General features: G+C 42.8%; 2 protein-coding genes across 2 annotated transcripts; one reads left to right on the top strand and one right to left on the bottom strand.

The window, feature by feature from the left end:
- Nucleotides 1-33,997: 33,997 nt before the first annotated feature.
- On the bottom strand, nucleotides 33,998-35,185 carry LOC127220471 (zinc finger protein Pegasus-like). The gene has a single exon (XM_051182328.1). The coding sequence runs from the start codon at nucleotides 35,183-35,185 to the stop codon at nucleotides 34,004-34,006; it is 1,182 nt and encodes a 393-aa protein (XP_051038285.1). The 3' UTR covers nucleotides 33,998-34,003.
- A 13,958-nt stretch (nucleotides 35,186-49,143) lies between these two features.
- On the top strand, nucleotides 49,144-70,789 carry Arglu1 (arginine and glutamate rich 1). The gene is made up of 4 exons (XM_051181963.1): nucleotides 49,144-49,694; nucleotides 55,355-55,580; nucleotides 57,875-57,958; nucleotides 69,938-70,789. Exons 1-4 carry the CDS (start codon nucleotides 49,354-49,356, stop codon nucleotides 70,100-70,102), a joined length of 816 nt encoding a protein of 271 aa, XP_051037920.1. The 5' UTR covers nucleotides 49,144-49,353; the 3' UTR covers nucleotides 70,103-70,789.
- Nucleotides 70,790-72,089: the final 1,300 nt, after the last annotated feature.

Genomic DNA, 72,089 nt, shown 5'->3' with positions numbered 1-72,089 from the left:
CAGGCATACCGTATTTAGCTTAGTTGCTGTCTCAAAACCCCTGTTCCCTTTACCTTGTTCCACGCCACAATGGTCATGTCTGAGAGAGGTAATGTATAAAAGTTTATACATTTGCCTTTGATTTAAGTCATAGCACAGGTTTAAAGCATAGTGGGAGTAGATGGGGGAGTATTTGGGGGAGGAATGAAAAGCAAGAGATGGAGAGGAAATTACGGGAGGGGATCGAACACAAATGAGGTACAATGAAGTATGTTTGAAAATGTCACAACAAAACCTATTATTTTGCATGCTGACAAAACATGGAGCGCAAAAATAAATAAACAAAACCTGGCTATTATTATGGAGATATTAAATTTGGTGTGCTTTTTTTTTTTTTTTTCCATATAGCGTAAATTGCCAAGAAAGAAAAGAGCAACACAAAGGTACCTCTGGAACATGGAACACCTGGTATGTGGCAATGTGACTCAGGCTGAAAGCAGGAGACTTAGTTAACCCTGCTACAGCACAGAAAACGTTGTAACCATATGGGAATAAAACAGAAGAGAGAGATTATGCCTGTGTCTATAAGAACAGCATTTTTTAAGCTGCTAATTTAGGAGCAAGCAAAGCATTAGAATGAGAGTAAATCCACTTTTAGTTTGTAGATTTGTTGGAGAAATATAATATTTTGAGCTACCAAAAATGCAGCAGCTTAAAAGGAAAATAACTATAAATGCTTTCATACAAAATTCTAATTTGCTGCACACACTAAAATGTTAAAATAGCCAGCTTTTTATGAAGGAGGCTAGCAAAAGGAGAGATTGGAGGAAACTGAATAGTGTTCTGAATTTGGTTTGTTGTTCAGAAAACAGGAAAATAAAGTATTGGGACTAAGAAAGAAAACAAAGGCAGAGTGCCATACAGCATGCCTAAACCAGAGGGTGCTTGTAGGAATGGAATTTTATTTATATACAGAAAGAAACTCTGTTCTGTGCTCCAACCACTAAGTCATGGCAAATCTTTGAGTAATGCAAGGAAGAGTGAGAGAACGATGTTGTCTGATTTGGCTTGGGAGAAATGAACACCGGCCACCACCCACCCTGCTCTCAGCATCTCAGTTTCTGGCTGTCTTGTGCAGCTTGCAGGAGAAGATGGTCGGTGAGGAAGGCTGGGAAAAGCACAGACACATCGATCTGTCTGAGATCACCCCTGCCCTGCTGGGTTTTCCCTGCTGGACATTGCAGATGTTCAATGATCCATGCAGATCTGAGCTCTTGACTAGAAATTTCACCTTTGGGAGTAAAAGTCATTACAGTAATGGAGCAGCCCCTGGGGTACCTGAAAGACAGTTGACGAGGACTGAAGAGTCTGAGGTGCACAGAGTCCAGTTGTTTTCTCATGGTGCCATGCAGCACACGTGTGTACACTGTGAGAGACCCTCACTTAGGATACAGTCTTGAGTTTCTCCTTCCCAAAGCTTCTCTGCCCAATTCTCTAAGATCCTCTGCCAGCTGAGAGACTAGAAATGATGGGTGCCAAATGGCAGCAATAGGGCCCCTGTGGCACCAGTGTGATAGTTTTCATCAGGTAGTTCCCTCAGTAGTCCCTCAAATCACACTGTCTTGCTATGTCAATGACAGTGTGCCATGGAGGGTCCATTTGCACATGTACAGTTTCACTGGATCTGATTTAAATCCCTGGAACTTTATTAAACAATTAAAAGAGAAGGAAGAGAAGGGAAAACGTTTCCTGCATCAAGGGTTCTGCAAAACAAGTGATATGTGACTTAGCTAGGAGGCTGAATGGCTTGTGAATGTTTCAGTGCAATGTAGAGTTGCTTCACAAGGGATAATCATGGAGGGCATGTCAGGAAGCATCTCGTAGTATTGGCATGAGACCAAGAACATTAGCAGCTGACAGGTTTGCAGAGGCAAGTGCTGGAGATGTCAGCCTCAAGAAAGGCAAGTAGCCCTGTGCGTCTCTCTCTCTTAAATAAAAGGATAAATCAGAGAGGGCACAAGGTAGCTTGGGCCCAGGATGTGAAGATTTGGATGTTATACATGGTAATGGGCTTGGCCTTACATAAGCAGAAGAGACACACCTCTCCCTTATAGATCAGGAAGATGAGAGGTCAACACTGCACAGGTGTGTGCTGATTCTCTACCCTTCTCAAAACTGCAGCTGTGACCTCAGCCTCACTCTCTCCCCATCCATATGTCCTCTAGGTCATCAATCTGTAGACCGGGAGTACTCGGTGTCCGTTACGAGTTCAATTGTGTTCCCCCAAGGCTGGGTGTTGGTGGCGCACACCTTTAGTCCCAGCACTCAGGAGGCAGAGGCAGGGGGGGGGGGGGGGGGGGGGGGGGGGGGGGGGGGGGGGGGGGGGGGGGGGGGGGGGGGGGGGGGGGGGGGGGGGGGGGGGCCCCCCGGGGGGGGGGGGGGGGGGGGGGGGGCAAAATGGGAAGCCGGCCACCGGGGGGCGCACCCCACAGGTACAGTGTGGAAGCACCATGTGAAGATGTCGAGGCAAAGGAAGAACACTATGAAAATGCAGACACACACAGAGAAGTCACCACAGGAAGTTGCAGATACATAGAAGAAAGACACCAGACTGAGACAGACCCACAGAGAAGCCCTCCATTTGAAGACAGGCACTGTGCAAAGACATCATCACAATGTTAGTGTTCAGGCATCTGTACTGGCCTGTTTTTGGACTTCTGACAGGATGTGCCTGCAGCTGAACCCATTAAGAGCACCTGTGCATATTCACTGTTTCCTTTTAAAGGGGCCTGCGCACCTCCCATCCTTCTCTCTCTTTGTTTCCCTCTCTCTGTCTGTCCCTCCCCTCCTCTCCTCCTCTTTCCTTTCTTCCTTTCTCCTCTCTCCTGCTGCTTCTGTCTCCAGAGGCCAGTCTCTCCCTTTCCCTTTCTCCTTTTTATGGTCCCTTTCCCTAATAAAAATCCCTCTGCTTGAACCCTGCTGCATGGTGTCTTTCTCTTGCATGTCACTTCTCTTAAATTACAACACTCACTGCTACAGAGATAAAACCTGGGAGAGTAGGATTAGCACAGTTGGAAGCTAAGGACTTCCAAAGATGCTCAATAGCAATGGAAGCTGGGACGTGAACCTGCTAGAGTTGTGATTGGGTTATCTTGTTTCCTAGTTCCAAGAGAATAAATACATCCTTGTAAGCCACCTGGCCTGTGGTGTTTTTCTGTAGGGCCCCTGGGGGCACTGTTGCACCCAAATATTTCTGGGGTGCAACTTAACTTCAAGGACAGAACATACAGAGAATACATGCAGTGAACAGTCTTCCGCTACTTCAGATCAGAGATCCAACCTGGAGAGTTCATCTCAACCCTGCTGGAGAAGCCGAGGTCAGCCTTTTCAACTCAGTGACTCCTGACAGCCTGGAGCTCCCACCCAACTGTGACCCAAAAAGAGCAGTCTTCAGAGCTCCTTTTCCCCGCTTCCCATCCCAAGAGAAGTAGAGGCGAGCTAAACCCTGCTAAACACTAAAATTGGGCTGATCCCAGATCACATAATCTGACAGAGAAGGGTGTGGCTTTGAAAATTAAATAGAGGCTAAAAGCCACCCACTGCTCCTTCAAACCTCCTGTGAAATAGATGCCCAGTGGCTCCAACTGCCCATTGTTTACATACAAACTTATCCCAAAAGACACATTTTAGAGTTAGTAAACCAGAAAGATGCCACTGCAGAAAACTGAGAAGGCAGAATTCAAAGAAAAAGGGCTGACTTCTGAAAAACAAAATCACAAAAACTGAGGCCAAGCAACAGGGATTATCCTAGAATTCAAAACAGCTTGGGAGAGTTTGTTTGCCAACAACAACAAAAAAACACAATAAAAGGACAAAACAGAGGATCCTCTGGAGAAAGGAAGAGAAGACAGGGGAGGAGGTGGGGTACTCTGACTGTGGCCAGCATCATGTGAGCTGACCACACACTGTATGTAATTCTTTTGAGGGTTCATGAGATGAATATGATTATGCTTCACTTTGCTGACAAAGAGACAGAGGTATGAAGGGCTGAACCTATTTGTCCACATCACGCAGCTGGTATGTGGAAGAAATATGCTCAACACCCTAGAGAGTTACTTTTGTCTTTGCTTTTCAGAACTCCCTGAGATAAAGAGAGTTGAGTCTTGATGTTCTGATTACTTCATATCTGCACATGAGATGAACAGTTAAGAGGACCCAAATGAAGATCATATTGGTTCTAGGTAGGTAGGTAGGGTTTTTAATATAAACAGTGAGAGAGGGGAGAATTCCAGAAAACATGTAGACATACACACAAAAAAAAATACATACAACCCACACATAAACCTACACACAACACACATAACCCCCAAACACACATAAAACACTCACAGAACACACAAAAACCACACACAAACATACACACACCATACATAACCCCACATACACACAGTACACACATACAACACACAAAATCAACCCCACACAGACAAATACACACAACACACACATATACATAAACACATACAATACACACATACATACACAAACTGCACAACACACAAACACACAGCATACTACCATACACAAGCCCCACCACAAACACAAAACACAAACACTTAACACACACAAAACGTTGTTTTGTTTCTTCAAACATCTTTGTTCAAGTGTGAAGAAACTAGACAATAACACAAGACGAGCAAATCTACTGAGGAAGACAACAATTTTCTCTGCCTTTGAATCTCCAAGTATTTGGCACAATCCTTAAAAATAGTTCAAAACGGTTTTGCGTTACCAGCTGTACGTTAAACATAAGTGAGCACCCTCATTGTGAAGACAGGCACAGTGCAAGAACATAAAGTTGCCATTTCAAAGCAGATCCTTTTTCTTCTGCAGCTGCTATTTTGTGAAAGAAATCCGTAACTCCATGCTTTTCTTTGTACTCATGTGTAAACCTTGTGTTGTAGTGCCCACAGCTTCAAGTGAGATCTTTCTTGCTCTGCAGAAGGTTTCAGATAGTGCTTAACTCAAAGCATGGATGGAGTGCTGGCCGGGGCCTAGAGGCCATGGGTAGTAATAATAAGTAGTAATACTGCCATCCGAGCTCTGCTCTCATCCTGGGGTACTGGTCAGATCATTTTCTAGAGATGGAGACTCACAGAGATGCAATGGAGATGAAGGCCAACACTTCACAGGACATAGCTGGAGGAACAGGTTGAATGGTGGTGCTCCAAAAGAGATGACTGTAGCCTAGAACCGATGCACAGGACCTTGTGTGGAAGAATGATCTTAGCAGAGTGATTATAGTAATTATAGCCCTTGAGATGAGATCATTCTGGAATACCTGAGTGAGTCCCAAACCAATGAGGAGCATCCTTATAAAAAGCCGAAAGAAGACATGGGCTCTAGGGAAGAAAATGTATAGAGCCAGCTTCAGGCTTGTGCAGTAGCTGTCTCCCCCAAACTACCAAGGAGTTCCCTTTCACGGGTGCACACCCCAGTGACCTAGAGTCCACCTCCCAAAGATTCCACAGTGCCTCCAAAAGTGCCACACCAGAGGCCCTGAGGATCCCGCACACCACAGTCAGTAGTGGGGAAATAGAAGCAGGCCATGTCCTTGCACTTTTTGTGCCATACCAGCTGGTATGCATGTGACAGTTCTCGGAATCAAGCATTACCTTCCTATGACATCTGCCCCAAGTCATTTAATCCTTATAACCAATGTGGAGGGTGTGCACAACCTTACAGATAGGAAAACGGACACGCAGAGGAACTGATGCGTATGCTCATAATCTCAAAGAGGGATTTATCATCGTGGGATGCGTGCCTGCCATAGCCGTGTTTTGTTCTCTGGGGTCAGGCAAACAGTAATATAGACTGGAGGGCTCCAATTTTCTTGTGCTTCTGAAGACCAGAAGTCCAACAGCGTGTTGCCTGCGGGGTTAAATCCTTGCTCAGGGTTGTAAGGGAAAGGGTTGTTCTTAGCAACCTCTCTGGTTTGTACACAGCCACCTTCTCAAGGAGTAGTTTTGCTTTTTCTTCATTTTATTAAACAATAAAGTTCACCTGTGACCAAACTGCCTTTTCTATGAGAATGCTAGTAGTGTTAAACTAGAGCTTAATGGCGATGATTCCATTTTACATAGGTTACCTCTGTGAGGGCCCTCTCTCCATTCTGAGGTCATGGAGGTTAAGATTTCAGCATGAGAATTTGGGGCTATCGCAAACTCATGATTGTTGTAACACATAGGCACCTTGAGTGAATGAATAAATGAATGAGAGGGTGAATTACTGCCCCTTCCCATCAGAAGTCCTGGATCCTAGGGCACACACTCCATCTTACTCTTTACAGATGAAGGCCAGTACAGAACCAACAGGTTAGAAACGGTTTCGGGAGATGTGGACACACAGACCACAGCCCATCCCAGATCTGACACTGCTTTATTGTATGACTTTCTCAAATACCTCACCCTTTGAAACAGATGGGCTCTTTCCTTTTCTGATGGACATACATATACTTGTTACCTCATAATGCAATGAAGAGACTGGTAAGAGCCTCTGAGGGAAGCAGAGTACCTGGCAGGCCTTAGGCCCGTTCCTGTCTTTAGTCACTCTCCCGCTGCACATCAGCTCCTGGGCTTTACTGATACTCTCCCTGTCCCCTGTCGTGGAAAGCACCAGGAACCCTCCCCTCAGCTTCTCACAGTACTTCCAAATGAAGCCAGCCTCCTTACCATCATTGGGTCCGGAGACTTTCCTGATGACTTATTCTCACAAAAACGTGTGAGCTGAAGAAGAGATATGCACTAGGAAGTAAGCTTGGTTTTACAGCCATCTTAGTGAGCCATTTCTGAAGCAATTGTAGAACCTATGTTATTGCATTAGAATAATGTGATAATTTATCATTTCCTGTAGCATATATTTTAAGTACTAAGGTTTACTAGATATTCTGGGGAAATGTCAAATTTTTAAAAAAATACACCAAATTTTGCATTCTCCTGCTAATCACCTTCTTTAAATAGTATTTACCAGCCAAGTTGAAATGCAGTATGGTTTATTTTATGCAGAGAGGATCTCCTCCTTGGAATAAATTAGGTCGTCTGAGCACCACAATGGAAACTTTGTAATTTGTCTGTTAATTGTTTTATTAGTAATTTTATTCTCCATAGACTTTCATTAAATTATAGAACAGACTTGAAATTGCAACAGGCAACATTTTTCATGTTTTTTTCCCTTACTGGTGTCTTAAATTTCATTTTTCTTTACCATTATTAAAAATATACACGTGGTTTTACTTATCAGGAAACCGCTATCATATGAACTAGAAAAACACACAAAAATGCATCAGAGGGTTGCCATGTCAAGCTTGGAGACTATCAGTTCTAGTGTGACATCTGTTACTTAAATACCAGTTTTCTGCTGTACATGATTAGAATTCTGTAGGTTTCTTTTTTCTTTTCTCCTCTTCTCTCTCTCTCTCTATCTCTCTCTCTCTCTCTCTCTCTCTCTCTCTCTCTCTCTCTCTCTCTAAGGCAAATGTATTGTATGTGCTGTATTCTCTACTAAGAGTCATTTCCTACGCCCCTGAGACACCTGTCTTGATGTCGGAAAAATCTAGGTTTTGGCATGCCATGCACAGCTCTGCTCACTTAGCCCTCCTTGGCCCCGAGTGAAGGCGGGAACCTTTAAATGTGATCTGCCCTTCTGGGAGTTCTCTGCTCTTGTCTTCTCTCTCCCTCTGGCCACACTCCTTGCTAGACCTCCCTGATGAAGACTTCTCTTGCTGGGCCCGATCCTGGAAACACCCCAGTTGGTATCACACTCAATTTCATTATCTGTCTCTCTCTGGTACTGCTGTTGTCTTTCTGACTGTTCCACCCAACATGAAATGCAAGGGTTGGTACAAACAGAACTCTCAGCAAGTGACAGAATTAGAGAGTCTGGTATCACATCACGGGAAGGCTGGGGCTTCTTCCCAGCTCATGTCTGGATCTAGAAGTTGAAGGAAATTTGCTGATTTTTCTTTCTTGGCTTTTTGTATGACTTTTCCAGTTTTCTCTCCTGGAATCAGTTAATATAATGCAAGGATGTGAGATCTGAACTTTGAGATCCAAACCTACAAAGTACAGATTTTAACATTTGACCCTCAAAGGACCACATACAAAACCAAGTGTTGTGGGCTGGAGCTCTACAGTTAAGAGCACTTGCTGCTCTTGCAGAGAACCTATGTTTGGTTCCCAGCACCCACATGGCAACTCACAACGACCTACAACTCCAGCACCAGAGGATCTGGTACCCTCATCTGCTTTCAAACAGCACTGGACATTGATATGGTGTATAGACAGTCATATGAGCAAAACATGTATACACATAAAATAAAAACTTTAAAAAATGCTAAAGTAAGTGTTGAGGTGAATCATAGTCACCTGTTGGGAGCTGTGGAATGTTTCTTGTATGTTAAATGAAACCAGGAGTCATGGCCCTTGTTAGGATGGCATTTGACCCTAAAGATACAAAAACACCTTAAGCTTCTATGAAGCTTCCATATTTAATCCAACTCTCAATTCTCACCCCATTCTGATACAAAGTGCTGAAGGTTACCCTTGTTTAACTTGAAAGCATAGTTCTACCACAAGCTAGGCTTTGCTCCCATTACAATGGTGAAATAGACCAGGTCCTCAGACTTCCAGCTCCTGATTCAGGAGTCTTGAACCATGCATGCTATTGGAGGTAGTATTGCATGATAATCCCACCAGACACTCTTAAAGCCAAACAGAAAGTCTGTATTGCTGGCTGGTGACTACACGTGGAGCTTTCCCAAACCATGCAGCCCCGAGCCTACCATTCACTGCCTTTATGCATAAAAACCATATCCTGATTGCACACTTCCGTTAGCAAGAACAGTCAGTGAGAGATGGAACTACGGAAGCCAAAAAGTAAAGTTAGTACATTTAGGAACTTCCCTGGATCCTGGAACTCGGACTAGGTCTTTGCTCCCATTTTGACAGCCTATGTGCTGGTTTCTAAGGTCAGAGTGGTGCTTCTAGCATGGTCTCAGTTGTGTTAAGGTCTCAGAGCCTGTTACAATAGGAACAGTTCAGAGAGTATGAACTATTTCAATAGGTGTAATCTTCTTTCTTCAGTCCCAGGATCCCAGGGATGCTCCCAAGCACTGCCAGCAAAGTCTATATGCAGCCTACAAGAACATAGCTGGCAAAGTCCTCATACAGGCTACAAATGACAAGTTATGCACTTTGCATGTAGAAAGTGCTGGATGTGAATAAAAGGTCTAATCTCCTAAGATCTTTGTGAGTATTTGGACTAATATGCCTTGCATAGGCAATTTGTGTGTGTGTGTGTGTGTGTGTGTGTGTGTGTGTGTGTGTGTGTGTGTGTGTCATGCACACCAGTGTGGGCAAGCACGTGCTGCAGCATCTGTGGAAACCATACAGGAAGCTTGAGTGTCTTCACTTTCACCTTGTTTGAGAAGAGGACTCTTTTCTTCACCACTTCATTCCCCAGGCTAGCTGGCCCAAGGTTCTGGGGAGCCTTCTGTCTCTGCCCCCCATCTTACACCGTAGGTGTACTGATACTACAGCTGCATGTCATCATGTCCAGCTTTAGTGAGTGCCGAGGTTGCAAACTCAGAGTCTCTCCTTTGCACAGCAAACACTTTACCTTCTGAGCTCTCATTCCAGCCCCTGGAGCAAGGCTCAATAAATATCCCTTAGCTGAGTGTGGGGGTGAAAACCTTTAACCCCACCATTCAGTATTGCAGGCCAGTCTGGTCTCCATAGTGAATTCTGTGACACCATGGTTCTAAAGAGAGAAACACTGTCTCAAAAATAAATACACGAACAATAAATAAATAAATATTCCTTGAATGATGGCTGTGTGAATGGTTTGCAAATGAGAATGTGTCAGACACTATGCTAAGAGTTTTCTGGGTAGCAATTTATCTCATCACTTCATGCAGACAATTATGCTACGAGATCAGACACCCTGTTCAGGGCATGATCAGTGAAGACCACACCTGTCTCCATAAGTCCAAACCTTTTTTAGCTGCAAACCTCGGACTTCAGACTTTACTCCCTCTCAGCTCCATGCTGTGGTCCCTCTCAGCCTAGAACTAACTCTTTGTGAGGAACCACAACCATTTCCTTCAGGGTGGACCCTGTTCTCCACCCTCTAGGGTCTAACTCAAAAGGCATGGACCAAACAATGACAATCATTCCCAAAGCAATTCCAAAGACTGACTACTACCATGTGTTGTAGGAACCCATGAGCCCAGTTCCAGGAAACTGCCCTGAACTCATCTCACTGTCTCCTCTCCCAGGCAAGGGGAGGGAACATCAAGCCTACCTCACCCCCGGCCATGGACAAGTTTCCAGAGTATCATGAAGAGGCTCAGACAGGAGCCTTTCCATACCTCCCTCTCTCCACTTCACCCCCTCACGTGACCCATACACACAGATAATGTTCTCTCTCTCCCACATACAAAATCAATAAGCAATGACTTTTGTGGAGATACATAGATTAATAGAATGGGTTAATAATTAAGAGGTTGAGCTAGTCAGCAAGAAGCCCAAGCCAAACAATTAATAAATATATATAAAGTCTCAGAATGGTTATTTTTTAAGTGGCTGTGGGCCCCAGTGGGAGGAGGAAAACCAGTCCACTGGGATACAGATAGAGGGAGAAAATCTCTTTTCAACATATTTTCAGCTGAGAGGGGGAAAAATCACGAATATGATTCCACTAGAGCATAATCCCTAACTCCCACAATTCATATCACTCAACAGGGTGCACCTGCTTCTGCCTGCCTTGATATTTACAACTCATCAGGTGGTTCCAGGCATTTCAGTTGTCATTCTAAGCCCACCCATCACCTTCACCCAATCTCTGCTCAGAAAGCTCTCTAAATTGTCATCATGCTAGGTCCATGAGGAGTCCTGGCAGAGATGGTAAAGGGTATGGAGTCTCCAGCCTTCTTGCTCTCTCCTTCAAAGTTCCCTGAAGCTGGCTGGGCTCCTCCTTGGGAGACTTCTGATGCACTAATGGTAGCCTTCTCCACAAAAAAAAAAAATCCCCCAGATCTCAGGAACCACACACCTATACCACCTACTCTGCAATTCAGATAGAGAGACAGTAACAATGATTTATTAGCACTGGGCTCTGGCACTATCCCTTAGGGTTTCCCCAAGTAGGGTCACATCTCTGTTACCCCTTTGGCATACTCACAGAAGATGCCAGCCCTGTACTGTTGATGGATACCAGAACTTTCTGGGAATAGAACTCTTGGCTGGAAAAGATAAAAAGCACAGGTCCACGTTCAGACACAAGAAAAAGCTTCTGATAGCCTCATGAGATTATTGCAAGTCCCGAGAAACGGTTTTTCAATCCAGTTGCTTTCTCTCTCCCTCATGTTGCCAGGCATTTGTTCCTAAACACGACAGAGGAAAGTGTCTGAAAGGAAACAATGCAAGTTTGGGCACCTATAGGCAAAATATATTATCATGCTTGTTTCTATATGCCCTGGAAAAAAAGCAACATGAAGAAAGGGGAGATTTTATTAGGAGCTGGACAGTCTCCTTCCTGCCTTCCTTGCTAATGTTCAGAGCTTATTGCTTTACAGTTTTTTATAAGGAGCAGTGGCTACAGGCACATCTTGTCTTTCATAACCACTTGCTGTGTATATATTATTAAATGCTTAAGCATGGACTGGGATTCTATTGTATTTTTAAATTTTAATGTTTCTCAAATGATATGAAAAAAAATCTCCATTTGGAACAAAGTTAAAAGACTCAAGGGATACCAATAGTATAGTAGTTTTAGCAAAACCATGGCGATTCTGTTTGTCTTAGCAGACTGCCCCTCTGGGTGCTGGGAATCCACATGCTATCTAGGAGAATAGTCTGGAGAACTGGAGGTAAACAGTGACATCCCTGCAAAGCAGAAATGGGGCAATGCATGGAGGAGGAAGCTCTCAAGGGACGTGCTATACAGGATGGCTGTGACCTGCTTTAAGATGGCCTTTGTGTTCGGTGACTCACATCTGTCTCTCTGCACAGGGACAGTGGACACCGGAAAAAATAAGAGCAGAGGAGCACTGTCGGCTCCTTGTGGGATGCATCACTTCTCCAGAGAAGGGTGGATCAGGTCCATAATCACCATTTCACAGCAGAGGAGGTGGGGGCAGAGAGAGCAGGCCTTGCTCTGCCTACACAGCTCCATTCTCCCACTGCCCACTGCCATCTGAGAGCTGAATTGTTGTGGAGTGGAAAGTGCTCTTGTGAATCTGAGAATCTGAGGCCGACAGACAGCCAGGGACAATGGGTGGAAACTGAATGAAGACAGCTCAGCCCTTCATCAGGAAGAAATGCTGTTCCTGGGTAGAAGGTGTTGTCTCTGGAGACAGTTTCCCACCTCTGCAGACACTTGAGCATTGTTTGGGGGCTGGAAAGGAGGGTGGACTAACAAAAACATGATGCCTTTTTTAGGTTCCTTTCCACCCTCTTGGTTTCATTGTCTGTGAAAGCCATTTTCCAAATTCATAGGAGAGTCACCTTTACCCTCACCATGTTTCCTTAAGCAACCAAACAGGACACTGAAGACAGGAGCTGGTCCCCAGAGCCCGCACTGGCCCTTCTCACAAGCCCAGGAAAACTGACTTTAGCACCTTGCGTGGACATCTCAGCTGGGAAGTTTCCAGAGTCTCCATCCTCTACAACAGGACCACTGCAGCCTCTTTTGCCCTTATGATCATGCTTTTGGGAGTGGTAACCCAATACCTTACAAAAGCTCAGCGATCGAATGCAATGTAAACTACAAACCAGCACGACTTCCCTGCACGCGACACTTTGCAGAGAGAGCTGGCTCGAGTGCTTTAAGCGCCTCGTAACATCCATATTGTATTGTGGAATTATTTTTAATGAAGCTGTTATTATGCTACAAGAATGCCATAAAACATCTGAAACCTGAAATTTCCCTTTTTTATCGCCTCCTGTAAAAAAAAAAAAATCCAAAAAATAAAAAGATTTGTTTCCAAATGTATACAAGAATAATTGGGTAGAGAGTTTCCATGCCAACTTTCCATTTGCAATGAAGCCTAGAGAGTGTTGCTTCATAAACCACCAAAAATATGAGGGAAGGGTGAAATATCATGGGACATTAATATAATCAGGCAAAACAGTACCTTAGAAAGAACTACTTATTTGCCGTCTCCCAAGGCAGGTCAGCACAGGGGCCTCTTTTATATGACCAAATATTCACCAACAGCCAGCTTTTACCTGAGTTCTGTCTGCATAGAAAAGCTGTCCATGTGAAATTCTGAACTTGCACATGGGTCAGTCCAGAAGCATAATGCTATTCTGAGTGATTGAAAAGGACAACCTACCAGTGCCCTTAGAATTCTTCTCCCAGTACTAACCTTAGCTGCCCCCTGCTATAAACTGGAGACTGTTACATGACAATGTGTATACACGAGTGCTGAGAAAATGTGCTTAGGCACACACATGAGTATGTGCAGTTTGTATGTGCTTAGGCATAGACACGAATGTTCACAGTTTCTATACCATGGTATATGCTTTAAGAACTTCTGTGAGATGAATGGTTCATCACCACATCCTTAAAGGTGAGACTGTACAATGAGGTCATGCCTGTGCTATGGTTTTATATTTTATTTTCAACTCTCACATTTCTTCAAACCGTTCTTAAACTTGGAGACAGCTGCAATCCAATTCCAAGACTTCGTTCTGCAGATGTCTTTTCCAGAACAATCATTTCAGCCAGAGGATCCAGGGAAAGCTTTCCCATGAGCAACTTCCAACATGAAGTACAGTGTGACTGCCTGCCTTCTGGCTCAACAAGCAGAAAATGTTTTCTATATAAAAGTGCACAGTCCCTAAACTATACTTACAACCTTTCCAAGGATGCCTCCAGCCTTCTCTTTTTCCAAGTGGATGATATTGTAGATGGACTCACAACAAGAGGTGAAAGATTTGGAGTCTTACCATGAATGCTTAAGTAACTGAAATCTTAGCCCAGGAGTTGGAATCAAGAGTTCCACTCTACTTGGAAATCAACCCAGTATTTGGTTTTTGCTGTGTGACACCTGAGTTCTTTGTCCAAAACATTTCAAGAAACTCCATCTAACAGAAGCAACCTATGTTTCAGTTAGTTGTTGCAGATGTTAGTAGTTGAAAAGCCTGACACAGGTTGATCTAGAACTGGGTCACTTTCCTTCCCTTGGTGTCAGTGCTAGCCACAGAAGTCTATGCATTCTAAATATAGCCACATTTCAGGATGGGGAGAGAGCATAAAAGCAAAATATATCAGTGACGTGTTCTAATGGCATGACAGTGTACATTCACAAAAACAAGTGTAGGTTTCTATCCTGGTGCTGGCTTTTCTTTTTCTTTTTTATTATCGTTGGTCACCACTGGAACAATGGTACACTGACAAAAAGAATCAAGGTTGTGCAGCGTGAGATCTACTTGCTGCTACTGCTGTGGAAACTTTTCAGTTGATAGTTTTGAGATACTTGAGCCATATGAGAAGAGAGAGATTCCAAGGAAACCTGCCTGTCTTTGTGTGTGTGTGTGTGTGTGTGTGTGTGTGTGTGTGTGTGTGTGTGTGTGTATGCAGAAAATGGTGAAATGGACACCCATTAAGGCAGTAAATAATATTCTCATCTTTTCCACACAACCCAGCAGAAACCGAGGCCATCTGGATGCCACTTCACCATCACAGAATTGTGCTTCAAGTTCTGAGAGACAAGATGAAACTATGCAACCAAGTTAAGATCCTTAACTTGGGATACAACTGTCCTCTTATGGACCATTTAGCAGTGACAGCCCATAAGGGTTGCCTGTATGTTCATGGTGGATCTAAACTGTGAGTGATCTGGCCCTCTGTCCTGGGAGCTTGTGAATTCACCTTGGTGCACACTCTCTAGAGAAGAAGAGTTCCTGGGGTGTGCATGTGGGTGTACTTGTGTGCTAGAGTTCACATGTGCTGACAGGATGGTCACAATGCGAGCCAGACAAGCTCTTCCACTTATCTCTGCCTTGGTGTCCCTGGATGGCAAGTTCTTGTCCATGATGTTGTTGGAAGGCTTAATGTGCAACCATTTACTACAGAAAATATTTAGAAAGAAGGAGTGTTTCAGCCTCTGCCATTCCTGGGAGAGAAATCTCCCTGTGGACTCGAAAGACTGAGTCTGGACAGGGCTGAATGAGTTCACTGTTCATATACTTCCCCACCTCCCAAGACACTTTCGACTCTGCCTCACTGTCCTCAATATGCACAACACTGTACCCTCTGGAGTGTAGTGGTTTGCAGTTAAGCTTGTAGAGAAAGAATGCATAATTAATTGACTAAGGCTGTCTGCCTATCATTGCACCTATCACCCCTGGGTCACATGAAATTTTAGTTGCAGGAAGAACTTCCAAGTCCTTTTTTGCATCATTATAAGAGTTCACCCCACTCTTTGGAGAGATTACTGCAAGCCTCAGATATACCAGTTAGATGAATGCGTTTCACTGAAAAGGGCACTTATTGTGACCAATGTATTTATAGCATCAAGTTTCGTTTATATCACGATTCAAATACAATGAGGATCATTCTGTCTTATCATCAATTATATTTTTGTTCATAATAATAGGAAAATACCTCATAGCTTCTGGATGGACACTCTGTAGCACTTAAAACAATAGTTTGACTTCGTCCAACTCATCAGTCTTCGCTGTCTCTCCCTGAAGTTGTATCTTTTCAGATGTGTTTGAGACAGCTTTTGTGACCCTTTTGCCTGGGTGTGTTTTACCTTTTTCACCACTAGTGGGAGCTAGGGCTAACATCAGTAACCCAGGCTTGGAGAGAAGGAAGAGGAGGAAGATGATGAAGACACCACCCTCAGAGATGATGAAGGCAGAAGACCTTTGCTGGACACTGCAGCCCTTTAAAAAGTTCACCCTGATGATGGTGGAGATGTTTGGTTAAAAAAAAAAAAGTCATGCCCTGGTGGGGGCCTGCTATAGTGAGACATGGAACTCCCTTTTCCTGAGATGAACAAGGAGTGTCTTCTGCTCTCCCCTCACCTCTTAGGGAAGAAGAATGCACTGAAGCCAAGGTGTATGTAGTGTGGTGTGGTGTGGTGTGGTGTGACATGTGTGGTGTGTGTGTGTGTGTGTGTGTTTGTGTGTGTGGTGTTGTGTATGTGTTGTGTCATGTCTGTGTGTGGCATGTCCGTGTGTGGTGTTGCATGTATGATGGCATGGCATATATGGGGTCTGGGGCATGGGGTGTGGGGCATCTGGCAATCTGTATGTCTGTGGTTATGTGGCTGGGTAGGCCACTATCCAAAGGTCTCATACACACTAATCACATGCTATACTCCCTACTACAGAAGAGAAATTTCAGAGAAACAATCACCTTCAACGTGTAATCCAATCAGTCATATCCACATATGCCTTGTTTTCCTACTTAAAACTACCTGTTATAACATGCATTCCTTCATAACTGTGGGGACAAGACTTTGTGTGTGTGTGTGTGTGTGTGTGTGTGTGTGTTTGTGTGTGTGTGTGTGTGTGTGTGTGCGCGCGCGCATGCACGTGCATGCGTGCATGCATGCATGTGTGAATGTGTGTGTAAACCCCAGTGGCAGATCTGGGGAGAGAGCACCACTGGGTGTCCTGCTCAGACTCCACCAGCAATGGAGCTCTTCACCCAGAAGTTTCATTCCTGCCCTACCCCCTAGAAACAGTGGCAGAAGTCCCTGGTGACATGGTGAGCCCTTTGAGGGCAGCAAGGATTTTGTCAGGCTTAAGGGCCCTATTAGTCCAGCCCAGGAGAATGTCTCCCACCAGGAGGAATGAAAGGAGGGAAGTAGGAAGGAGATAACAGAATAAAGGCAGACCACCTACACTGATGAACCCAAGAAGCAGAAAGCATCTCACAATAAATACTCCAGGCCATAGAGTCTGATATAAACTTAGCCTACTGTTAGCAGAAGTGCCCTGGTAACTCCCCAGTAACCCTCAGACTCTTATTTTCCAGAGTAACAGAACTCATAGTGATGGTACCAGGACAAAGGGAGGAAATAGATCCCAACATGGATCCCTCATGAGGCTAAAAATGAAAGTCATCCCTGCAACAGGCGAAGCCCTGGTCATCCCAGTGTGTAGGAGATGTACCATGGTCACCCCAGTTTACAAGAGACATGTCATTGTCACAGCTGCCACTGGTGATAAACTCAGAGGAAATGTGAGCGGGAGAGATGCCTCATGGATACAGCATCACAGGCTTTCAGAGATTCAGTAAAGGCACCAATTATGAGGACAGGGGAATTTTATGGCTCTCAGCTGACCTCTTAATACATTAGAGAAAGACAATTTGAGGCTATGAGTCATCCACTAAAAGCTAAGTGTGGAAGTTAGTCTCTTCCTGAGGCACCCAAGAGACTGGTCATCTCCAGAAGCAGGAAGGTAGAGGCGCTGCAGGTAAGGTTCAGAACAAAATCTTATAAGACCAGTGGTTTTCCCAAAAAGTTCAGTTCTCAGCCCCAGCCAACCTGCTAACACAGTGGTCTGGGTAGACAGAACATCAGAATTAATGCTCTCTTGACTTTGAAACTGTGCTTGGGAGCCTCTGGGCCTGCAACAGAGGTTCTGCCCATGGTTTGGATACTGTTTTTGAGTGTCCACACGGCAGCACAACACAGATCACCCAGAGATCTACACCACCTCCCACTCTTTCCAGAGATCTACAATCATGTAAGAATCATACATGTCAGGGGGCTGTTTGGTGAAAAGGGATAAGAAAGGATGCTGCTGCTCCTTTGGGATTGCAGGACTGGGCCAATGTGTGCCATCTAAATTAAGGCTGCTTACATGGTAGGACTAAATGAAACATACAATTGGAGGAGAACGGGCATATTTTCATGGGGCAGCCTGATGTCAGAGATGGCTTGCCATCCTGGCGTGGAGCTTGAGGGGGGTGTGCCTTTAGTAAGGTGGAGGGTTGACTCTTAGAACTTCAGGGAGAATTACAGCTCACTCTGAGGTGAAATGCCACACTGTTGTGATAGATAATAAAAGAGTAGATAAGATAAATCTTTCTGTCTGTGACAGTGTTCTGACCCAGAAACTCACTAATTAAAAGAGAGGTCAGGTCCTCAGTCAGCAAGGGAGTGCAATAATGATGCTTGGATTCCTTTTCACAAGACCTGTGGTCATTTATTTGGACAACTATAGGATGAAAATGCAGAATTTGCTGGATGTATGATCTGATTTGCCATTCATACCAGAGAGAGTTTATGGAGTGGAGTTTATATAACCAGAGAACCAGTGTATCCCTGGCCCTCATCTAGGTTATAGGTGTTACCTGGGCCCATGGTCTCACCCTGACCTCATTGTCCTGCCTACAAAATGAGCAATTGGAATTAGATGCTGCCAATTCAGCAAATAGGAGGAGATCCTCCAGGCATAACTGGGACGAATTGTCTAGACTAAAGTACCTGAGCAGGTATATGAGGGATTATTACACACTTGAGGGGGGAAGGCAGAGATTGGTGCCATCTTCAAAACACCTAAAGGACATTTCTTACTGAATATACCACTTTGGACTTGACAAAAGTCAGGCAGATATTAAGGGATGACACTCAACTACATCAAACTCAGCCACATGGTAACTCTAGTTGAAGATGTTGGACCAGGCAGGATACCTTCACCAGAGCACACTGGAGACGAAAGAGAGTCACATTTATATAGAACAAAATGTTTCCTGCCTGTGAGAACTGGAGTTCACAATCACATTGGCCACAGTACAATAAAAATGGACCACACATCACATTGGTCCACAATATCAATGATGTCACATTAGTCAAAGAGGAAAATAAAAATGGAAGGACACTAGAGGACACATGAAGTACATGTACTTCCAAGCAACCCAGAGACCCACCATAGAAGAGAGGAATTTATGTGTGTGCCCTGTGGTGTTTATTTTTAGTCATATTAACTATACAAAGTAAAGGATTTCACTGTTACATTCCCACATGTTCACATACCTGTGCATCATGCTCACACAGGAATCTTACCTGCATCTTAGAAAATCTGTTTTCTAGTCTCGTCTTTTCTTTGTAAGTAAAGACTTGAGAATCAGTGGCCCAGAAAGGACAGGTCTTTCTTTTTCCAAAGTAAAGGGTGAATTATCACTTTCTATATCCCTACTATGAAGAAAGCACGAGGCTTGGGAGACAGCCCAGCAGGGAAAGAGCTTGCATCAAATGTGAGGGCTGGAATTCATAAGCTCGGCACCCATGGGGTGGGTGCTGTGGCCCACATGTAACTCCAGCATGAAAGGAACAGAAGCAGGATCCTCAGATCAAAATGGCTAGCAGGAATGGCCTCATCAGCAAATACTGGGTCCAAGTGAAAGAGCCTGCCTCAGAGTATAAGGTGGACAACCATTGAGTGAGACACCCAGTTTTGACCTCTGGCTCCCACATCGCACATGCACAAATGTGCACACACACACACACTCAAATATACACATATGCCTATGCACATGCAACCAACACAACATATACTTGCAAAAAAAATGGCCATTGACAGACTCCTGAAATGCCAAGAACAGTATATTCCACACTGGAGATATATGTATGACACCAAAGGCTGTCAGCTTGAGTATCGACTGATTAGATGGGGAAATAACCATGAACCAGGTCTGGGTTGTGTAATAGATTTTATGCTTCAGGTGATATGTCCTGTAGTTCCTATGATGTCTGAAGTCTCTATTATGGGAAAGGATGCTATAGGGGATTGGCAACAAGCCTCGGTATATATTACTCAATATAAACCCTCAGAATTCTAGAGAAAAAGAATGCTCACTTCCAGGAGAATTATGTTCTGTTTGGAGAGCACCACTTGGGGAGGTACTAGTCTGTGCAAAACGTGGAGGACTGGACTGTGGAACTTCAACTATTATATATCTAGGATTTATCCATAATTGCCCATTGGCCCAACCAAAATAAAAGAGAAGATTGAAATGGTTCATTTCCAATCATGATTAACAGGGCTGAAGGTTACAGCAAGCCACAAACTCAGGATGCCTAGACCAATATGTTATTCATCCTTGAACTACTTTTTTTAAACTTTCATTTTATGTACATTGGTGCATTGGAGTGAAGGTGTCAGATTCCCCAGAACTGGAGTTACAGACAGTTGTGAGCCACCATATTGTTGCTGAAATTTAACCTGGACCTCTGGAAGAACAGCCAGTGATCTTAACCATTGAGCCATCTCTCCAGCCCCATTTGAAACACTTTTATGGCTTCATGCATGGGGAGCCATACAACAATCTGATAGAAAGAAGTGTTGCTCAGTATGAGGTAAAAGATAAAAGGAACCACTATTAATTTCAGATCCACTAGGGCCTTAAAGAGGAATTCTCTCAGTAGGCAGAGCTTTAAATAGCTTACCTTCTCATCAATTTCAGCTCTTTGATAGAAAAGTAGAACAAGGTAAAAAGGTGAATGGATTCGTGGGCACCTGTGAACAGATCAGTGGGTTGACCAGGGAAGAATGAAAGATCATTCACAGATGCTTTGGGGGGAAGTATGTGAATTTAATGTAGGCATGTGTACAAAGTGTCAAGATTCGATACTGCATGTAGATTCCCACAGAGGACCATCACTATGGAAATGAACTAGGTCAGCTAATCAACATCAGCTATTCCCTGTGATTGGCTGCTCCAATTCTGGTACAAGTGGGCATGACCAGAATAGCTGTGGTAACTGGGATGGAACGACATGAGTCTAAAGCATGGGTTCCTGGTTTCTAGTATTGACACAACTTCTGCTATGTGTGACCAGGATATGAGCAAAAGAGACCAAGCCCAATAAAGCAATTCTCAAGGAGACCAGTGAGTCTGCTAGTGCCAAGATGACTGTGTGTAACCTGCCTGTAACCATATCCTGTGAGATGGTGGCCATAGTACACAGCTTAATGGTTCTTCCTTATAAGCTCTGTATCATTCCTAATATCCAGAGGCCACCATGGTCTGGCCCATGGACATTGAACTCTCCCATCACACAAAGCAATGTACATCCCCTGAAGTAAGTGTGGCCATGGGATCTACTGTGTTTGTCATATTCTAGAAACAGACAGCCTGTTATAAAGAACTTTGATGGGTAAAACTCAGATTCTAGCAAGGACGTAAATACTATCTATCATCGGGTGACATTTTCAGGGCTGCAGTTTACACTCAAAATCAAGATATACTAGGGTGCAGAAACAAAAAGCCAAAGGAGTAGCTCCAGTTATTAGTGTACATTGAACTCTTAAAATTCTCATCATGATAATAATGGATCATATGGGTTTAGACACCCTGGTAATTGAAGGGATGATACTTTTAGGAAGAAGTCTCTGTAAGATACAGAAAATTTCAAGCTGTGCTATCTGTATGGACATTTTGTTCTTTTCATGACAGCTACCCACTGTGAAACAAAAGGAGTTAACATCCTTGTAGGGTTGCTGACTTTGAATATTGAGAGAAAGTACATTTGCTTTAACATAATGGGGCATAGAAGACTATCTTTGGTACCCAGGTAATCCACTAGGATGCCTCATTGCCAAAACTGAACCTGCATAGACAAGTGCAGCAGCCACAGCATAAGAAGGGCAATGTGACTACAAGCTTATGCTTCTCAGAAACAGATGACCTCACCCAGCTAAAGCACTTAGGCTAGCAGAAGTGCCGGGTGGTGGTGTAAGGACTCTAGGATGACAATGACTGTCAACAGAAGTTTAAGATGAGCTTCACAGTTTGTGTTTCACTCCATCATGGTTCCTCTTATGCTGGGAAAGATATCAAACAAAGCCCTGTGGAAGCTGTACCCACATTTTTAGTCTATAAAAGCAGTACATAATAAATCTTGCACAGTGTCACATTTCAGCAATCCTATCACTTAAGAGACGAAGGTAGGAGGGTCACACATGACACAAAGAGTTTGAAGCCAACTGGGATATATGAAACCCTGTCTCGGAGAGAGAAAGAGAGAGAGAGAGAGAGAGAGAGAGAGAGAGAGAGAGAGAGAGAGAGAGAGAGAGAGAGGAGAAGGAGAAGAAGAAAGGAAGGATGGAAGGAAGGAAGGAAGAAGAAAGAAAGAAAGAAAGAAAGAAAGAAAGAAAGAAAGAAAGAAAGAAAGAAAGTACATGCAGTGGTAAGCTACAGTTGGAGAGAGTTTAACTTGAGTTTATGGTCCCATCCTGCAGAGAAACCCTGACTGAACAATAACCAATGGGTCAAGAAGGTAATGACAATCTATTAAAAGCACTGATTCTAATCTAAGTTCCCCATAACATCAGCAACTAAGGATAGATAGCTAATCATAGAAGTGATCATAAAGACAGAAGTAATCCCAGAACCAGGAGTTGAGAAATCTCCTGGTCCCAGGCATGGTGACACACACAGTTAATCCCAGCACTTAGAAGGCAGAATCAGGAGTACTCTAATGTTGGAAGCCACCTTCATCTACATAGTGAGTTCCAGAACAGCCAGGACTACATGCAGGGACACTGTTCCAAATAAATAAGCAAATAAACAAATAGGTCTTCTGGGATTTACTTCAGTGTAATCTGGTTAGGAGAAAGAGAAGTGGATGTGATTACAAACAAAAAACAGATTGAGCATTATAACTGTAAAGTTGGGTAATAGATACAAAGGAACTCATCCACATTTTCTCTACTTTAGACATACTTGAGATTTAACAAAGCAGAAAGCGGGTATCAGTAAATACTGCCTAAGTATCAAATGGAAAGCAGAGCTTCCCTTTCCTTCATCCCAGCGGTGTGGTCCATGGCTCCCTCAGCAGCCCTGTACAGAACTAGAAGGCAGTCTTAGCCTTATGAAGATATTCTCATGAGATGTAGAAAATAAACAAGGTAATTAGCACTAGGACAGCATCTTTGTGCTATTTGCATGTTGAACTTGCTTTTTATCCCTTCTCTGAGGACACAGATGAAGCCTCTGGGATGTATAGCTGACTGCAATCAAAGAAATGCAATGCAAAGAATCATCACAAGAAATCAGTGAGATCACAGGTTGTGCGCATAAGCTCTGCCTGTACATGCCAACCAGTGAGGAAGTAGAAATTCAGTCCCCTGTCTCTCAAATCTATCAAGACTCACTGTGTGAAAGCACCACTGTTGCTAGATTCTTTGTGGAATAAAAGCTCATATACCACTGAGCATGGAGAGGAGATGTCACCCTCGGACCAAAGCCAGATTACCTACCTCTTGAAAGACTTCCATCCTGGGTTGCCCATGAGAAATAAAATGAGTCTGTATTCTCATTTTATACTCTGAAACCACAAGGTGGGATGGACAAGCAAGAGAGATTTTACACAAGTATATGTGGCAAGAGAGATTTTACATAAGTATATGTGGCAGTTGGGAGTTGGGAGAGCAACAACCCATTGTTCACCTATTACTCTGGCTCATTTTGTTCCAGGTAGCAAGTAAAGTCATGCCTGTCAAATAAGCAGTACAAGCAGCATTTTAGACACATCATAAATCAATAAATAAGTATTAAATAATTGGTCTTTTCTACTTTACTTTGACACCTATAAGGAACCTGAAGTCAGCTATGCATTTACTGGATTGGTTTTTGCTAGAGGTCCCACAGGTGCCAGTGATAACTGCTGATTCATGCAAGATGACTGGGAAGAGTTCATGCAGAAGCTCCTTTGTGTGTGGTTGGTTCTGCTTAGGTTACATGTCACACTGTAAATAAACGATGTTCACCAGAAGAGGCCTTGGATCCTTCCTTAGGCTGAGGATCCAGTGGCAAGATTTCTTTTTATATTATAATCAACAGTAGATGAAGGCTTTAAGGAAACAAGAGGGTTTTCTAGTTACTTTTCTGTTGCTGTGATAAATAGCATGACCAAAAGCCTCTTGGGGAAGAAAGGTTTCCTTCACCCTACAAGCCACAGCCCATCATCCAGGAAAGCCAAGGGAGGGACTGAAGGCAGGAGCTTGGGGGGGAGGGGGAACAAGCAGAGACCACAGAGGACGGATTCTAACTGGTTCCTCTTTCCCTGTTGTGCTTGGCTACCTGTCTTCTACAACCCAGACTCTCTTGTCTTGGGATAGTATCACCCACAGTGAAGTGGACACTCCAAACAGTCATTAATTAAGGAAATGCCTCACAGACATGCCCACAGGTCAATCCACTAGAGGCTATTCTTCAACTGAGGTCTCCTCTTCCGAAGTGCAGCGAGGTGACAACCAAGATTAGCCATCACAGATTTTTTTTCAACAGAGGTGTCACCACTCATAAAGGATTCTTGGGACAATGTGGGAACATTTCTGATTGAAAAAATTATTAAAGAACAATCAGTAGAACTTAGAAGTCAGGAGTAAGTGATGCCAAGTTCCTAGTGTGTACAGGACAATCTGCAAAAGGGAAGACAGCTGCCCATTTACCTGTACAACCTTCATGAATCTAACCCAGCATCAGCACAGTATGCCCTACAGTAATGCAACACTGAATGAAGGCTATTGGTGGTGGATGACATCACACACACCCACCCACACACACACACACACACACACACACACCCCTACCTCTAGATCTTAAATAATAAGCAAGTCTATATTCATTTATATGATAAGCACAGTGTCTCATTTTGTCACATCCCAGCAAACTAGCATTTCTGGCCTGGATAACACAATAGCCTCACAGCTGGTCTGGTGGTGTCATGTATAAACCTCTTTCAACCCATCTACTAGGTCAGAATCTAGGCCCCCATTTCAAAATACAAGCCACAGAAATGGGGGGGGTGAGAGGAGGGAGGGGAGGGTGGTGATGCACACCTTTAATCGCAGCATTCAAGAGACAGAGGCAAAGGCAGAGGCAGAAGGAGCTCTGAGTTCAGGCCAGCCTGGTCTACATATCTATCTCCAAAGACAGCCAGAACTATACAGAGAGACCCTGTGTCTTAGTCAGGGTGACATTGCTATAATTAAATACCATGACCAAAGCAATCCTGGGGAGGAAAGGGTTTACTTGACGTACACCTCCACATCATTGTTCATCACTGAGGGAAGTTAGGGCAGGAAATCAGCAGGGCAGAGACTTGGAGACAAGAGCTGAGGCAGAGGCCATGGAGGAGTACTGCATACTTACTTGACCCCTATGGCTTGTTCAACCTGCTTTCTTATAGAACCCAGGACCACCAGCTGAGGGATGGCACCATCCACAATAGGCTGGGCCTTTCCCTGTCAATCACTAATTAAGGACATTCGGTACAGGCCTGCCTGCTGCCCAATTTTATGGAGGGATTTTCTTGAGATTCCCTGCTCTTAGATGACTTTAGCTTGACATAAAACTAGCTAATATACACTGTCTCAAACACAAAAATTTATACTTAAAAAAAAAAAAAAAGCAACACCATAAACCTGAACCATCACACCCTGAACCCTAGATGGGTTCCCTACTGCAAGACTCTACTCCCTGCCTCATCTCTCATCTTTTTTGCCCTGGGTGTAAGTGGCAGCCATGTGGGTCTCAGACCTCATCCTTTCTCAGGTAGCCATGCACCCGTGACCTGAGGCACTCTCTACCTTTTAACATTTTGGTGCATTAGTACCTCTTCCTTTAGGGCTTCTTATAAAATGTGAAAGACAAGTAAAGAGACATAAAAAAATATGTTGACAAAATCTATGTCTGTTTAATTGCTCCATACTCATATAATTGTAAGCCGACAGATTTTTAATCATATTATTGCCATAACGATCCTACAGTCTATATTAAAGCAACACATATACACTGTAAATACACAAAATTTTTATTCATAAGTTGTAATATAAAAAGCTGGAAATATGTTTTTTGTCTGATTCATTATGTTAGATCTATTTTCTGTTATTGGCATTCATGAGGTGACTATGATGTATCCAGGGATTCATTTCTTCTTATTCATCCGGGTTGGCGTTTATATATATATACTCAAGTCTTTATGGGAAATTCTTGCTATCACCCCAAACACTGCTTGCTCACATAAAATAAAAATAAATAAGTCTTTCTTTAAAAAAAAAAAATGATTGCCCAGACCAATGTCAAAAAAAAAAACATTTCTCATAAATTAGCTTTTAATAGGATTGCAGCTTGTACATTTTTACTTTATCCATTGTGATATTTGAATTTTTTTTTAACATGGTATGAGAAGTCCAATTTTATTCTTCTAAATGTGGATATCAAGATTTCTCACTGAAAAAACTATTCCCCTACTGACTTTGCTCAATTGCTTATTTAAAATTACTTGACTGTTGGCCTGACATTCAATCTCAGCACTCAGGAGGCAGAGGCAGGCAGATCTCTGTGAGTTCAAGGCCAGTCTGCTCTACATAGTGAACTCCAAGCCACCCAGGGCTACATAATAAGACCCTGTTTAAAAACAAACAGGAAAGAAGGAAGGAAAAAAAGAGTGAGAGAGAGAAAGAGAGAGAGAGAATTAAAAAATGATTGTTTGGGGGGGCTGAATTGTTGGCTCAGTGGTTAAGAGCACTTGTTCTTGCAAAAGACCCAGGTTCAATTCTCAGCACTCAAATGGAGGTTACCCACCTCTTCAGGTACCAGGCATGCATATGTACACAAACATTCATACATACAGGCAAAATACTCATATACAAAGTAATAAAATAAATTTTAAGAAGGTATTGCTTTAAATCTATGGATCTTTTTGGGTAGTATAGACATTAACCCAATTCCAATCCAATTCATAAGTCACTTATTTGTGACTTCTTAAATTTCTGTGTTCAGGTTTTAGGTTTCCTATCAAGCCTTTCTCTGGGCTGGGGATGTAACTCACTTGTATGTCTCAAACACACAAGGCCTTAAATCAACCCCCAGCACTGGGAAAGAAACTCTCTTGTTTTCTTGATTAAATTTATTTGTACAATTTTTAATGTATTATTGTGAATGGAATTTTTGTTTTGATTTCTCTTTCTGATAATTCATTGTTGTTGAGTAGAATTTACAGTTATTTCAGTGTGTTTGTTTACTACAACTTTAGAGCACTCAATCACTGGTTTTGGAAGGGCATCTTTATGTAAAGTCTTATTGCTACCCAGTATAAGCAGTGGTTCTTAGAGTTTCAGGAGATTTCTTAGTAACAACAGTAGAGTCCAGGTGGCAGAGTAAAGGTATTCAAACAATAACTACAGTAACTATCAACCTAAAAATGTCTTTCAAAGACAAAAGCAAAATAAAAATATTTCTAGGCAAAGCCTGACCGTTTCCCAGTGGCAGATCCTCTGTGAAGGAGAGTCTAAAGACAGTAAAAGGTGACTCATAATGTGAAATTTGATTAAAGGTTTGGTGGTACACACATTTTATCTTAGCACTCAGGAGATAGAGGCAGGAGGATTTCTGAGTTTGAGGCCAGCCTGCCCTACTTAGGGAGTTCCAGGTCAGACAAGGCCTTGTAGAAAGTGATCCTCTCAAAGGAGAGAGAGAGAGAGAGAGAGAGAGAGAGAGAGAGAAGCAGAAGATGAAAGAAAACACCATAGAATTGAAAGACTTGAAGCAAAATGACTGCATCCTCCACTTTCCCAAGTGTACAGCCAAGCCAACTCACAGACTTGACTTCGGTCTTTGGTAACTTAAGAACATGCAACCAAACTTCTGAAATCAACCTTCTTAATTGGTTTGCCTTTACTTGATAAATTAAAGCTTTAATGTGAAAGTCAAGATTTCAAAACATTAAATAAAAGAAGTTGTTCATGACCCTGAGGTTATAGGAAATGTCCTTTAAAATAAGGCACAAACACAGTAATGGACGAGTGTTGCCAATGGTCACTTAGGCACACTGTGATGCATTGTCTAGACTAAGGATAGCCTCTTAGCCTGAAAGGGATGGTCTTGCTCCAGTTCATTGATGTGGGAAGATCCACCTTCACTGTGATTGGGACCAATTCCCAGGGGAGGGGAGCTTCTGCTGGGTAGGTGGGGCAAGTGGGCTGAGAACTAGCATGAATGCATCCATTGTTCTCTTCAGGCTGAAGGCAGTAGTGTGATTAGCTCCCCAATGCTCTTCTGCTATCATACCTTCCTTCTTCCCTCTCCTTCCCTCCCTTCCTTCCTTTATGATCCAGTGAATGTTCAGATTATTTACATGAGCATGGAGGAGGTTATTTCCAGCAGCATGGATAACTCACTGGCAACTACACCTCTAGAGAGTGTTTTCTCTCCTTTCCCCCAGTCATTAGCTAGCATAAGGATCCTCAAGAGAGAGGGGAGGAGGCCCTTGCGAGCTGAGCAGAGCCCAGCCACCACCACCACCACCACCATCACCATCACCACCCCACCCCCACCCTGCAACTGTTAACTGCCTAATCCTCAGGGTAGGGGTGAGGCCTCTTGATTCCTTCCGCCCTCCTTGATGGAATGTAATGGACCCAATCTTGTTCAGGTCCAGTACCATTAGCTGCTGAGAGTTCACATGGGCAACAGCCATACCAGGAAGAGAGAACTCCAGAAGTTGTTCTCTGACTTATACACTCACACAGACACACAGACACACAGACACATCCGTACATTCACACACACAAATAAATCATTTTTACTAAAGAGTTAAAAATCTAAAAATGATACAAATGTCCTCCAGTGGTAAAAAATGCAAATAACACATATTCAAATGGTTCTATCCTATACACTAAACTATACATGTTAACACAATAAAATATTGATAATTCTCTATTCAGAAAAAAAAACTCATCCTAGAATATACATAATAGTATATTCTGTTAAACAAAATTGAAAATGTGTAGTTTGTGGGATGATGTGCAAATGTGGGGAAAAGTTTAAGGAAAGCATGGAGAGGGTTCTCACACTAACTTCAGACACGTGTTTGTAACTACCGACACAGGCAAGGCGGCACATAAGGATTTCTAAAGTGTTAACATCATTGTTACATGATTTTGTTATGATTTGGACCTCCAAATGTTCAAGTGTTGAAAAACTGGTACCCTGTTGGTGGTGCTACTAGAAAATGCTGTAAATTTCAGGAAGATGGGCCTACTAGGAGGAAATACAGTGGGGTGTGCATGTCAGGGGACACTGGGGCTCTGACTCCTTCCTGCCTCTTAATCAATTTTGAATAAACTGTTACTGTTCTCGTAGTTGCTTGGAAGGGCTCAAGAGTTCTAGTGGTGGAGGAGCCCAGAGAGGCTTAGCAGAAGGGCTGCCACCGAGACTTCACAAAAGTGAACAGCTGAAGCTAAGGGCAGAGTTTCTGGGAGGTTGACTGAAGCTCTGAGTCAGAAGGGCAGAGTCTCTGGGAGGTTGTCTGAAGCTCTGAGTCAGACATCGAGAGAAGTCATACCTAGGGAAGCTGCTGAGCAGACTAACAAGAGCAGCAAGATGGAGACAGATCAGGAAACAAGAGCTTTGGGCAGGAAAGGGGCCAGATGCCTCTCTCTAACACACTTCCCTAGCTTTAGTGTAAAAGCAGATTCCCAGGAAGCCACAGAGAGGAACCTAAAGACCTGCCTGGAAGGACCAGGTTCACCTAGAGCTTGAGTGGATTGTTCTGTAACAGGCAGTACATGTATAGCAAGAAAGAAGAAAGCAGTCAGTCTACAGAATACCTGAAGCCTTTTGGGAATGGGAAATTGTATCTTGATAAGCAAAAATCCCAGTATTGGGGCTGTGGAGACAACTCAGCAGTTAGAGAGAGAACTGCTCTTGCCAAGGCCTTGGGATCAGTCCCCAGCATCCACATGACAGCTGTAACTCCAGTTCCATAGATCTCTATGCCTCTTCTGACCTCCAGGAGCTTCTGAACAAACACAGTGCACATACATATACCTAGGCACACATACATGTGCATAAAATAAATATATGTTTTTAAATCTCTAGTATTGGTGTGTGGCTTTGCAGTGCAGCAATAGCACAGCTCTTACAGGGTCCTAGGTTCAGTACCAAGAATGATAGGAAACCATTCAGAAGATGCATAAAAGGGATTTATTCTCTATGAGACCTCCTCCTGAAATCACCACCACCAATAACCTGCACAGCATTTTCCAGCTTGTTTCACTTTCTGTTGAGACCTGCCCATACATGCACATTATATCAAGTGTGTTCACCATCTACACAGTTTCACAATCATTCTTTGTGTGTAAAATACAAGTATGTTTTACTGGAGTTGGTAAACGCACACCTTGCATAATTATTAATGGTGCCAAAACTTTCAAATTTAACATAATGCATTAAGAAATCCCTCATTTAGGCTGTTTGATATTGATGATATTTATGGTCTTTTAATGTTTATGAAAACCTAGTAAACAACCAAAAGTGTCAATACCTCTATTTCTCAACTTACTTCACTAGGGCAAATTTTGAAAAGATAGGTTATTGAGTTAAAAGAAATGCATTTTTAAAGATTGCTGGTATACTTTGCCAGTTGCCCAGTGCAAGCTTTACTTTTCAGACAATTGCCTATAAAGGTGTTTACTTGCTCTGACTTTCAACTATGTTGAGTGCTGCTGTCTTTGTCATGTTTCACACTGCTTCCTGTTGATTTACATGTCTTAGCACTAGGGAGACAAACTACATATTTGAGGATTCTGAATATTCAATATGAAAGAGGTAAAATGAATAAGCCTTGGTGAGTGGCAAGATGTCAGATGGAAGGAAGCAGGGCACAGGATCCATATGCTGGGGTGGGCATCTCAAAGAGACAGTAATGGGCAGAATGTGGTGGCTCATGCATGCAATTCAGCACACTGGAGACTGAGGTAGGATTACCCTCAGATCCTGGTCAGCCCAGGCTACAGTTTAAGACTTTGTCTTAAAAGTCAAAGAAGGGTGGGCAGAGGGAGGAGAAAGGGAGTGGGTATCAGGTATGGGATACTCTGGGCAAGGGGAGCTTGAGGCACTCAAAGGGATATGGTGGGGATGTTCAGTGAAGAGTTTCACACCCAGGGGCTGGGCAGTCAGTCAGCAGTGAACTCAGGGCAGGTCTGTGAATCAGCATACAGTCTGTTGAAGAGAATGCAGGGAGTCCTGAGTGGAAGAGCAGTGGGCCTCACAGATAACCCACAGAGTAGAAAGACTAGGAAATTAGCCTGCAAAGGCAAATGCCATTACAGCTAGCAGGATCAATCCTCTACCCTGAAGTATAAATGGTAGTGAAAATGGATTCTTTGACTTAATTATTTTTTTTTACAATGGTAGGTGAATTTAAGTATAAAAATAAATGACTTTGATGCTTTAAATGTGGCTCATTTTCCTAAATGTCATTTTCCTCATTTTACTGACCAGTACTAAGCACCAACAGTGAGGAAATGTGGGTAAAGAAACACAATATCCCTCAATAGCCTGGTTCTAGTAATAACTTACTAAAGCAGCTAAGGGAAACTTACAAAATATTTTGAGTAGGTAGCAATCTTTAGGAGAATATAAAGTAGATGATATAGTCCCAAGGACATACTAATAAGCAAAATCTAGCAAATGAGGAACTAGATAAACCCAGGAAATTGTTCTTACACTTCACCAACCTATAAAACCTAGGGCCCTGGAATTACATGTGCTTCCTTCTCTAGGAATCTGTCTCCTTAGGAACTTTTCTTCCAAAAAGAAAGAAAGAAAAAACAAGAAATGAAGAAGAAAGAAAGAAAGGAAGGAAGGGAGGAAGGAAGGAAGAAAGAAAGAAAGAAAGAAAGAAAGAAAGAAAGAAAGAAAGAAAGAAAGAAAAGAAAGACTAGCACATAACTTTAAACCCAGTAGTAGAAAGGCAAAGGCAAATGGATCTCTATGAGCTACAGGGCAGGCTGGTCTGCACAGTGAGGCCAGCTATGGCTACATAGTGAAAGCCTGACTCAAAAACAAACAAAATCAAACAAAAACAGAACAGTGGTGTACTATATTAACTTGCTGGGCTGCCTTAGCAATTTACTACTATAGCCCAGGATGCCTTAACTCAGGAATACATTTCTTCATGGTTCTGGGCACTAGAACCATGAGAACAAAATGCAGGCAAGTCTAGTCCCTTCCCAGGACTCTGTTCTTGGCTTTCTTCCCTAGCTAACCATCTGTGGAGATCTGTGTTCCAATCTCCTCTTCTCACAGGGATATCAATCATACCAGATTAGAACTCATCCATGTGACTTCACTTGACCTGGCTCCTCTTAAGGCTTTACGTCTAAATACAGCCAAGTTCATAAGCTCAAGGGATTTCTACATAAGGATTTGGGTGAGACATCATTCAGTCCCATAACATGTGCTGTGAATCAGAAAAAAAAATTCTGAAGAAATCAGTAATTATATAAATTCCCATTAGGTGGCTTCATGGGAGCCCTGGAGTCTAACAAGCTTGAATGAGTCAGGCTTCTGTCAGAAAAGTCATGAAAGGGGCACAGATGTGCCCATTCAACAGGGAAGTCAAAGCTCACAGAAGCCCAGTGAGGTAGGCAGAAGAGAAGCCAGAAAGAAGCCAATTCCTAACCCGTGTGGTGATGGGTGGTGGAAGTGTTGGGGCAGCAGGTACCTGCTGTGCTGTACCCATAGTTGGCTGCCAACGTAAATGTGGCCTGTGGACTATGAAGCAGCACTACCAGCTCATCTCCTCTCTGGTGCCTCCCTGGAGTAAGCTCTTGGCTGCTACAAAACAGGAGAGCCTACATAATGTCTAGGTGGCCTCCTCCACAGTCGGGGTGGGGTGGGCCATACATGAATGATTAACACAGAGTCTGTGGGCTCTCAGTGGAATGAAGAACTTCCACAGGGCTGGAGCTTCTCCTGTACCTTCAGATTCTGCCAGGAGCATTTCTAGAGGCCAAAACAGGAGTGTCCAGGAAGCAGGTCAGCTCAGCTTTGTGCACCTGCTCAGAACATTCAAGAAGATGCTTCGTTCCCAGTAATGAACACAGGAAGTAGAAAAATCAGATTTTCCCCAGAGGCATGTGTGAAGTTTTTGTGGCTGCTATGTCTGAGCTGCACAATCATGGCAGCCATGAAAACTTAATCTACACAGCCCTAAAGGCCTGAAGCTCACAGTTCAGGGACAGGTGGGTCGCTCACTCGCTGCCTTGGAAGGGCCTTTGGTCATCGAAAGAATAGGAAAAACAGAGTTTACTGCAGTTACCAAATCTCAGGTAACACCAGTCTCCATGAAGAATTTAACTAAGAAACTGACATTTCACAAATACTCTGCTATCTTTTCCTCTGGCTTTAAAAAATAAACTTGGAGCATAAGCAGCTCAATGGGTTATCATCATATCTAAATTAGACATTGACTCTAAAGATATTTTAAAATTGACATTAACTCCACAGGTATTATAAAAATTAAACATATAACTTAGGCTAAAGGAAACTTAATCCTGAGTTTCATTTCTTTTCAGAACTTTCACCTATTTTTTATAACTTCAAAAAAATGTTTTATATTACCTATGTAGAAAGAAGGAAAAAAAAGTTACTGTACTGTGACAACCTTACTGTTTGCAGTTGAAAAGAAACTACTAATCAATTTAAGTATAGGAACTAGACAATTTTCCAACTAGTGGCAACTTCAAAGTTACTTTCAGCACAGAAATATGGTGTATCAGATTTATCGAAGAAAAATTATTCTACTATTCTTAAGTATGACAGAAATAATATCTAAATGCAGTGAATATTAGATATGCTTAAACAATCTTTAAAGCCTAAAGACCACAAATAGGGAAAATTTAACTAAAAACCTGGTAAGATGATGATTGGACTTAATTCTCACATGGCTTACTGAAAGAGGGAAAAAAAAAAGTAAATATTCTAGCATCTAAATAATATAAATAACCTTGACCAGATCAAATTTTATAAAAAGTAGTGAGCGTGAATGCAGGAGGGCTTCGATTCCTATCATCAAATTTATATATTATAATATATAATAAGCTTTAAATTTTAAAATGCCCTACCAGGAGTAACCAGAAGCAAGCTACCATCACCCAAGAAGACTAAACTGGGGAAAAGATGATGTTGGTTGTTCTTGGTTCTAGTTATGTTGGCCTCTTGCAAAATGACAGGCAAAATCATACTTGTTTTTACAGTTGTACCCACATATGTTACACTGGAAAGGGATGTCATACCCATGGCATCCCATGTGAATAGTGTAAAGGACATTGTCTGCAAAGTATGTGTCACAATGCTGGCAGTGGTAAAGCAGCTGAGGGTCCCCCACCAGCAAGGCTGGGGCCGGAGTGTTTGGCTGGCTGTTTCCAAGGATGGAGGTGCTGGTGTGGCCACTTGGCTGGCTGCTGGGCCCTGCAAATGGACTGCAGTCCCACTGACTGAATGATGGTGGAGGAGGCTGGAGGACTAGTGGGGAGCTCTGAGGATCACTCCCTTGCATGGAAGTCTGTTGGATCATGTAAAGATTTTCTTCTGGGCTGGAGTCTACATCAGCTGGGGCAGGGTTTTGGTTTTCAGGTGGCAAGCTGGACAGGTGTCCCGCTAGAGAGGACATCTGGTTCAAAGGGTCATCCACGAGCAAGGGTTCTTGGGGATCCCTCTGCAGTCCACACGCTGAGGTTTTATCCACACCATCATAGAAGTCGCTCTGGACGTTTGGGATCTTGTAGGTAAGCTCACTCAGGCAATCTGGCTTCTGAACAACCACAGAAGGCTGACTCAAGGAGATGAACACCCCTCGTCTGCCATCCTTTGCGTTGCTTTTACTCTGCAGGCCTCTGCACATTCTCACGCTGCCTAGGGAGGCCCTGGGCCCGGTCAGAGGTGACAGATTATGCCTGCGCCTTTGATGATGGGTCAGGTTGCTTCTGTAGTTGCAGCGGTAGGCACACCATTCACATTTGTAGGGCTTCTCCCCGGTATGGGAACGCAAGTGGGCTTCTAGGTAGCGCTCGTAGGCAGAGGCGAAGGGGCACAGGTGACACCTGTGAGGCTTCTCGCCCGTGTGGATTCTCGTATGTTCCAGCAGCCGCTCCGTCCTCTGGCTGGCATAGCCGCAGTACGGGCACTGCAGCTTGCCGTCCAGCGTCCTTCCCAAGTCGTCCAGCATCAGCACCACGTTCCCGTCCAGAGCATCCCCAGGGAGTCTGGGGCCTCCCTGCCCGGCCAGGTCCCAGGCCAGTGCGTTCACCTGGTGGGTCTGCTGGCTCAGGTACTCCTGGAAGTTCTTGAGGAAGTCCTGTGGCTCGACCTTCTTCTCCCCCATCCTTTCAGGCCTTCCAATGTCCCTCCCTGCTTCTCAGGCCCACTTCCAGCTCACCTTCAGGAAGTCCTTTGTTCCCCCCCCACACCCCCCTTACTGCCGCCCCAGCCGCTTCACCTTTTTTTTTTTTTTAACCATCCAGACTAGGACGAAGTCAAGAGCCTGGGAATCCTCTTGAGACACACAGAGAAACTGCAAAGGCCTAGCCCAACTCAGTCTAGGCCCACCGTGTTCGCAGCTTGGGTTTACCCAAGTCTCGTGAGAGTAAGAGTAGAGGCTGCAGAGGTGACTCTGTCGAGGGGGAGGAGCCTCTGAGAGGGGGCGGGGTTAGATGGCACGTGCTTCACACTTACAGCGGGCCCCTGCACCTGTCATGGGCCACATGCAAAACGCATGCAGGGATGGTAGAGGGCTCCATGGGAAAACGTTACAGACAGACACACTGTGATTTGTGATAATTTGATTTTATCTGTATGTGCAACCCAGAGCATTTATCACTCTCTCCTTCCGCTGCTCCTGGCATCCCAGAGTCTGGATTCTTGGTTCAGAGTAACATCTTGCCCTTGGTGGACCTCCGTACAGAGATGAAAGTAGGGATGAACCGTGCTGCATACAGACTTTGAACGGCTCCTCTTACTGACAATGCATGTCTGCTGCCTTCTCCCATCCCCAGGGCTCTCACCATCTCACTTCTTGGTTGTCCATGTAGAAACACTTACACTTCTGAGTCTGCTCTCTCCCTCAGGTAGCTCACATTTTGCTTGCAGTCTCTAAAACAGCAGTGGTTTTGTCTGATGTTGTCCCTTCTGTTCTTGTTGTTTTTGTGTTCATTGTTTACAACTTTTGTGAAAAATACTTTCCATCATTTTCTTGGAGTTTGTTGTGGATATGGAAACTGTTAGTTGTGTGTTTGTGCCTTTTATGTTTAAATGGAAGGTCCTATAATGAGCTTTGGTTGTGTGGGAGAGGGTGGGGAAGAGATCTGAAAAGCAGTAATGATTAAACTTTATTTGCTCTCATATGAAAAAAAGTTTTGTTTTTAATCCAGTCATTAAGTTTTGCTAAATAAAAGTACTCAGTGGAGAGCATTCATGACCACACTCAAATCGCACCCACCCACATCCATGCAGAGACTCAGAAACCAACAGGCCCAGTGTAAAATAAAATGAGCTCTATCCCCTTCATGAGTGCCCAGCATCATGTATAGTCTGTTGAGGTCCAAATGATAACTTTTTGTAGAGATACTAAACTAACACTGCAAATGCATGGCATGATGTATTCATTCTGTCTCCAATCCACCACTATGGAGTGGGGTCACCTTTTCTGCAGCAAACTTGAGCAGTGGAGGCATCAGACATGTTAAAAACACACCAAAACCTCTATACCTCTAAACAAAATCATAAGCTTGAATTTCTACATCTCGTCTGATTTTTGTTTGTTTTGTTTTGTTTTCCAGGCCTCAAAAATGTCAGTGAGCCTAAAGCAGAGGTGCTGAACCTTCCTAATGCTGCAAACCTTTGTTATAGTTGTGGTAACCTCCAATCACAAAATTATTTAGTTGCTGCTTTATAACTGTAGTTTTGCTGCTGTTGTGAACTGTTGTATAAATATCTGATATGCAGGGTATCTGATATACAACCTGGTGAAAGGATCACCTGACCCCCCCAAAGGGTTCCTGACTCACAGGTTCAGAACCAATGTCCCGAAGGACTATTCTTCCTAGCTTAAAGCAGGCATTTGCTGAATGAGAGGCCAGCCCATCAATTCTCCAAGACTGTGGTACACCTGTTGCAGGTGGGATGCTCTGGGCTTTGCTCCTTAGCTCTAGTCCTCAATGTGCTCTGCCCGCTGCAATGCCCTCACACCTCCTGAATCAAAAAAGTGTGTGAGAGCCCCTGCCTGCTTCTGCACAAGACCAGCCTTGGTGGTTGTGGTAGTCTGAATGAAAATGGACCCCATAGGCCCATCAGAAGTGTCTCTATTAGGAGGTATGGTTCTGTTGGAGTAGGTGTGGCCTTGCTAGAAAACTTGTGTCATTGGGAGTTGGCTTTGAGGCTTCAGATGCTCAAGCCAGGCCCAGTGTCACTCTCCTTGCTGATCCAGCACCAAGTCTGCTAGCATGCCATCATGCTTCCTGCCATGACAATAACAGACTATAATAACTGTAAGCCAGTCCCAATTAAGCATTTTCTTTTATGAGAGTTTCCATTGTCATGGTGTCTCTTCATAGCAATAGAAGCCCTAACAGAGACAATGTTTTTAAACAAACTTGCTGTGTGATAAGGTACAGGAGCAGAAATGTTTATGTATAAGTAATTAGAACCTAAAGTATATTAATGTTTTCCTTTACTCTGCCTTTTTTTAAACATTTATTTGTTGGGGGCATGTATAGGAGTGTCTAGTTAGGGTTCCTATTGCTCTGATGAAACACCATGACCAAAAGGCAAGTTGGGGAGGGAAGGGTTTATTTGGCTTACACTTCCACATCACTATAGGAAGTCAAGACAGGAACTCAAATAGAGCAGTGTCCTGGAGGCAGGAGCTGATTCAGAGGCCATAAAGGGGAGCTGCTTACTGGCTTACTTCACATGGTTTGCTCAACCTTTTTTTCTATAGAACCTAGGACCACCAGCTCCAGGAATGGCACCACCCACAATGGGCTGGACCCTCCCCTATTGGTCATTAAATGAGAAAATGCCTTACAGCTGAATCTTATGAAGGTATTCCCTCTACTGAGGCTCCTTCCTCTCTGATGACTCTAGATTGTGTGAAGTTGGCACACAAAACCAAACAGTACAGGAGGTCAGAGGATAACTTGCAAGAGTTGGTTCCTTCCTTCTGCTATGTGAGTTCCAGGAACAGAACTCAGGATGTTAGTGACAAGTACCTTTACCTATTTCAGACATCTTGCCAGACCTTTTCTTCTTACTAAAGTATCTACAATTTTTGACTACTGGGATATTCACTTTTCTCACTGATTTATAATCTGTCTTTATTTAAAATATGTTAAGGTGTGGTGGTTTGAATGAGAATGGCCCTTATATGTGATATATTTGAATAGTTGGTCCCCGGGTGGTAGAACTGTTTGTGTGGCTTTGTGTCACTGAGGGTGGGCTTTGAGGATTCAAAAGACTCACACCATTCTCAGCTCTGTGCTTCATGCATGTGTCCAAGATCTGAGCTCTCAGCTACTACTGCAGAGCCATGCCTCCCTGTCTATTGCCATGTTCCACACCATGGTGGCCATGAACTCACCTCCTGGAACCATAAGCTTCAAATAAACTTATTCATCTATAAGTTTGATGGGAGATGTCATTCTGTATATGTTTCTCATACTGGTTAATAATAAAGCACTGTTGGCCAATAGGAAAGGAAGATAGGAGGGACTAGGAGACAAGGAGGAAATAGGAAGTAGTAAGGAGGAGTCAAGATGGAGAGTCTGGAGAGAGCTGGATGCCAGCCGCCTCCCCGGTAAGAGAAGGCCATGTGAAAATACATAGATCAGCAGAAATGGGTTACTACTTAAGATAGAGCTAGCCAATAAGAAACTAGTACGTGGCCAACAGTATAATATCAAATACAGAGTCTCTGTGCATTATTTGGGGCTGGCTTGGTGGCGGGACAAGACCAGGCGGCGGGCAGAAAAACCGTACTCGTTACATAAGTTAGCTTGGCTATGGTACCTTATGACATCAATAGGAAAGTAACTAAGATATAAGGAAAAGGCCTCTATAAAGAAAGGGAAAAAACAAGAGAAACACAGAGCCTCCGGTTCAAAATGGCAAGACAAACCCAAACATAATAAAAAAGGAAAAACATTATACAAAAATAAAAGTAAATCAGAACGTTAATAAGGAATAATGGATAAGGGAATATAGAAAGAGCAACAACAACAAAACCCCACAGAAATGAGGAAATCAGACCATTGAAATAGAAATTAAAAGTTTGTAACAGCCATGGGGAGGTACACCTTTAATTTCAGTACTCCAGAGGTAGAGGCGGGTAGGTTTCTAGCATTTTTAAGCCAACCTGATCCATATCAATTTTCAAGCCAACTAGAGATACATAGAGATACCCTGTCTCAAAATAAATACATCAAACTTAAAGGATAGGAAAGAGGCAAAGGATATTCAAGAATTTGCAAGACAGTATCCACATAGTGCTCCTTTCTGTCATATGAATAGAGTTACTGACAGTGAAATAAAACACATATGCAAAAAGAAAATGAAAAGTGTCTTAAAAATGAAGTGTGTGTATAGTTATAAAATATAGACATTGTATAGGTAAAAAAAAAGGGCCAGCCAAAGAAATACACCCTGAACACAGCCAAAGAAACACACTTTGCCCCTGGAATCAAAGCCAGTGAAAGAAATACACCTTGGTCATAAACAGCCAAACAGCAAAAAAAAAAAAAAAAAAAAAAAAAAAAAAGTGAAAAAAACATACTTTGGCTCTGAAACCAGAGCCAAATCTGACCCTAAACTTGAGCAGAAAACCAACCAATCCCTGAGCACAAGATCTAGCCAATCTGAGCTCAGGGATTGAAATCTGACCAATCCCAACTCTGGAAATCTCCCTGGTAAAAACTCCCCACCTAAGAAGCCCTATATAAACCCTGTCACTGTTCAGCTGTGGCTGTCCAGCTGTCCTCTATCACCCTGGCAGAGGCAACCAGTCTCCTGGATTCTTCCTTCCCAATAAATCTCCTGAATGAGGTTTGGGTGAGAGCTTCCTTGGCCAGAATGGAGCAGAGGAGAGAAGTATTAACAACTTTTCACAGGAGCCAGAACTGAGTGAGTGGATCCAGCCCAGTAGGGCTATAACACTTTCCTGGGGAAACCTTTCCCTAGCAAAGAGTTGCTATACTCTGAATCTAAGTTGTTATACTCCAGGAACCAGAGTGAAACTGTAACAACTTTGCTGGAGGAGCCCTTCCCTGGAGCAGGGCTGTAAGCTGCTATGCTTACTGTGACATGTGTTATTCCTTGGCTCCATCTGAACTGTAACACTGTTATGAGTAGTTTCCTGCCTGCTGGTCTTGTCCCTCTGCCATGCCAGCCCCAAATAACACACAGAGACGTTGTATTAGATATAATTCTGTTGGCCAGTCACTAGTTTCTTATCGGCTACCTCTATTAATCTAAATATTTCCACGTGGTCTCATCTTACCAGAGAGAGGGCCCTGACATCTCTCCAGTCTCTACATCGTGACTCCTCCCTACTACTTCCTCGAATCCTCCTTGTCTCCTAGTCCCGCCCATCTTACTTTCCTATTGGCCAACAGTGCTTTATTCATTAACCAACAAGAGAAACATATTTACAGAATGACATCTCCCATCATAACACTCAGTATTCTTTGGCTCCTTGGTGCCAGAATGTTTACACCCTTGACTATATCAAATACATAATGAAAGAAAATGCACCAAGACTGGAAATCATGTTAAAGTGGTGTGACAGTGTGTGTTTGTTAATTGTTAAATGAAAACAGGGCTGTGTTTGGAAGAGGTAGAAAGAATCTGACAGCCAGAGAGGTTGGAGGGCACCAGGAAAAGTAAGGCCCTCTGACTCCCTGAACAAGGCTCATATGAGCCCACAGAGGCTGAGACAGCATGCACTGGGCCTGCACAGGTGTGTCCTAAGTCCTCTGAGTATATATTATACATTTTGGCTTAGTGTTTTTACAGGACTTCTAAGTGTATGAATGAGTGGGTCTCTCTGATCCTTGTGTCTTCTCTTAGGTCTCTTTCCCTTCTGTTGGGTTGCCTTGTCCAGCCTCAATGGTATGGGTTTTGTTTTATTATATTTTACTTAGTCATGTTAGCTGTGACAGAGTACTCTAACCAAGATAACTCATGGAAGAAGGGTTTGTTTGGGTTTATGGTTCTAGAAGGTTAGAGTTCAGGATGACAGTGTGTAGGCATGGCAGATGGAAGCAGGGGGCGGAGGGATTATATCTTGAACCACTAGATCAAAATAAAGACAATGAACTGGAAATTGTGTGTGTCTTTTCTCCCTTGGGTGACATACTTTCTCCCAGCAAGGCCTAACCTCCTAATCCTTCCTAAAACAGTCCCACTACCTGGGAACCTGAGACTATAAGGGACTTGTCATCCAAACGACTGCATTCCACTTCCTGGCTCTCATGGGCTTGTGGCCATGTCACAGTGCCGAATACATGGTTCAACTTCAAAGTCACCAGTGTTTTACAGTCACAACACTGGTTTTAAACCCAAGCTCCTTCCTGAAACTCAAAGCGATCTCTTAATTATCAACCCCTGTGAAATCAAAAAAGCAAATTACATGCTTCCAGTATGAGATGGCACAGAATATACATTATCGTTCCAAAAAGGGAAGAATTGGGGGCATAATGAAGAAACACCAGACCAGAGCAAGACTGTAACCCAGCAGTGAAATGCCAAATCCTACGACTCCACAGTCTGATTGGCTCTGCCATTCCAGCTTTATGGACTACTGCACACTTCCCTCCTTTAGGCTAGCTTCTCAACAGACATCCCACAGCTCTCCACTGCAACACAGGTTCCTCTTCCAGAGTTTCGTGCAGTGGCCTCTCAGGACCTTGTGCTCTCTCAGGTCTTCACACAAGGACTCCCCTGCTATGTATCTCCTGTCTTCAGGGGCTCACTGAAGCCACGGAGAATGATTCAATGACCCCTTATCTTTCATGATTCTAAACTAACACATGTGGAGGAAACTGCTGAGTTCCCCACCAGCTTGGGATAGACCCTAGGTCCTTTGAATCTATCACATCAGCATCAGCATCAGCATCAGCTTTGTATTGCAGGTGCTCCTTTCAGGTGTTAGGAGCTTAGCTAGGTGGGATCTTCCCCCAGGGTACTTTTCCTTTTATTCTTATGCAGATCAGTACTTTGTTTATTGGTGATAATATTCTCACAGTTACAGTCTCTCATCCAGTGCAGACTTCCTGCAACACTAAGCTTGCCAATGTTCTTTTCTTTCAAATATATATATATATATATATATATATATATATTTCATTTCTTTCTGCCCTACTCATTCTTTTTCATTGTAGAAATGCATAAGAGTGATTACTAACAATCACATGGCAGAGTCACTATTATGGCACCATAGAATCTCTTCTGCCAAAGAAATTAGTCCATTACTTTTAATTTTATAATAAACGGTTTATTTTGTTCTATGGGTGCAGGTGTTTTGCCTGTATGCATGTATGTATATGTGTGCACCTGTTGCCAGTGGAGGCCTCAAACTCAGAGATCCGACAGCCTCTGCCTTCCTAGAGATGGGACTAAAGGTGTGTCTGACCACACCCAGCTCTAAGCTTTATTTTTTTAACTCATTTACCACCAACCACAGTCTCCACCCCCACTCCTCTCTCCTCCCCACAACCCATCTGCTCATCCCAAAGGGCAAGGTGTCCCTCCCATAGGAAGTCAACAAAGCCTGGCACATTAAGTTGAGGCATGACCAAGCCCCTCTCCCCTGCACCAAGGCTGAGCAAGGTCTCTCACCATAGTGAACTGGCCAGCTTAGACAAAAAGCCAGCTTAGACACCAGGGACAGATGCTGGTCCCACTTCCAGGGACCCCTCAAACACACACACCTACACAACTGTTACTAAGATTTTTCTTTAGCTCCTTTTTCACAAGTTGGAAGCTTAGCTGGGTGGAATCCTGCCCTGAGGTCACCACTCCCTTTATTCCATTTCTTGAACATAAGTTTTACCTCTATTCTACTTCCTGGTGGTCCTTTTCTCAATCTGCACACTTTGTATTTTTATTTGCACAGCTTGTTCCTTTTCATAGTAAATTGTCATTAGAGTTACTACTAATAACCACACAACAAAGTTTATTCTGGGCTGTTTTGAGATTTCCTCTGCCAACAGAATTAATCCAAAACTCTTCATTTTAGCCTCAGGTAGACTCTTCAGACAAGGGCAAAAACAACCACATTCTTCACCAAAATATAACAAGAACAATTTCTAGGCAACATACTAAAATTCTTCTCTGAAACTTCTTGAGCCAGCCTCTATCCATTCAAATAACTCTTAGCACCTCTGTTTTCCATGCCCCTACCAGTATTACCTATTCAGTACTAAACAGCATTCCACTGCTTTCCTAACCCAAAGTCCCAAAGTTCAAATTTCCTCCAGACAAAAGTATGGTCAGGCCTATCACAATAACCCACTCCTTGTACCAACTTCTGTCTTGGTTAGGGTTTCTATTGATATTGGCCAACAGTGCTTTATTCATTAACCAGTATGAGAAACATATTTACAGAATGACATCTCCCATCAACAATGACCATGACAACTCTTACAAAGGAAAACATTTAATTGAGGTGGTGGCTAACAGTTTAGAGGTTCTGTCTAATATTTTGATAGGGAGCATAACAGACATGGTGCTGGCTATATCTTGATCAGAAGGCAACATGAAGTGGACTGTGTCACTGGGAGTAACTTCAGCATAGGAGACCTCAGAGCCCACCCACATAGTGACACACTTCCTCCAACAAGGCCACATCCACTCCAACAAAGACATACCTCCTAATAGTGCTACTCCTTCTCAGGATCATTTTCTTTCAAACCACCACTTTCAAACTCCCTCTCTTCCACAGGATTCCCTAGGTGATTCCCTAGGTCTACCTAATGTTTGGCTGTGGGTTTCTGCATCTGTTTCCATCAGTTACTGGGTGAAGCCTCTCTGATAACCATTGGGCTAAGTAACGAACTGTGAGTATAGCAGAGTATCATTAGCAATCATTTAATTAACTTTTTTTTCTTTTAGATCAGTCATGTTCTGTTCTAGGCTAGGTCTCTTGGATGTCCCAGCCTTTGGGTCCTGGCCCTCCAGGCTGTGTCAGGGGTAGGCTCCCTCTCATAGTATGGATCTCAAGCTGGACCAGTAATTGCTTGGCCACTCCCACAATTTCTGCACTACCTTTGTCCTAGCATTTCTTGCAGGCAGGGCAAATTGCAAGTCAGAAGTTTTGTGGCTGTGTTGGAGTCCCAATCCCTCCATTACAAGTCTTGACAGGTAACAAGGGATGGCCAGTTCAGGTTCCATATACCCCATTGCTATGAGTCTTAGTAGGATGACTCTCATAGATTCCTGGGGAGTTTCCATTGAATTAGGTTTCTATTTCATCCTAGAGGTGCCCCTGATTCCAGCTGTCTTTCCCAGGGCTCTCTCCCTCCATCCTCCCCCTACCTGAACCCTCCTATTTCCATTCTTACCCCTAACCAGACAACCCCCAACTAGACAACCCCCAGTCTACATATTCTATTCTATTCTATTAACCCTTCACAGTGAGATTCATGTGCCCCCCACACACACACACACAAACCAGCCTTCCTTGTTACTTTGCTTCACAGGGTCTGTGGATAGTTCTCCTTTACTGTAGGGCTGATATCCACCTATAAGTGAGTACATACTATGTTTGTCTTTCTGGGTCTGGGTCACATCACTCAGGATGATCTTTTCTAGTTCCAGCAGGCACACATGGTGGTGAAAAGGAAGCTAAAAGTTCTACATCTTGATCTACTGGCAGCAGAAAGTGAACTGTGAGCCACTAGGAGTGGCTTGAGCATTTTAGACCTCAAGGCCTAGGGACACACTTCCTTCAACAGAGCCACACCTAGTCCAACAAGGCCACACCTTCTCATAGTGCCACTCCCTATTCATTCAAACATATTCACACCACAATAAACAAAGTTAAAGGCCACATGCCCTTTATTTTAGACTGTACTGACTGCCAGAGGTATGACTGAAACTCCTTCAGAAAACACCAGCAACTGGTCATAAAGGCATGATGCCCCTTCTGCCTTTTGATGTCTGGTTTCCCCATCCACTAGAAGGCAGCCACTCAAACTGTGACCTGCATGGATACCTGCTCCACATCATGTGGTGACTTTCAACTCAGAAGTAGAAACAGGAAATGGTTTGTATTTCTTCCTACTACAGACTTTTGGATAGTGAGCTAGGAAGAAAAATCCATTCCTAGAACCTGGTTCTGAATTTTAAATGGCAGCAGCACAGAGTCTCTGAGCAGCAAATACTTGGCAGTCTCTGGGAGGATTTGTTAAATGTCATAAGATTTCAGAGGGTGACAAACACTTGCTTGGTAATGAAGCTCCTGAGTGAAAGTCTAGGTAATTAGTCAAACCCATCTCTCCTTTCTGCCTCATATACCACATCTTCTCCCCCCGGGGATAATTTGTTGTTGTTGTTGTTAAAAATACAGATGTGTCCAAAAAACCTTTATGTATAAAAATACAAATATTTTTAAAGTTTTTTTTATTTTTTTATTAAACATAAAAGTAAGCAATATGTTTCTCCAAAGATGTACATGGTTGGTTCATTTTCAGGGTGTACTAGCTCTGTGCAGCAACCCAGCCCCACAGTTTAGATGCAGAATGTTCCCCCAAGGGTCCTTGTGTTGAAGGATTCTTCCCAAGATTGATTTAGTAAGAGATGGTGCAAGCTTTAAGGGGTGGGGTCTAGCAGCCGGCTTTAAGACCTTAGGGGATTTAGGAGAGACCTGCACCTCCTCTTCCTCACTTTATGCTGCTAAGCTGGGCACTTTTTTCTGTCAACATGCCCAGCACTGATATGTCTGCCATCTTACCCAAGAGACAGGGCTAAGGAGCCACAGGCTACAACCTCTAACAAACCTTTTCTCTGTAAACTGATTATGCCAGGTACTTGCTATAACCATGAAAAGCTTGCTGTCATTGTTAGGGTCACTGCCGCTGTGATAAAACATCACGAGCAAAATCAACTTGATGAGGAAAGGGTTTATTTAGATCATAGTTCCATGTTAAGAGTTTATTACCAAAAGCAGCAAGGGCATAGACTCACACAGGGCAGGAACCTGGAGGCAGGAGCTGATGCAGATGCCATGGAGTGGTGCTTGCTTTCTTCCCCATGGCTCTCTCGTCCTGTTTTCTTAAGGAACTCAGAACCACCAGCCCAGGGTAGGCATAGCCCACATGGGCTGGACCTTCCTCCATCAATCACTAATTAAGAAAATGCACCACAGGCTTGCCTACAGCCCAGTCTTATGGAGGCATTTTCTTTCTTTTCTTTCTTTTTGTTTTATTTATATAATTTATTTAAATTTATTTTATGTGAGAATTGAACATGGGTCCTCTGGAAGAACAGCCAGTGCTCTTAATTGCTGAGCCATCTCTCCAGCCCTGGAGGCATTTTCTTTTCTTTCTTTTTTTTAATTGCAGTTCCTTCCTTTAGTGTCAAGTTGACATAAACTAACACAGTAAATATTATTGCTACTTTACAAAATTACTTTATGCATGGGTGTTTTACCTGCATGTATGACTTCACAGCATAAGTGCCCAAAGAAGCCAGAAGGCATTGGATCCCCTGGAAGTGGAGTTACAGAGAGTTATGAGCTGCCATGTAAGTGCTGCAAATTGAACCCAGGTCTTCTGGAAGAGCAGCCAGTGCTCTTAACCACTGAGCCATCTCTCCAGATGTTATTATTAGCATCATTATTATTTTAGCTAATGGTTCATAAGTCAAGCAGCAAGGTAGGACAAAAGCTTGCTTTAGCCTGAAGTGATCTAGCCTATTAATAAGTGGGCAGACCTCACAAACAGAAGCAGAAAGATGACAAACCCTCTCCCTGGGGCTCAGTGTTAAATAGCTTCATACATTTCTTGAGGTTTCTACAGCATATTTCCTCAAATTCTAAATGAGTGTAATTTATCATATGTAGCACCTCAGTCATGGATGGTAGAAACCCTAACCCTGGATGTCTGTAGAGTCAGACTCTCCTGTGGTTGCTGGAACTTTCATTGCCCTGGCTAGATTCTGGTGCTGGCCAGTAGTCTCATTGGGCTTTATTTGGCTTGTAGCTGATTCACTCCATCTATCTCAGTCCTCATGTGGTACTCCATCCACATGTGTCAGTGTGTCTTCCACATATGGATGCCTGCCATGTTGGAGAAGAATCACTATTCTCTTATGGCTCCAGCTTAGCTTGAAGGTGTCTCTATCTGGAAAGACCCTGTCTCTGTCTGGAAAGACATTTCAGGATGTACCCATGAGTACCAAAGGTTAGGGGGCTGCACTTTGGGGGGTTTGCAAAAGTCACAAGATGATTGGCAAAAGCCTAAATTAAAGCTCATGGTTTGGGAGAGGAGACTGTAAGCATCCCCAGAGTATGACCTCTGCTTCCTCCTGTGGAAGGATTCCAGTAGTAACTGGTACCACTAAATTTTACTCTTGGATGGTTTGGCATTTCTTCTTTATTTAGGGGGAAGATCCTGTCATTTCAAACTCTCTAGAAAGCTGTTTGATATAAGCTAGTCAGGACTGTTGTGTTTATTTACTGATTCATGAAGTTGAATGCTTCCCATGTGCCAGGTAGTAGGCCTGACATAAATTCACTGGGTGAAGGGCAGATCAAGGGGCTGTCCTCTCTAGGAGCAGCTCTCAGCAAGAGAGGGATGCTGCTGAAGTGGCTGACAGACTGCTAAGATGCTGGGAGACAGATGGGGGTGCTACTCTCAAATTCCTGTCTAGCTTGAACCACAGGATGCCATGTTTGCAGATGTCACGAAGATGAGAGCTCACAGGAACAATGTGAAACCTGTACCCAATTCTCTACAGGTGCCCTGTAGCTGGCAGGACACTTGCATGAGTCCCTGGGTTCTACCCCCAGCACACATACACACACATACTTTCTCAAGAAAGACAGAGGCAGAGTGCAACACATGCTGCCTCTGAACCCCCAGAAAAATCCTTCCTCTAAAATTCATGAGTTGGACCCAATATGCAATGTGACAGCATTAACAAGTGGGGCTCTAGCCCACTTTAATCCCAGCACAAGACAGGCAAAGGTAGGTCGATCTGAGTTCAAGATCAACCTGGTTTTCAGATCTAGTTCAGGGCAGCCAGGACTGTTACAGAGTGAAACTCTCTCAAAAATCCAAAAGGAGAAAGGGAAGGAGGAGGGGCCTTTTTGGAAAAGATTAAGCCCGCCAGGGAGGGATGGGGAGGCTCTTTGGCTTCAAAAATGGGATATGTGTTTTTAAGGTGTTCATGGGGAATCCTTGTCTTTTGTGTTCTTTCCCCTCTCTAGGCTAAGCACTAGGTCTCACATTGGGGGTTCAAACATACCCACCAGGACATAATCGGAGTACTTCTCAGCCTCCAAAAGTGTGGGTAAAAAGTAACAAGCTGTTGATATTTTGTTAAAGCAGCTCAAAAGCTAGAAGACCCTAATGAGGTTAAGTCATTACTCATTTTTCTTTTCCTTGTCTTTCCCCTGCCCACTGGGGCTAGGCCTAGAGCTCACTTTTTTTTTTTTTTCTTTTGAAAATCTACAATGATGTTAACCTTTTAAGTAAAACTTAAAAATATTTAATTAGCTCTAACATGCACATCCTGATAATTTGCGACTCTGGGAATTGCTCTAATTTTGTGGTTGGCTATACACATAAACACACACACACATATGGTATGCATGCATGCATAGGTTTTATATATATATATATATATATATATATATATATATATATATATATATTATGCATGTATCCCCAGCTGGCTTCCAACTTGCTACATAGCTGACCCCAACAGTTGGTTGGTCCTCAGGCCTCACCTTCTGAGGGCTAGGGTTATGGGCGCCTACCACCATAACGGGCTAGCAAATGAGTAAACTCTCAATGCCGCCTAAGGAGACTTTTCCCACTTAAACGGGCCTCATTCTGCCTTTCGGCCAACGTCCATCAAGAATATCTTCTAAACCCTTAGAGTTAGAGGTTTTGCTGAGGTAAGTTGAGAGAAACCCGAAGGCGGCCCGGAACTCCAACCATGCCTCAGGTTCCCGCGCCGCGGCGGAAAGAACCGAGCACGCTCGGCGGCACTCGCCGGCCCGCCCGCCTCGACGACGTCGCCAGGGGGCGGGGCTCACGCAGGCACGCTCGGCGCAGGGCATTCTGGGAAGGGCGGCCGGTGCTGCCGCAGCTGCCATCTTAGGGACTCCGGGCCGGGCCTGCTAGGCCTCTACGGCGGAGGCGGCCGTGTGCGCGGCGGGTGCGCTCGGGGAGAAGCGGAGGGTCCGTGGGCGGGGGGCCGAGCTTCCCGGCGGCGAAGGGCGGCCTGCGGCGGGCAGCGGGTGACAGGCGGCGGGTGCCGCGCCGCGCGAGGATGGGCCGGTCGCGGAGCCGGAGCTCGTCCCGCTCCAAGCACACCAAGAGCTCCAAGCACAACAAGAAGCGCAGCCGCTCGCGCTCGCGCTCGCGGGACAAGGAGCGGGTGCGGAAGCGCTCCAAGTCCCGGGAGAGCAAACGGAATCGGCGGCGGGAGTCGCGCTCGCGCTCGCGCTCCACCAACGCGGCGGCGTCCCGGCGCGAGCGGGAGCGCGCCTCGTCCCCGCCCGACCGCATCGACATCTTCGGGCGCACGGTGAGCAAGCGCAGCAGCCTGGACGAGAAGCAGAAGCGGGAGGAGGAGGAGAAGAAGGCGGAGTTCGAGCGGCAGCGAAAAATGTGAGGGGCGCGCGACCGGAGGCGCGGGGGCGCGCTCGGGAGGGGGTGTCGGGGGGCGAGGGGGACGGACGACACCCGTGGGGCGGGAGAGCCAGCCCGGAAGTCGGAGTTGAAGGCGGGAGGTCGGCGGGGCCGCGCATCGCTGGGTCCGGGGCTTCGGGGCACAGGGTGTACCTGCGAGGGGATCCGGGGTGAGGGCCGTCCCTCCTCCCTTATACAGCCTTGGGATGACAGATGCTCAGACCCCCAGCGAGCACCTGGGTAGCCATCCTCCCCTCCCCTCCTGCCTGTGGCCTCGGCCCCTCCAGCGAGCATGCTGGACCCCGCCGTTCCTTGCCTACAAGCCTGCTTCCAGTTTCAGAGTACCCTGAGTTTTCACACAGGGTGAATTCGCTTCCTGTCAGGGGATTGACAGACTTAAAATTGGGTAGAGAACACGTGGTTTCTGGGTCTTTGGATGTTTAAAAAAACAGTAGGTGTGGATAATGCAACCAGAGTGAACTTCTGCATTGTGCAGTACTTTTTAAAGACGTGCTCACTCCTCCCCCTCCCCCGCCTCCTTCGCGGCCACGTGGAACAATAGTGCTATGCATATTGCCTATGTGCTAGCCAGCCAGCCAGCCATCGTCTCCGGAGTTGTTGAGTAAAGACTGGATAAATGGTTACAGAGCAGGAACTTTAGGTGTATGGACTTGTGTAGGGGTTTCTGTTTTCTGCGTTTGAGTTTGTGTTAGGCAAATTTTCTCCAGAAGCAGGTCTTCGATTGAACACAGCCAATACTGGAGGTGGAAGGGCCCTGTGCTGTCAGTAGATTGTTTCTCACTACACCTTGGCCACATGGAATCCTGTTAGGGTGTGGAACCATCCCACCGCCTTGAAGATGTAGGACATAGAAAAAGCTGCCTGTGACAGTTGAGGTAATTGTGCATGTGAAAACAAAGGAAACTTGATGTGCTGATTAGAATCATTAGTACGCCACACATGGCCAACATAGGATGAAATGAGGGGTCGTAGAGTTGTGCTGTGGTTCTGGGTTGAGAGAAGGCAAGCTGCCATTGGCATTTGAGAAGGGACAGGACTGGCAGCCACCAAATTCTGTGTCCTAATGTCTTGCAGAGAGGACACTCAACCATAGGCGATAAGAGCCTTGGGAGTGAGGGAAAGTAGTGTGTTTACAGATGCCTATTGCTTGTTTATTGAGCTGGCTGCGTAGTATGCACTGAGCCTTTAGTAACTACCAGGAGCTGTAGTGGGTGCTGTTGGAGGAAAAATTAATTGGCTCCTTCTGAGATCTTGATCTGGTAATATGTAGTAGTATATCACAGAGAGTGGAGGGTAGGAGATGGTCAGCCTACCAATAGGATATATGTGGTCCAAAGGAGCAAGTAATTCAGCTGTCTTCTTGAATCCACAAGAAAACAGAATGGAAGGAAGTTGAAAGAGCAGTCAGTGGTGTTGGCCACAGTGGGGCTCTCTGTAAGTGCTGAAGTCCAGGAGTGACTGGAGGCTGGGAGTTATAGGTGGGTTCTTGTATGAGTATGTTTAATCTGTCCTAGGTTAGGAAGTTGTAAGAAGGGAAATGAAATGGTGCCCTTTAAAAGACCATTTGTTGTATAGGATGCATTGTGTAGGGTGGAGACTTAGCAAGGAGGGGGAAGTGGGTAAGAGCAGTTGTTGGAATGGAAGAGGAACTGATTGAAAAGGTTGAGTGTAGGATGTAGGAAAATCATCACAGTTGGCTGTTGTGTTTGTAGTGCCATTATTACAACTTAACCTATTCTTCCTCCTTTATTCCCTAAAATGAGGCAAGCCTGCTGAGCAGTGTAGGTGAGGGAAAGGGAAGGGCAGGCTCTCCCTTGGCCTCCTAGGTTCTGGTTTTTGTGTATAACTCAGCTAACTAAGGTGGGTGATATGTCTCTGAAACCAGGGGAATAGGTAGAATTCCTTGGGGACCGTAAAGAGAAGAGCAGTTGGTCCCAGGGATTGAAAGAACCCTCTGGGAGTGTGTATTTACAGTAAAAAGCCCAGGGTGGAAACAAGATGACACTAAAATACATGAGTGCTTGGTGTATTTTCATCAAGTCTAGGGTTAGATGGGTGGGGGGAGACATGGTAAAACAAGAGTCATCTGTTGGGTTTAACCAGTTAAGTCTGATAATTGGGACCAATTGCTTTGCTACCTATAATTCTGAGGCCTTAAATCATCTGATTGTGTATGAAATGGAATTCTTTTTTTTTTTTTTTTTTTTTTTTTCCCTCTCTTTCAAGACAGGGTTTCTCTGTGGCTTTGGAGGCTAGCCTGGAACTAGCTCTTGTAGACCATGCTGGTGTCAGATTCACAGAGATCCTCCTGTATCTGCCTCCCGAGTGCTGGGATTAAAAGTGTATGCCACCACTGCTTGGCTTGGAAGTCCATTTTATTGTGAAGATTGGAGATGCTATCAAGTACTTAGTATTTGGTATAGAATGAGTCAGTAAATGTTACTGAGCATAACTTTATATGCTTCCAGGCATAGCCTGCTGAATAACTTAACAAGGAATCTGGTAATTACCTTAATTCATTACAATAATTAAAAAAATAATGAAAAGGTAGGCCTTTAACATTTATTCTCATTTTTAAAGAGCTAATTCATGTAGCTCTAAATTCAATCCAATCTCCCTCTTTTGCTTGGGTCCCAGCCACATAATGTGATTCCTCATCTCTGCTTGTACCAGTATTAACATTTCTTAGGTATTTTTAAGTTGTATTAACTGATGGGAAAACCAGGTAGCTGAAACAACCTGTAGAAAGTCTATCATTGGCCTGGTAACTTCCCCCAGTGACATCTGAAATTAAACATTAGTGTTATCTGCATTACAAATCAGGAGCCTAAGAGTGTCAAAGGTGAACTGGAATTAATAGTAGAGCTCATCTTAAGGATGAAGAACTCTGTGACTGAAGATACTCTGCAGAGCTATATAAAAGACCGATGAAGAGAGCACTCTTTCAGTCAACCCCATCCTTGCCTCACCTTTGTCCCAGAGAAGATTTAAGCTGCAGGGTCTGTCAAGGGTCATTCCGTCACTGCAGCATTCACTGTGGCCCAGTGTTTAGTACCTTATTAGGTACAAAGTAATTAGTGTTTGCTAGCAATTACCAGGCAATAATTCCTAGAGTTCCAAGAGGTGAGTTCCTTTGTTTTAAGGATTTTTTAAAAAATATACAGCATCAGTTTAAATTTAAAAAATGCCCCCATTTAACATTGCCCAAATACGGTGCCCTCCCTGCTTTGCTAGTCAGTTACCATCTTCACTGTGACTAGTATTTTCTTAAATGCCCAAGAAAAAATGGAACCTTATTGATCAAAACTTGATCTTGATTAAATAACTCTTGTCTGGTAGGAGATTTTTAACAAAGCAGTGGGCTCAGCAGAGAAATTGACAGAGATGAGAGAGACAAGATAGAGCTCTGTGTTGTGTCCCTAGTCTCCACTCCCCAACACACAAACACCCTGGATTTATTTGGGCTCAGATTTAAGAAGCTAGAACCTGCTATCTCAGGATAGGCAGGACGTCCTGGCTCTCACCCAGGAATGCAAGCAAAAGCTTGAAAGAATTCTGGAATTGTATGGTGTTTGTTTGTTTGTTTAGTACAGGGTTTCTTGGTGTAGCCTTGTCTGTCCTGGAGCTCATTCTGTAGACCAGGCTGGCCTCGAACTCTGCCTTCTGAGTGTTGGAATTAAAGGTCTGTGTGATTCTTATGATGTGATTGTTTTTAATGGAAAGGTTGGCCTAATGGTGGGTTTATTATTGATTTCCTGATAACCATCTAGGAAGATGGACTGTCTTATGTGCCTGTTGGTTTTCTGAATTGTATGTTCGGGAAAGGGACAAGATGCCTTTTAAATGTCACTGAGAATAACAGCCAAAGTTATGATCCTGTGAGGCTTGTGGTGCAGCCATGCCCAGACCCTCACTGAGGATGCATAAGTAAGTCTACTGGGGTGGGCTGGCTGGCTGTTGCCTATAATGCTTAGAAGATATGACTTGATTGCCTGGTCCAAACCCTGTAAGTCTCTTTCACTAACAGATTCCTCCTAAAGTGGGACCTTTGCTGCTTGCTGGTGAGCTTTCCTAGGGTCTTTACTTATTTCCCTCCCTTTGTACATTATTTCTTCTGTACTTAGTACTCTGGTCCATCTAACACTGATACTTGAGAGTTAAGTTTTTGAAGATGTAAATGCTGAGTTTCTTAGGCTTTAGTATATCTAACTGATGACCCCCCCAAAAAAAAAGCAACAAAAAGTTTCCCTTTGGGTGGATAGAGACCATTCTGTAGATGATTACCATCGAATCAAGTAACTTACCTGTTCAGTGTCATCATGCTCTCTGTATCTGGTGTGTCTTGTTAAGTAGCTGTTGACAAAGAAAGTCTTACTCTAGCCTTTATTTGATAGGAAGTTAAAGAGAAAGGGATGTGTTGAGTCTTAAGCTTTTACACTGTTGGAAAATTGTATGTAGTTGGGAAGGAAATAATAAAGATGGAGGCAAGTCCTCATAGTGTTGGAAATAGCTAAAACCTTGAGAAAAACCAAGTCTGCTGTCCTGTCTTCTGCTTTGGTAGAAACAGGTCAAAGATAAGTGTAGAAACTGAGAGGAATGGATTGAGCTGAAAGTCCTTGGGTGGGAATTGAGTTGAAATGTGTTAGATTAATTACTTAAAGGCCACACCAAACTAGAAAGTCTTCCCTGAGCATGTCAGTTGTACAGCTGTCTCATACATGTGTATATCAAGTAGATGCTAAAGATAGAAGTTGCAGGTTTTATTAATTTCATAGTTTGGGAGGAAGTATTGATAATTGGCCTCTTTGGACTTAGTTACATCATTAAGAACGTTTGAATTCATTCATTCTGCACTAAATAATTCTTGGCCTGCTGCTAGGTGGAAACATAATGAGAGCAAAATATAGATTAATACTTTGTAGTACCTATATTTAAAAGTGTAACAAGCTTTCGGTCTATCAAACAGTATCCTGTAACATCCAACCAAATAAAATGGAAGAACATTTTAGGTTTTTCTTCCTACTAACTTGAAAATAGAACATGGAACCAGCACAAGTATTTTTGTTGATAACACTTTGATAGATGTTCTTAGATAAAATTTTGTTTTCAGTCAATAAGCTAATTGTGTCTATGGGCTTAAAATGAGAACAGTATGATTCGATTAGCCTTGATAATACAATTTTACCTTTCTGCTCTGTCAAATCCAGAACAGCTTTTAAATAAAATCAAACATTAAAAGGAGGAAAAGGCACAATAAGATAAGAAGGTCAGAGCCCAGAGTAAAGGCCACACTGCTGTTGGCTGTTCGTTACTTAAGGAGCAGGGACATGAGTGCACTAAGTGCATCGCCAACCTGATAACAGAAGTAGACACCTGTTTCAGATCTGCAGTTTCTGATGAATTAGGTTCCTGTTACATACTAGTCTTCCTATATTTAGAGTGTACCTAACCCCCCCATTTGAATTTCTGTATTACTCATTATCCTGACTGTTCTTTGACTATGATATGAAAATAAGCTATAAAGTTATCAATGATAGAAGAAATCAGAATCAGTAAGTAGGTTTAAAATTAGTTTAAAATTTGTAGGTTGAAATATTGTCTTTTCTGCTTTTGTTCAGTCGGCAGCAGGAAATAGAAGAAAAACTCATTGAGGAAGAGACAGCACGAAGAGTGGAAGAGCTGGTGGCAAAGAGGGTGGAAGAAGAATTGGAGAAGAGGAAGGATGAGATCGAGCGCGAGGTCCTCCGAAGGGTGGAAGAGGCCAAACGCATCATGGAAAAGCAGTTGCTCGAAGAACTCGAGCGACAGAGACAAGCTGAGCTTGCAGCACAAAAAGCTAGAGAGGTAACGCTCGGTCGTTTGGAAAGTAGAGACAGTCCATGGCAAAACTTTCAGTGTCAGGTGTGCCTCCTGCTCAGTCAAGAACGAGATGGAATGCGACTATCTAATTCCTTTCTCATCTAAAGTTACATGGCTGCGAAAGATAATTTTTTAGCCAGAAGTGCTGACTGGTACTTAAAAGTTACTTTCTTAAAACTTATTCAAGGATATTTTTTTGATCTAACGGAACTGGCTTATGTATTTGAGAAGTGTTTGAAACTTTTGCCATGGCTGCAGGACTACATTCTTTTTTGGGAGGGTAGGGGGAAGCCAGGGAGTGGAAAAGGGAAAAGGCTAAAAATCCACCCGCGGTTACATCTTCTTTTCTGTTTATCACTCTGTTACTTAGACTGTGAGAGGCTTTTGCCTTCAGTCAGATCACAAAGAGCAGGGCCTGATGTTGAGTGACAGCACCTGCTTTTGATGCACAGGTTTCCTCACTCTTCTCTTCCTTCTGTTACCCCTCATCCCCTCCCCAAATCCTTTCAACACAGTGGACTAATTGTAGCATTTTGATTATAAGGCCCTCCATTTTCTTAATGTGTTTGAAGGAATCTTTTAAGGAAAAATGTCCAGATTGTTCATCTTTTTTTTTTTCTTTCCTTTTTTTTTTTTTTTTTTTTTTTTTAAAGTACCTACTAACAACTCCTTTTTTTCTCTAGAGAGTTATGAAGGAACAGGTTGTCCTTGTCTGGAGTCAAGCTAAACACATGATTTGTTTTATCAGCAGCTGGAGCAGAAGTTGAAAATGTCTTTCTGTGAGACAGTAATTTGCTACTGAAGCTTTATGGCTTGTTTGCACTGATTACTCCAGGATCGCAAAGTGTGGCGAAAGTCACAGAAACACTCAAGGCAAATTGCTTCACAGCACTGAGTGTCCATCCACAGTTTGTTAATGAATAAATGAATCCCATTTGTGTGACACAGGAAATCTGTAGTTACATTTTCTTGAACATAAATTTATAAATAATCGGCTTAAATACATGACTTACTGTCATTTTTTCATCCTGGCGTTACTGTGGACAAGTTGACATTGTGTTAAGTCTGCTTTCTAGTAAGCTTTGCTTGTACAGTGCATTTCCCTTGTCCTGTCTTAACTACATTAGATCTGTTTGTAGTTGGTTTCACAGACTAAAAATCAGTGTATGGTATTTTTATTTATATCAGTGCCTTTAATAATGGAGATATTTTTGGAGTAATTGTGCTATCTTGTAGCGAGTTATTAATCATAGCAAGATTTTTTTCCTCTTCATTTGCTTTTTGTTTCATATTAACATTTTTTTTTTAACACGGACACAATCCTCTGACAGTCTTTCCAAATACTAAAATCATTTGAGTATGTATGCTGTGATCTGAACACTGCCCAATCCATCAAGCAATCTTCATATAGTTTGCATTATAAAACTTCATTAAATTCTCCAAGAAAAAAAATGACAGAATTTTATTTCCTGACTGTGCATCCCCTGGATTCCTGAATTTCAGTGCAGACTGTAGATGACAATATAAGCTGCCTTTAGTGATTGTCAACATCTGATGTTAAGTCCATGCCCCATGGAAGCAGTCCTTAGTATGGATTACCATTTGTATTTTTCACTAACAGTAAATGTATTTTTCTTATTAATTGTTTGCCTTAGGAATGATGAATTACATTTTTTGTTCCTTCTTACCATAAACATCTGCATTCCTCAGCTCAGCCTTCCTTGTATGTTGTTTCTTTATAAATGGTTGAGCTGCTGATGCAGGTATTGCCAAGCTAACAGTACAAATCATTTTAAAGAGGAAGCTGGCGCGTATGGCAGCCGAGGAGCACACTCTGCAGGACACTGGACAAGACAGTAAATACTCAACTTTTAATGCTGATTAAAGGAGTATAGGTAAAGAATACGTAGGTATCCATAATTGGTGAGACAAATATTCACTTTATTTATATTTTATATACTTTTAATTTGGTAAATACTATCCAGTTTTGTAGTTGTCCTTGTTGATTTGTGTGATATTAAAGTATTAGTAATAATTGCCAGGAGACTATTAGGGAGGGTTTAGTCGGTTGCTGTTTTGGACTGGGAGGGATGATTTAAATCTAGTGTTAGAAACAAATTTTTTAGTGGCTGCACAGTTTATCATTTGTCAGACAGAAAGGTAGCTGTAAAGCTGCCCTGTAAGTCAGATCCAACAGAGTTGAGAGGAAGATTAGTAATATTTGATAGTAGAGCTAAACACTTTATTTTCCTAACATCGTGACATGTCCTCCCCTTTAGGAGGAAGAGCGAGCAAAGCGTGAGGAACTGGAGCGGATATTAGAAGAAAATAACCGGAAAATTGCAGAAGCACAGGCCAAACTGGTGAGTTCTGTGTATTTGAGGGTCTTCCAGGTTATGTGGATTGTGCTCAGTAATTGGACTTTGAGGAGACTCTCAAGGCTCTTCAAAGACCTTGAGGTTGAAGTAAAGAGTGGTAGAATTGATGATGTTAATCTCTAACTTTGGAGAGAATTGTAAAATTTTCATATTTTAAATCATTTTCCTGGGATGGGGGTGGTATGCTATCCCCTATCCCCAGTGTCTTCATTCTAACCATACTTAAATTGCTTAAGCCTAGAAACAACCATCAGGGCAAAAACAATATCCAAGTGTTTCAGATAGCTGACAAGAATAGCACCCCATTACTAAACAGAAGGAAGACTACATTCCCCGATCTTACTCCCCTCCCCCTGCCACAGATCTCATATAACCTAGGCTCAGCTCACACCATTTATCTCTTATTTCTAACTTATAATCTAAACAGAAGTACAGAGACTAATTATAGAGCTATAAAAGGTACTGGCCAATTAAAATATAATCAGCCAGTGTAAGGAGAGACTATGAATATGAGTAGTTCAAAACCCCAAGATAGTAACCCATGAATGTAGACACAACCCAGGAGAGATTCTAGGAAAGTCTGATTTGAATACAGTAGCAGTATCAAGACCAAGAAAAGTATTTGCTGCTGAGACTTGCTCTTTTGGGAAAGAGCAAGATGTGTCACTTAACTTAATTTCTCCTTGAAAACAGTGACTATTAAGAAAAACACAAAGGGTAGTTTGTCTAGAGTATGGGTGGGTTAACTGTTAGTCTCACTGCAAATAGAAGAAAGGAGACAATCTTAATTCAGTTTGGAGGATTGAAATTTGTAGGGTGAATGCAGTCAGGTTTGTGACAAACATTTCAGAAGAGGAACTAGATCTGTGAGAACATGGTAAAAGGATTAGATGGCTGTGTGAGGTTTGATTTCGGGATAGCCTGGACACTCCTTACCTTGGTGTGACTGCCCACATCAGTTACTAATTCACCCATGGCAAGAAGAAAGTTTTATTATTGAGGGGGGTGGGGGTGGAAATCATAGTGTAGGGGAACCTTTCTCAGGCAGAGGTTAATGGCCAATTTTTGTTCTTTTAATCTTCATTTCTTTACACCTCTACTTTTGTAAAAAGGTGTTACATGAAAATGAGGTCAAGTTTCTGTAAGCCCTCTAGTGCTTTGTTTTCTATTTGTGGATTGATTTACACAGATGTAGACACCTACTGATAGACTGTAGGGAGTGACATCATTCTGATGACATGTTGACAGTGGAATTCAGTAGAAAGATGCCTTAGGAAAAAAAGCTGGACTTCTAGAAACTGATAAAAACCCTGGATATATTTATAAATGCCCATTTGTGGTAATTACAGTAGAGTTGGGAGCTTAAGAAGTGTCTGGCGTTGAACAAAATTTTGTTTGCGGAAAGTGGAATGTCCTTTATGAGGGGGGTCTAAAGATAATTGTGTTTGAAGATGTTGGCAGGCACATGCTTGTTAAAGCCAGCTCTTTTGATATTGCTCTTTGGTTTGAGTGCTGCTGATATTAAATACTAAAATTCAGCCGAATTAAGGACCAGTAAAAGAGAAAGAGAAGCAATAATGTATTGTAGATACCGTGGAATTTCCCTAGGTACTGTGGTGCTTGCCTGGCTGAAACAGCAGTGTGCATGCTGGGTATTGTAATAATATGCTTCTTCATGAGCTGTAGAAAACAAGAACTGGATGACATTCTACCCAAGGAGTGGCCAAAAGTAACCATGCACTAAAGTCTTTATTGGCAAAAGTCATTTGGAACATAGATAAGAAATTGGGTTCTTGTAAATGATTTAACTTATTTATTGTAGACACATGGATGCCTCTAAGATACAGGATGTTTAAGTGGTGTGGATGAATAGGGTATGATTGACCTAATTGTGATGGAGTGGTATACAAAGGCCTTCCAAGAAATGTCTCTTTGAATTAGGCCTCAGATAGGCACATGAGAGTGGGAAGAAATGAAATGGCTAAGGCCTTGAGGCCAAGCCTTTCACAACTGGTACGAAGACCTAAGTACTTTTTGAAGTTCCTACCTCCCAAGACCAGAGCAAATGTTTAAAGTGCTTCACTATAAAGAAAGAAGCACTCATACGAGCAGTCTCCAGTGTAAGTCACCATATCAGGACCCTTCCCCACCACCCCCTTCTAGATAATCCTCATTCCTGAGCATTGCTGAGGTTGCCAGGACCTGTGTGTCACACACAAAAAGCTGTCTAGATGCTAAACCTTCATTTAGACTAAGTTCTTCTGTGTCTTGGCAAAAGGCAACATTTTGTGTATATGAACTTGTGGCTAGCATGCATGTATATGCACCATGAGTACTCGATAACTTACAGAGACCAGAGACGAGATGGTATTGGATCCCCTAGAATTGCAGTTACAGAGAACTATTAAGCCGCCAAGAACCGAACCTGGATCCTCTGCAAATGCAACTGTTCTTAACCACTGAGCCTACTCTTCTAGTTCTGTGATTTATGTTTTGCAATCTGTAAAAGCCTGAGATTCTCCTAAATAATCAAGTGTTAGTTCCTTTTAAGCTGATTTTATTCTTCAGTCCTTTTGCTGTTTTCACTGTGGAGTCAGATCTTCCTTCCAGTTCCAAACAACATGCTTTGACATGCTTCTGGTGGCTAAAGAAGTACCTGTAAACAACCCATCTTACTGCAGGTTTACAAACAACTATGTACTTTCTGCCCTGTGCGTGCCTCAACATCTTCCAATTTCTGCCTAATTCCAAACACATGATCACAAAAGCAGCAGGGCTCAGACCCTGGAACTATGGAAGGCGGATCTTGAATGGTACTGGCTTCAGATGCCTCCAGGGATTCCATCTTCTGAACGCATCAATCTCCAAACCTATCTTTCCTTTGAGACAAGGGCTTTCTAATTTGTAGCCCTGGCTGTCACCATACTAGCCTTAAAGCCGGGGCTGGGATTAAAGGTGTGCACCACCATGCAAGGGAACACAGTATCTTATTCTGCTGTCTTTAAGCTTTTCTCATTTATGTAGAAAATCTCCCTCCGCCTTCCTCTTTAAAGGATAGGTGATGATATATAAGAGATAACTCAAGCACATCCACCTGCAAAGAAGACCTTCACTGCTCTGACCATAAAAAGCAACATCTGAAAAGTCTAGGAAGTATGTATTGGGGGGGGGGGGCGTTTAAACTGCTTAGTCTACTACTAGTAATAGTACTTCAAAACAAAAACCCTCACATTTTCCATTGAACTCTTTTCAGAGCTATCACTTACTGCAAACTGAGCACTAATTTATACTTAAGTATGTACATCTTTTAACTTTAAAACATGACATTTTTAACCTCTTACAGTGATAACTCACATGGGTAAGAAATGATCTATTTCAGTATCAGATGTATATGTTTGTTAACTTGCACTTTGTGCTGACTTAAACCTTGAAGAACACCTACCCACTCAAATTCACCATCCTTCTAATGACTCCCAGTTGCAGTGATCTGGAGATGGTTCAGGTTGAGTCTCTACACTGCTGGACACTAGGCAAGGCATAGGTGGAGGCTGTGCTTCTCTGGTAACTAGGCAGAACACATTCCTCCACAGCAACAGCTAAATTCTACTGGTGGCCACGGGCCTGTAACACTGCATATGGGAGAGGTTGAGTAGAACGGTTACCAGGAGTTCAAGTCCAGTGTGGGACACAAAGTGTAAGTACTAAGGAAGCCTGGGCTATGGGGCCAAGACCCAACTCAAAAAAAGCAAAACTGAAACACAAAATTGTGCTTCCTTTTCATGAGTTAATATACTTCTGCACAGAACCTGACATTTTCAGAAGCACGCCATACAAAACCTGGAGCAAACATCCCTCTGGTCTTGGGAGGTAGGAACTCCAGCAAGTACTTAAGTCTTTGTACCAGTTGTAAAAGGCTTGAAGTTGAGCCCATCTTACTCTCTTCATAGTAAATGCTATCATGCTGTACAGTAGCCCTTTGCTATTATGTAGTCAGAGGCTATTCACTCCATGACCAGCATCTTGAATTGAGAGGTAATGCCTTTTCTACATTTACTCAGTCTTCCTCGTTCTACTACACCTGCAGGAAATGACTAAGACACTCATAGTCTGAGGGAGGTCAGTACTGAAAGGATCAGAAGACTGCGCATACAGGGAAGTTAATGGGAAGATGAACAGAGATTTGATGATGTTGGCCTCAAAGTTAGTGTTATATCCACAGTCAACCTTTGCAGCTCTGGAGTGAAACAGTCACACTGAAGTCAGAGTTCAGAGTATCCAGTAGTCTTGATTTTTGCCCGGGTGGTGCTGACTGAAAATCTGTCTTCATAGTACACTTCTTTAAACAGTACAGTCTGTGGTGGTTTCTTTCTTATTTAAAATAATTTCACAGTAGGCACATAAAATTATAGTTGGAAAGAACACAGGACTCCTTTAAGGAGTGAGCATATATAGGTTAAAATGTCCTGGTACTTAGACTAGGTAATAGTGCTGTACACACACATTTTAGCAGATGACACCAGATGTGTAAGTAATTTAATTGAAATGAAGTGAGTAGGAAATCAGACTGAGAATGGCTTCCTGTGTGAGGGGTTGTTCCTCATATGTTATGGAAGAAAACACTCTATTTGGAAAACTATAAGAAGCAGATGTTTGGGTCTTGCTCTGTGTGTTGACATTGCATAGAGTGGCTTGAAGAGAAACAAGCTGAGAAGATGAGCGTCTGTCCACAAAGTAGCAGGTGCTATGGAGAGAATTGGTAGACTTGTGGAGTGGGGCAAAGTGTGAGCAGGAAGGGGAAGACTTGATTGTGATTGTGCCAGGGAACCAGTGCCTGGGAGCTCTAGGCATTGAAGGAAGCTGCTGCCAGTCAGAGAAAAATGAATGAACAGTACATAGAAGAAAAGAGAGAGCCTTGTTTATATATAGCTTAGAGTTTTTCTTTTTAATGTGAAATTGTGTATTTTGTTTTAATGTTTGTTACATTTGTTCATCTTTTTTTATATGCATGTATCTGTGCCACATCACATTGTGTTTGGTATGGTCTGGAGTCAGAAAAGGGTTTTAAATCCCCTGGAATTGCATTTATAAAGGGGTGTGAATTACCATGTGGGTGCTGGGAATTGAACCTGGGTCTTCTACAAGAGTAACAAACTAGTGATTTTAACTAATGAGTCATCTCCGCAGTGAAATTTTAGAACATAAAACCAAAAGGAAAGCCTGAAGTTGTATTGTCTGTGTGCATGTGTGTGTGTCAGTGTATAGAGTAGTGTTTCTGAATCTCTGAGACAGTGTTCTTCGAATCCCACGTCTAGCCCTCATTTTAGGCAATATAAAATATTCTAAAGTATCTAAAATTGAAGTTTGAAGACCGTTTAGGAATTTATAAATAACTAAAATTGAGAGAAGAAAGGGTAGTAAAAGCAATGGACATAAAATTCTCTTTAGATGGTGATAAGTGATACTCTGTAGAGTAGATTTGAAACATGTTTTCCTCAGGAAGATAAAGTCAGCACAACTTGGATGCTTGTGTCTTCTTACCCTGCACACAGGCTTGCTTTGAGCTTGCAGTTTAACCTCAGCTTCTTAAATGCTGATTATAAGTATGTGTCAGCCAGTTCCCACTGTGCTTGTTTTGTTATGGCTTTTTTTTTTCCTTTAAATTTTGTACATGAAAAATTAGAGAAAAAGTATAATAAAGTTTTACCAATGCGTTGAAATTCAAAACATTTTTAGTCTGTTTTTGAGACAGGTCTTATAGCTGAGGATGACTTTGAATTCGTGATTCTTGGTCTCTGCCTCATAAATGCTATATGTGTGCCCTACTGTGCACGGCACTAATTACTTTTAGAACATTTTGTTCTTGTGAAAAGCAAGGGGTGCACTAGTATATATGTCCAGGAAGGGAAATACAAACCGCAGAGCCAGTCAAGCTTTGTGTCTTAGAGGACTTTAATGGAAGCCTTCTTTTCTGATTGGTGAAATGGTGACTGTTTATTGGTGCAGTTTTCCACTTTTTTCCCCTCTTGTTTTAATTGCTGCCATAAAAAGTGTTTTCTTCCTTTAGATTGTAAGTTTGGACAGTCCAACAAGGAGAATGCTAATTATGTCGCAGTAGGCTCTGGTAAACTAGATGGTGCAGAAGATGCTGGGAGGGGCAACCAAGCCCTACAGTGAGACACAGATCCTTTTAGTTTTCTGACTTCACCAGCCACACAAGGTATGAGATGCAGAGTTCTAGGCATAATGGCCAGAGACTTAAGTGTTACTGGCTGCATCGTAGTGAACACTAACCTTGTTGGCCCCTCAGGTGTCCATAGAATAAACCTGGGTAAGGTGCATATTGTGCTCTTCCATGTGGATACTCCAGTTCTCATCACACAGGGCACAAAAAGATAGGAGAGAACAAGAGATGTCAACTGGGGAGGGCAGTCAGGGCCTAGGAAAGTACCTAGCAAGTAAGGTATTGACATGGCACCAGGCTCACAGACACTAGATGCCAGACTAACTGTCCATCACTAGGGATATCACTTAAATGTGTGTTTGAGGATTCCATTTGTCAAGAAATGTGACACTAGCTGCACTAGCACAAAGAACAAATGTGAGTGCATGGGCAGGGTGTTTGCCTGCTTGGCTTATGTGCTAATTCACTGAAGAGTACAGACTTCTAGTTGTCTGAACGTCTAGCACTACAGGTGAATCCTATTACTAGATTATACAAGAGAGATGACAGCCCTTCTAGTGCAGCAGTTTCTAAGTGATACTTATCCTTGGGCTAACTGCTGCTGAGACTTGAGCTCAGTATTTAAAGCAAACTTTGCTACTGCATTTTGCTTTTTAATGTGATCACATTTAAAGTCTTGTTTTGTTTGACATTAAGCAAAGCTTAATTTCCTGTCTTACCTCATTTGTCGACTTGCCATCCTCTACCTAAAAAGGACACATTTGGTTATGGTTTTGTTTTTCTAAAAGAGTTCTTGAAATGCATGTTCAAGCATAGATGAGTGTTGTGGTTTTATTCTCCCCGGTGACACTCTGCTTACTATTTGCTAGTTTTCTTGTTTCACCTAATGTATATTGAAGAGTTCTGTTTCAGAATGTGCAGGCTCTTTCTGGATGCTGTTTTGAGAGAGAGGAGCAAGCAAGCACAGGAGCACATGGGTAGAAGGTAGAGATAGACACTGGGTGTTTTGTGTAATCCTTTCCTATCACTTTGAGACAAGATCACTCAGTGGACCTGGTGCCGACCGTTTCTGGTAGACTGTGACTACCCACTGAGCGAGCTTCAGATCTAGCTCCACTTCCAGGGTGCTGGGTGTGGCCTAGTCACTGAACCCAACTTTTTACATGAGTATTGCAGGTCTGAGCTCAGATCCTCATGTTTGCACAACAAGCACTTTACCCTCAGAACCTTCTCCCTAGCTGTTTTTGTTGCTTTTAAAAAATATTCATTCTGTTTATGTGTGTGAGTGTTTGCCTGAGTGATTGTGGACACTACCTGTCCTGTGTTCAGTACCCAGGGAGAAGGTCGCATCAGATCTTCTGGGACTAGAGTTATATGTAGGTGTAGCGTTATATGTGAGCCACTGTGTAGGTGCTGGGAATTGAACCTGGGTTCTCTGGAAAAGTAGCCACTGCTAAGCCACCTGTTTGGTGTTTTCATAAGTATGCAATATTGTTTTGCAGATCCTTTATAGATTACTTAGTCTTCATCATTTCCTTTTCCAAACTGTTACAGTAAATAACTCTGTAGAACTATGAATCTGGGAGTCCAGAAAGATGGCTTAGCCAGAAAAAAAACTTGCTATGTAAGTTTGAAGACCCCCATGTTATCTGAAGCACATGTGTCCTATAGCACAAGCTTGTAATCCTAGTCTGGGTAGATGGGGACAAGGAGTACCCTTGGGTCTGTTGGTAAGCCATGGTAACTCAGCTTCTAGCTGCAGGCCCAGAAAGAGGCATTCCCAAAAGCAAGGTAAAGAAGCTATTGAGGAAAGCATCATGGCTTACCTGGCTTGCACACACACAGTAATTATAAATTTTGCATGTTTACAGGTATATTTATGAAGGAAATTCCAGAAACTGAAATTGTTGAGTAAATTTATTGTAACTAGGTAGTTTTGGTTAATCTAGCTGCTCTTTAGTAAGCATGTGAATCAAACATTGATGGGATCCAAAATTGAGTTGTCATGTATTGAGACTATCTGTCCTTTTAATAGTCACTCAAAAGGTCCTAATGGTTTACTGGGGTCAAGTTAGATAGTATTAAGCCTGGGTGTTTAAATTGCCAAAGGTTGGACCGGCAGATGGTGTAGAGGTTAAGGGCACTGGCTGTTCTGGGTTCAATTCCCAGCAACTACATGGTGGCTCACAAGCACCTGTAATAAGAACTGGTGTCCTCTTCTGGAGTGCAGACATACATTTATGCATTGTGTACACAATAAATTTTTTAAAGTTGCCAAAGATTTTCCAGTGTGTTCACACATGCACCTTGGTTCAGTATCTAGTGCCGGTACCCCAAATACATGATTTGATGTAGATAGTTGACATAGTGGTTGGTTTTTTGTTTGCTTTTTCTATTGAGACAGGATTTCTTTGTGTATTCCTGGTTGCCCTGGGACTCACTTTATAGACCAGGCTGACCTTGAGCTTACAGAGATCCATGTGCCACTGCCACCTGGCTGGCTTAGTTTTAAAAGGGGAACATTGTATGTGTCTGTGTGTGTACGTACGTACATAACACAGGCTCATGCACATGTAAAGGTCTGAAGTTAGCATAGGATGTCTTCTCAATCTCTTGATTTCACTCAGTGAACCAGAAGCCTCACCTATTTTCTCCTAGTCACGCTAGGCATTTAGGTGTGGGTTTTGATTATCTGAATTGTAGTCCTTATCAAAGGTTTTTAATCCATGGAGCCATCTATCTTCCCAGCCCCAGATACATTAATCATTCTTTTTATGTTGGGATCATTAGTAAAGCTAGGGAAGGTGGCAATTTAAATGAATTTCTTGTGAAGGTAGCATTTTAGTGGTGGTCTTCTCACTGCTTGGAGGGCATAGTAATTTTGGAAGTTCAGCTGGAATTTTCTTTTTCCACTGAAATCTCTGGAAATTTGAAGGCCAAGGAGTGTCTTAGTACTGTGTCCAATGGGGACAGTCTCACTAACAGGCATGGTGACAGCAGACTTGAATAAACTCTCAAAGCCAGAGAAAGAATAAAAGAATAGATGATTTGGTCATGAGCAGCTGATGGATGTTTCGGGGGAGAACAGGGCAGAACAGAGCTTAGGAGTTGTCACAATGCTCCTAGAAGATTCCCTGAGTTTGAGGCCTCTGCTATGGCGTGAGACCCACAAGTAAATGGGGGTTAAAGTGGCTAGAAGATGGCTCAGTGGGTAAAGTTGCTTGCCATCATGTCTGATGCCCTGATGGAAAGAAATAAAAAACTGACTCCTATAAGTTGTCTTCTGACTTCTGCAATCATGCCATGGTGTTCCTTCATCCACTAAATGAATAAGTGATTTTTAAAATTAGAAAGAGGGAAAAGAACTTGGCCCTCAGAAAGGATGGACTATTTTTTTAATTATTTATTTTTTATTTTACATGTCGATCCCAGTTCCCCCTCCCTCCCTCTTACCCTCTCTGCCCCCTCACATGCACCCTGACCACCATCCCCTCCCATTCCCCCACCCCAGTTCCACATGTAGGGCAATGCCATCTAGGTGGAGTCATGTAAATCTGTCAAGTCATTTGAAGTAGGGACTAGGACTTCTCTCCTGTCTCTAGGTTAAGGTAGTATCCTTCCATGGGGGATATGTCCGCAAGGTCTTTTGTGCACCAGGAATGCATCCTGGTTCCACTGTCTGAGGTCCCTTAGACTGCTCGGTCCTCTACCTGAGACCCATATTCAGGGGGGCCTGAGTCAGTTCCATGCTGGATTCCCAGCTATCAGTCTGGGGGCCTGTTAGCTCCTCCTTGTTCAGGTCAGCTGGCTCTATGTGTTTCTCCAACCTGATCTTGTCTTCTCCCTCTGCATCTGGATTCTAGTTTGACTCAGTGTTTAGTTATGGGTATTTGCTTGTTTCCAACAGGTACTAGATGAGGGCTCCATGATGGTGGATAAATTATTTGTTGATCTCACTATCCGGGAAGGGCATTTATGGTAGCCTTTCCACGGTTGCTCAAATTGTTAGTTGGTGGCAGTCTTGTAGGTCTGTAGACCTTTCTTTAGATTTAGTTTTCTCTTCAAACCAATAATGGCTCCCTCTTTTATGTTCTCTCTCTCTCTCTCTCTCTCTCTCTCTCTCTTTCTCTCTCTCTTTCTCTCTCTCTTTCTTTCTCTCTCTCCCCCTCGCCCTCTCCCCCTCCCCCTCACTCTCCCTCTCCCCCTCCCTCTCCCTCCCCTGCATGTGCTTAAGGGTGAACCAATTTTAAGAAAGGGCAGAATAACTTAAATCTGAAGTCTGTAGAGTTGGGGGCAGTTGGATTTCCTCAGTACATTTCTTTTTCAGGCTTTTGCCAAGTTGCTCAGAAAGAAGACAGGACAGGGTGTCCATCGGTGCTCCGGGTTTTTATCTGGCCTGCTTCTGGGTCTGCTCAGTGCCTTACCCTTCCCTCTTGGAGCTAAGAACTCTGGGCCTGTACCACCACCTCTGCCTTTCTGTCCATTTTGATAATCTCATGACATCACTTTGCATTTTGTGTTCGATAACACTAATAGTCCATTACCTTTCTCACTTTTGCCAAAAGGCCTTGGCATTTTACTTTTAAACATGGTAAAGGAACCAGAGGAATGATGGTGAATGGAGCATATCAGTTGTTCTATATGAGAATATGTGGAAGAGGACATTGGAGACATGGGGACAGACGTTGTATTCAAAGAATGGGGAATTGCTTGATCTCTTGTTGATTACCATCGTAAAACAGTTTTAAGTAAATAGGGAGGCAGAAGCGGTGACTTTGAATGGGAGGCAGGTCGAAGCACAAAGTACACGTTTTAGATCAAAGTCAGCAAAAATGGGAGAATGGTGGTGACTGATGGAGACATTCAGGGGAAAACAGCCTTTCTTACTAATGACATTGTTGAGGTTGAGGGTGGGTGATTCTTTGTTTTGCAAGCTGTCTTGCATTGTCCCTGTCTTCTACTGCCTGGGTGCTGTTCCTACTTCAATATTCAGAGCCATCAGCTGGTTAGTCCTAATGTCCTTTAAGAGAAGGGCAAAGGAGACCCCAGAGAATTGAGGCGGTCAAAGTGATCTTTGGAAGGTGAGAGGAAGGGGAAGGAATTGTGAATTGAATAGCTTTACTTTTCATGGTTAACAAGGGACATGTCCTATAGAGAGAACATTGAAGGCTTTAAAGATACATCAGGAGCTGACCCTGTAGCCGATGTGAAATTAGATAGTATTTTATAATCTATTAGATCAAAACATTTGCTGCTTTGTTTTCACTCCAAGAAATTAGGTCTTAGAAAAATTCCTTGTTAATTTTCCAAGACAGAGTTTCTCTATGTAGCCCTGGCTATCTTGGAACTTTCTCTGTAAATCAGGCTGGCCTTGAACTCAGAGATCCACCAGTCTCTGCCTCCTGAGTGCTGGATTAAAGATATGTGCCACCACTACCTGGGTAAATTTTTGGTTACTGTTGTGTATATAATATGGAGGCACAGTGGTGATTTTTTAGCTACAATTCTTGTATATATCTATCTAATTATAAATACAGTTACTGGGTACATACATACTCTGGGACTAAGTCTGTGCATTTGCTTTAGATAACTAATAATCAAGGCATGAAGTCCATAAAATTCATTGTTCATAATCTTGAAATAGAGAAAACACATAGGAGTAATTAAGTGAAGAGATCTTTCCTCAATTATTTTCTTCCTCTCCAGGTTTGTATGTTCATGTATGTTGTAGATTGTCACCTGAGAGAAGGGAATAACCAGTGTCATTCTTTGGTTAATTTCAGGCCGAAGAACAATTGAGAATTGTTGAAGAACAGAGAAAGATTCATGAGGAAAGGATGAAACTAGAACAAGAACGCCAACGCCAACAAAAAGAAGAGCAAAAAATTATCCTGGGCAAGGGGAAGTCCAGGCCAAAACTGTCTTTCTCACTAAAAACCCAGGATTGAGTGGCAGACTGAACTTTTTACAAAGAAAAATGAAAAACTTCGTATTGTAGCTTCATGTTGAAGTGGTTTTTTTTTTTTTTTTTTTTTTGTTTTGTTGTTTTTTTTTTTTTTTTTTTTTTAATTTGGAAAGTCTGGAAAGTTAGCTTGTTCTAATAGGGGCTATGCTCTGCAATCCATTTATTTTTCCCTCTTTTCCTCCATTACGTCAAATCCTTATCAGATCATTGCTGTTTTTGAGAGGTGGTGTATTTTTCACCTGTTGGGATTCTGTACTGGTTGGTGGTCTGCTGAAGGGCAGGTCACTTGGTGAATAGCTTGGTCTGGTAAGGTGTTCACTGACCACTGACTTCGGGGTTATACTCTGTGTACTCCGTCATAATGCTGGTTTTGCTGACTTTTTGTTTTTTTATACATTTATAAAAAAAGAAAAAGTTGGTAATTGCATTGCAAAATTCCCAGGGTTTTGCTGGACCTTTGTGGTCTTGTTATAGCAGTGTCCTTGTGATACTATGGCTCTTGGTGTTCCTGATAACAGGTAAGGATAACAGTTGGTCACCTGATACAGAAGTACCCCACAGTGCAGGATGGTCTCTGTCGGACTTTTGTTTCTTTCATTGACAAAATCAAACCAGCATTCCCCCACTGTAAATAAATGATTTTGCTGAATAAAGTAAAGTCTTAAATTCATATGTTTAAGCAATTTTTTTTTAAGTTCTGTTAAATCTAAAGGGTGGTTTACTTTAGAAGCCTTAGAACTGTACTAGATTTCCTCCAGTTTATATTTTTCACAGGGTTTCTATGTACATTAAATATACTTGTTAATTAATACTACTGGCTATTTTTACAGACACTATGCTTAAAACATCAAGTATTATCTTTGAAAAATCCTAAAGCTGTGCCTCTGTTATAGAAAATAAGTATTATTGCCACAAATTATACTTAATAAACACTAGAAAGTATGTTTTTAAAATTTATGGGCTATTAAGTCACTTTCAGAGAGGGTGGACCATCAGATAGAACTTGGCTTTGTGTGTTCAACAAGGCTAAAATAATCTTTATCCTTGCATGTTTATTTGTAGGATAAACATATTTAAGTTCACTCAGGTTTTGGTTTGGGTAATTTTGCATGTGGAAACTTAGAGATAACCTGGATTTTAGCAGAATCTGCCTCATCTTTTTATTTGTTGATGCTTACTAGTAGTAAAACACTCAAGTAAAGGCCATAATATGCTCTCAGAGGTACATAGGCATGGCATAACGAAGACCTGGTTCCCGGAGATCATGGTATCATTGTTTAACCTTGAAAATGTTGCTTGAGATGATTAAATGGTAGAATGTTATGTTTGCATGCTATGGGAAATGCTATTGCTTTAGTTTCAATTCTTCAGTATGATAACGAAGAATGGCAGAATTTTAAGTAGGCATAAGGTAAAGTGAGGTTTTAGTAAATAGGATACCCTATCACTCTAAGTACATGTCCACTTCATTTACCTGAATAGGTTATAATACTTAAATCTCATAACATATGTTAGCTCAATTATTTCCTTCTTATACTTTATTCTCTTGATGTAACTTTTCAATTCAGATTCATTGTTCCTTGGTTGTATATTCAAGGTTCTGGAAGTGTCCATTAAAAGTTGCTTTTGCTCTCCTTGTGTTTCAAGCACTGTCTAAAGAGTAGCCTGGGCTTCAAATACTTAAGATCAGCCTTTTCGTGCCTTTTCTTCCGTCATTAACGTTTCTTCTGCTACAAGTGAAAAGAAATCACAGTGGCTAAATAACACATCTTAGTGTCTACTGTTAGAGACTCTTAATTCAGTTGTTCCTGTGCTTCGTAACTGATTACTGTTGTCTACCAGGATACAGGAAAAGGGATATCATTGTTAATAATGTGCACCCGCCTTTACTGTGCTACAACAATGTAGTAATTTGTTTTCTTCATTTTTTTCCCACTTATGTGTACAAATTATAAAAGTTAAGAGTTTTT

This window comes from Phodopus roborovskii, unplaced genomic scaffold, assembly GCF_943737965.1.
Source record: "Phodopus roborovskii unplaced genomic scaffold, PHOROB, whole genome shotgun sequence".
Taxonomy (NCBI): Eukaryota; Metazoa; Chordata; class Mammalia; order Rodentia; family Cricetidae; genus Phodopus; species Phodopus roborovskii.
Note: the sequence above shows the minus strand (reverse complement) of the source record. Positions and strands in the feature narration are given on the sequence as shown.

Bases quoted from the DNA above. Each gene is read 5' to 3' on its own strand.
- LOC127220471 (XM_051182328.1), bottom strand. From the start codon at position 35,185: ATGGGGGAGAAGAAGGTCGAGCCACAGGACTTCCTCAAGAACTTCCAG.
- Arglu1 (XM_051181963.1), top strand. From the start codon at position 49,354: ATGGGCCGGTCGCGGAGCCGGAGCTCGTCCCGCTCCAAGCACACCAAG. The intron at 49,695-55,354 runs GTGAGGGGCGCG...GCTTTTGTTCAG, and splicing joins TTCGAGCGGCAGCGAAAAAT to TCGGCAGCAGGAAATAGAAG. The intron at 57,959-69,937 runs GTGAGTTCTGTG...GGTTAATTTCAG, and splicing joins CAGAAGCACAGGCCAAACTG to GCCGAAGAACAATTGAGAAT.